This window comes from Saccopteryx bilineata, chromosome 2 (assembly GCF_036850765.1).
Source record: "Saccopteryx bilineata isolate mSacBil1 chromosome 2, mSacBil1_pri_phased_curated, whole genome shotgun sequence".
Taxonomy (NCBI): Eukaryota; Metazoa; Chordata; class Mammalia; order Chiroptera; family Emballonuridae; genus Saccopteryx; species Saccopteryx bilineata.
Window position 1 is genome coordinate 355422945 of NC_089491.1, and position 60948 is coordinate 355483892.

Sequence of the window (60948 nt, forward strand, 5' to 3'; positions counted from 1 at the left end):
CTATGGTGGTCCAATTCAGTGGTGGCCCCAGAATGGATGATGGTGCTGAGGGTACCCAGCTTGGCCCTGTTAGGCATAATTACCTGGGAACAGCGGCAGAAACAGATCTCTGAGAACTACGCTCAGAATGAAGCCAAGAAGCAGAGACGAGGAGCCAGAGAAATGTGGTGGTGCCTCCCTGCCAGGTATGAGAGGGAGAGAGAAAGCCGTCAGGCATCAGTGTCCAAAGACACGTCGTCACAAGGCATGATGTTGGTCTCTGCTGAGGCAGTATCATCCTGAACTAGAGAGCTGAATAGAGGCATTTGTGATGTGGGGACAACAAAGGGGCAAGAAAAAGGGCAAAGTCCCTTCTACCCAACATATATCTTGCTTGCTTTGAACATGGGCCACAGACACACACAGTCCTGATGCCTGAATTTCCACCATGACTTGGGCTGAGTATTTTCTCAGTGAAGGCGCAGTTCCCCTGAGGCAGATGAATTATTGTGCTTTGTCTGTGAAGCACTGGAGTTGGGCGCCTACTCAAAATAATTCATTATTGAATGATTTTCCCTGTCGCCGCATCCAGACCTCCTGTCCTCCTGCAAATAGTTTCATACTTCTTTGCCTCTCTACTTGTTATTGCCTGTGTCTCTGAACAAAGCCACACTGCGGTCTCTTCCATGTGCAGCATTCCTGGACCTAACAGACTGAAGGAACTAAAACCTCTGGGTATTCCATACCTTGAATTGACTTTGTGAGTGAAAGGCCGAAACCTACGGCTGAAACAAAAACGTGAGATTGGTATGTTCCAAAAAGGTTTATTTTAAAAATGCCTGGGTGCAGGCCGGCTGAGACTAGCAAAGGGTGTCAGCCCCAAGGGAGGGATGGGACACAGGTACACAGATTCATCAAAAGGGCTTCAGGCAAAGACAGCTGCAAGATAATTTCTTCTGTTTGTGGGTAGGACTACACGCACACTACGGATAGTAAACCTTTACAGAAACTTGAAATGTAGGGATTCTTCTACTGTTCGCAGTTATGGCAACCGCCTTCATAGGATATGTTTTACCATGAGGCCAAATATCTTTTTGGGAGGCCACCGTTATCACAAATCTCCTCTCTGCTATTCCCTATATCGGAACAAACCTAGTTGAATGGATCTGAGGGGGCTTCTCTGTAGACAAGGCCACTCTCACCCGATTCTTCACCTTCCATTTCCTCCTCCCATTCATTACCGCAGCCCTAATTATAGTTCACCTACTATTCCTCCACGAAACAGGATCAAATCACCCAACGGGTATCCCCTCAAACGCAGATATAATCCCCTTTCACCCCTATTATACAATTAAAGATACCTTAGGATTCCTGTTAATACTGACAGCCCTATCAGCACTCGTACTATTTCTCCCAGACATATTAGGAGACCCAGACAACTATACCCCAGCCAACCCACTGAACACTCCGCCTCATATTAAGCCAGAGTGATATTTTCTATTCGCCTACGCTATCCTACAATCCATCCCCAATAAACTAGGAGGCGTGTTAGCACTAGTCTTATCTATTTTAATCCTAGCTCTAGTCCCTATACTCCACACCTCAAAACAACGAAGTATGATATTCGCCCCCTTAGCCAATGCATATTTTGACTCCTAGTTGCAGACCTCATCACACTCACATGAATCGGAGGTCAACCCGTAGAACACCCCATATCATCATTGGCCAATTAGCATCAATCCTATATTTTTCAATCATTCTAATTTTTATACCTCTTGCCAACATCATAGAAAATCGATTCTTAAAATGAAGAGTCTTTGTAGTATAATTATTACTCTGGTCTTGTAAACCAGCAAAGGTGACTCAACCTCCCCCAAAGACCTCAAGGAGAGAGCACAAGCCCCACCATCAACACCCAAAGCTGCTATTCTAATTAAACTACCCCTTGACTTTATATAAGGAAACAAAATTTTCCAAAGTGCCCCCCCAGCACCTCTTACAACCCCACTCCTATGTATATCGTGCATTAAATTATATTCCCCATGAATAATAAGCAAGTACATATTAATGAAATGGTACAGGACATATTAATGGGTCATCATACATAAACCATTCAGTCCAATAAATCCTTGTCAATATCGCTATCCTCATCCAACTTGAGTCTCTTAATCTACCAACCTCCGTGAAACCAACAACCCGACGGACACCACATGGTAGTACTCTTCTTGCTCCGGGCCCATTAATCGTGGGGGTTTCTAAACTGGGTTGTAAACGGCATCTGGTTCTTACCTCAGGGCCATTGGGACGTAAAATCGCCCACAATATGCTCTTAAATAAGACATCTCGATGGATTAGTCGCTATTAAGTCCATGATCCCAGCATACCTTGCACTGACATGCCTGGGGTAGGTTTTTATTTTGGGGGATGCTTGGATTCAGCCTTTGCCGTGGAGGCCTTGATGCAGTCAAATAAGATCAAGCTGGACTTTTTAGTCAGATTTCCTCGGACAATGAATAGCAATGAGATAAAGAATAGTTCATGGTTTAGGACATTAGTTTAAGCGGTACAGTAAAGTTTTGTTTGCTCAGGAATATTTACCCTGAGGGGCTATTAAGTTAATGGTTTCAGGACATAAGACTTGAGCGACTACAGGCACGTACACACACAGGCACATACGCACACATGTAGAGGCACGTACACAGTTCCCCGAAATTGCCTGCACCCTAACCCAATCATTTCTTATCAGCATCCAACTGCAAGGGAGGTCTGAGCTGAATTACTGAGTAGACAAGTACTTCTTCCTCCTTCAGGCATGCATTTTCTTAAGAAAGATGGTGGCTGAGTAGCCATTTTATCTATCAGTGAGTACGTGAGGTTGGCTCCCCCCCTTCCATGCCAGGCCCTCCAAATATGAGCTCCGTTATGTCAGAGCTCAGATCTTCTTCACTTGTTCTGGGTCACTCCCTCCACATCCTTCCACCTCCAACATGTAGGGCTTAGCCAGGGGCGAGCCTCATGTGAGAAGGAAGGAAAGGGGGCCCATGAGTGAGTTTGGATGATTTCCAGCTGGCCCCTCAGCCTGACTCCCAGGCCTCCAGGCATCTGCAGGTTGCAGCATGCACACAGGGAAAGCCTCTCTCAGTCTAGGCTCCCCAGGGAGCAAGAGCAATTCTGGGCAGAAGGGAAGAGAAAGGAAGGGATGCAAGGCATCGCAGGGAGCTTTGCTGCCTGAGGCTTCATTTATCATGCAGCTGCTGGCCTGCAACCTGAAGAGCTCTGGTCCCAGCTTCACCTTTCTTCTTGCCTTTCTCCCTGGGCTCCCGGAGTCCACCCTCTGTCCCACTTGTCCCACTCAGGACAGCTAGTAGTATTTAGAATGGACAGAAGCATGATGGTCACAGGGCACTGACATAGGGCCCAATGGGGCTCTACTAGAGCACCCTATTTGTATGGATCTGGTCTAGGTCACTGGAGGGCACCCTACATTTCCTCTCCTGTCACCCTGCAGATGTGGGATGGGTTTTGAGGTCAATGGTACTGACACTGGGGTGAAAGTTGCCTGGCCTGACTCACTTAAATAGCGGAGCTTTTCTCATCAGCTCAAAAGGATTTGTACTCTAAGATTCCAACTCAAAGTCCTGGTTATATTGACACAAAATCACCCTTTGAACCTAGGGAAGCAGGGCAGGGAGATGGAAGGGGCAGGGGCAGGGGCAGGAATGGAAACAACCTCTTTTTTGGTTATTTGCTCTTCACCTTCAGAAGATACTGACAAATCTGGGTGCATTTCTCCCCTCTTTAGCCTACTTTGAGCCTTGAGCGCCACCCACTGGCTACCAGGCTGTACTTGATGTAGGAGCTGCACTATGCAGGGGAAGACAAGAGAAACAGGCAAACTATAGAGACCTCAGTAATGGCCCAAGGTCTTTGGAATATTTTTCCTCTCCAGCTCATAAAGGGGCTCAGGCCCTGTGGATAAAGGAGGGTGGCCAAAAAGGCTTGAATTCTCTTTCTGCTAATTATGGATGGACTGGGGACTCTCACTTAGTGATTACAATCCTGGAGCAAAATGACACCACCAGCATTGTGCATTTATTTTATAAATTGTCCTATTTTGTAAAAGACTCTTAAAAAAAATGAGTGACCAAACAGTTATATTACATCCCAGGAGGAAGAGTGGATTTTCTGATGGGCTCAGGGACTCCCACTTCTTAGAGTTTCTCCTTTACGGGATCTCAGTAGAGTGTGATGGTTAAGAACGTAGGCTCTGGACTTGCACAGCTTAGGTACAGATGGCCCTGGGCAAGAATCTGTTTGTTCTGTAGGTATCTTCACCTATTGGTTGGGATTATTAGACAACCATGATGAAGAAAGTAATAGATATACTTCCAATACATGGAAACGTAGTTTGACAAATCCAATCCTATGTTCATTTATTTAATACATAATATTGATTGCTTCCTATTTATTGTCCAGTGCTAGTCACTGGGAGGTGATGACTGATTCAGATGTGGTCTTTGCCACCACCAAGGAGCTTGCAATCCAGGAGATGTCATTATAATAGCCAAGAGAGGACAAACCAACAAATATTTCTTGAGCACCTACCATGTATTTACAAAAATTTTAGTAGAAGCTTTGGATGACAAAGACCTTTCTTTTAAGGCTTATTAGGCAAAAAAAAAAAGAGAGAAAACAAAAGAAATTAACAAAGAGAAAATAAAGATGACCACAGCTCTCCAGGACATTTAAAAGAATTAAGAGTAAATATTATATGCAAATTTAGGAAAATAAAGTTGAATTTTCTAAGGGAAATATAAGAAATTGTTAACAACATCTACCTCTGGAAATTGAGATAAAGAATTTGAGGTAATAGAAATAGAGTTTTTTTCATTGTATAATCTCTTAATTTTTTCCATTGATTGAGTTTTTACTATATGCATATACTCCTATTTTTAAAGGTTTTATTTATTGATTTTATAGAGAGAGGAGGTGAGGGAGCAAGAAGTATTAACTCATAGTTGCTTCACTTTATTTGTTCATTGATTGATTGCTGTATTTGCCTCGACCGAGTAAGCACAGGGTTTTGAACTGGTGACCTCAGCATTTCAGCTTGATGCTTTATGCACTGTGCCACCACAGGCCAGCTGTATATACTCCTTTTTTTTTTTTTTGAAAAAAGTTTGAACATGTGAAATTGCTGAATTTTGATTTACATTAATAGAAATTCATAAGATTCAGCCTTCTGGTTATAAAAGGTCAAGATTGGTATGCAGTAGTGAACCAAGGCACGGAGCCCGTGATGACTTGTGGATAAGATGAGCTACGTGGCCAGACCTGAACGTTTGGATGACAAAGCTATCAACAGTGGGAGAGAGGGTGGAGAGTGAGCAAATCATGAGGACAATAGTTCAGCAGCTCAGATGTGAGATATGATGAGGGTGGTGTGAGTGTGAATGAAACAAGAGAACAGCTGTGAGAAGCCCTGGTGGAGAGAGGAGAGGAAGAATGAACTTTCTGGTAGTCAAAGAAGTCACAGAGTTCAGGGGACGGGAAATAGACCCCACCCTTTAATGGGAGAGTGGCGAGGTCCTAGAAAATTTTGTGGGACTGGAAATAGTGTTGTGAGTATTTCTGAAAAAATGTAGTCTTCCACAGCCACCTGAAGGGACACTGGATCGTTCTGTTTGAGTCATGTGCCTGTCTGTGGTGAGGGCTTGGAGCTCGCAGAGTTGGGGGGCAGTTCTACAAAGAAAATGATGCTGTGCAGGAAAGATGGAAAAGAAACATGCCTATTGCAGTGGAATGTGTAATACAACCATTAAAACGATGAGATATAGGTACATGTGCTGACATGAAAAAATCTTCAGTTAGTTAATAAAAATGGAAGAAAAGGGACACTTTAGTTATAAGTCTTTTATGAAAAAGATGTATATAAATATTAATAATGAGTAAAACAATAATGGTTGCCTACTTCAAACTAGTCCCCAGAGGTGGATTAAGGTCATTTGAGGCCCCGGTGCAGAAGAAAATATTGGGCCCCTTAAAACTCGGTGTCATTAAAAAAAAAAGTGCCAAGTTGGGGTTTTGTGGGCCCTTCAGAAGTCGGGGCCTCCGGTGCGCGCCTGGTGTGCCTGCCATTAAATCCACCTCAACTAGTCTCCTTTTCCTTTATTAACCAAGCCTTAATTTTCTTGTCAGCCTGAGACCCAGTTATGGTGAACAGGATGTATGGGGAAGTCTGCAGTAAATGTTTGAGCAAGATTTTCTTCTCTGATAAGGAGAGATTTACAGAAGGAACCTCGCCTTTCTTCTCTCCCTCCTTCCATGTCTTCCTTCCTTCTTCTGTGACTGCTTTTAACACATCATAATTTCAGAATCTAATGTTTAAAGCTGTGTCAGTCAGCCTGACCAGGCAGTGGCACAGTGGCTAGAGCGTCAGACTGGAACGTGGAGGACTCAGGTTCAAAACCCCAGGGTTGCCAGCTTGAACACAGTCTCACCTGGTTTGAGCAAGGCTCACTAGCTTGAGTCCAAGGTTGCTGGCTGGAGCAAAGGGGTCACTCAGTCTGCTGTAGCCCCCGGTTGAGGCACATATGAGAAGGTAATCGATGAACAACTAAAATGCAACCAAGAATTGATGCTTCTCATCTCTCTCCCTTCCTGTCTGTCTGTCTGTCTCTGACTCTCTCTGTCTCTGCCAAACACACAAAAATAGGAAGTTAGAAAGCTGTGTCAGTCATTTTGCAATTACCAGTGGAAAGCAAGAAAATTTGCAGGAAAGTGGAAGCAGAGGCTGTACATTATCGAGCCGTAGGACTATAAACCTGTTTTGATGATATAGGGATATGTTTTTACACATATGTCTTGTGTGATATCTCACATCCTTATTTTTAAAAACTACTGTTACTTTTATATTATGTATCTTTCAAAAGAAAAGACTATTCTGACGTTGTCTGGGTAGCTCAGTTGCTTACAGTGCCCTCCCCATATGCCAAGGTTGCATATAAAGAGGGGCAAATCTGCAGCGACGGAAAATGATCTGACTTCGGGTGATGGGCACACAACACAACCAACAGTTCAAATGCTGTAGAAATGTTTACCTGAAACCTATGTACTCATATTGATCAATGTTTCCCCATTAAATTTAATTTTCTAAATACAAAAAAAGAAAACATACGGGAAAACTTCATATTGCCCTTGGATTTGGCAATTATTTCTTGGATATGACACCAAAATCACAGATAACAAATAAAAAATATATAAAATATCTACATCAAAAATTTTAATTTTCTCCTGACCTTAAATGCTGCCATAGATAAAGCATCGACTTAGAATTTTGAGGTCGCTGGTTCAAAACCTTGACTTGCCTGGTCTAGGCACATAGAGGAAGCAACTACTATGAGTTGATGCTTCATGCTTTGCTCCTCTCTCTAAAAAGCAATTAACAAATTTTAAAAAAACAAACGCTGAACAATATAAAAACCTAACAACTTAGTTTTAAAAGAGGAAAGGATGAGTAGATATTTCTCCCCAAGATATACAAATGGACAACAGGCTTATGAGAAGTTACTCAACATTACAAATCTTTAGAAAAAGGCAAATCAAAACCACAACAAGCTATTATCTCATACTCATTAGGATGGCTATTATCAATAAAACAGAAAGTAACAAGTGCTGACAAGAATATAGAGAATTAAAATCCCTGTGTACTGCTACTCGGAACAGAAAATGATGCAGTCACTATAGAAGAAAGTGTGGTGAGTCCTCAAAAATTAAAGATAGAATTACCATATAATCTAGTAATCCCATATCTTGTACGTAACCAGGAAGATTGGAAGCAGAGATTCAAACAGTTATTTGTACACTTATATTTACAGCAGGATTATTTACAATAACTGAAAGGTGAAAGCAGTCCAGTGTCCATCAGCAGCTGAATGAATAAAAACATGTGATATATACATACAACAGAATATTTTTCAGCCTATAAAAGGAAGGAAATTCAGACAGATGGTATAACATGGATGAACCCTGAGAACATTTTGCTAAGTGAAATCAGGCAGTCACAACAGGACAGATACTGCATTTCCCCCTGACTACTAGGATAGTCAAATTTATGGAGATAGAAAGTACAATAGTGGTTGCTGGGGTCTGGTGGGGGAGGAAATGGAGAATTTGTGTAGAATGAGTACAGAGTCTCAGCTATCGAAAATGAAAAAGCTCTGGGTGTGAATGGACCCACCAGGTCAATATACTTAATGCTGCTGAACTGTAAACTAAAAAAATAGTTAAAATGATAAATTTTATGTTATATATATTTTACCACATAGAAAGAAGCAAAACTTTCATTATTGTATAAAACAAAATTTTAAGTCAAATAATAAATTAGACTAACCCACAAGAATGCAACATATTAAATAAGTGGTAAAAAAAATATCCATGAAAAAAAGGAAACAGGAAAAACATATAGTCATAGTAACTCAGAAATAAAATTCTGCACGTATGATTTGGTGTAATTACAATAAATCACCATCATATTGACTCTTATATACAACACTCAGATATTTATAATCTAGTTTGTCTTTGCCAATTTAAAAAATTCTGATTAAACATCTCGACGTCAGAGAAATGGCACTGTAAGGAGCGATACTGAAAAATCTCCCCAAAAATTCAACAAGATCTTCAACCAGAGACAGAAAAATCTATCCTTGGATCATCCAGCAGTTCCACACTAAATGCAAAGGTATGATGGAGCAAAAAATTGACTAAACATATAATCAACCCCGAAGGAAATAAGATGGAGGAAGAAACACTCTGCCTTCCTCACTAACCTAAATAAGGGCTGCTTTTACTGGGAACTGAGAGTATAGGAACTGAGGCGGGCATAGGGTGTGAATAGTACCAGCCTGTGGCATGGACATCCAAGCCGAGGAAAAACTGTGCTTGTGGCAACCCAGTCAACACAAGCTAACACGCCAAATCCAGACTAAGAGAAACAAGTGGGGCAGCCATCAGCCCCAATCTCCTGGTCGGCGTGCAGATAGTGTGCAAAAGATTCCTCTTAGAGTCCTGGGAGTGGGCGCCCCTGTTACCGGACAGAGGGGCAGAGTCAGAGGCCTTTGTGTGGGCCGAATACGGACTCTCGGGGTCTCCCCTGCGCCCTGAAAAAATGGCGTGCGGGGAGTGAGCAGGAGCTAAATTCCCTACGCTCAAACTTCCGTGCGGGCAGGGTGCCTCTCCCAGAGTGAGAGGTGGCAGGCCTGATCTCTTTGTCGGCGAGCACAGATAGTGGGCGAGAGATTCCCCGGGGAGTGGGTGCCTGTGTTACCGGACAGAGGGACAGAGTCAGAGGCCTTGGTGTGGGCCAAATACGGAGTCTGGGGGTCCCCTGTGCCCTGAAAAAGCAGCGTGTGGGCAGTGGTGGGAGTTAAATTCCCTACACTTGAACTTTTCTGTGCAGGCAGGACGTCTCACTCGGTGTGAGAGGCACCAGGCCTGATATCCTGGTCAACGAGCGAGGATAGTGGGCAAGAGATTCCCCTGGGAGTGGGCGCCCGTGTTCCCAGACAGAGGGGCAGAGTCAGAGGCCTTTGCATGGGCTGTGACCGGAGTCTCAGTGTCACTGACTTTGCGCCCGGAAGAGCAGCGCGCGAAAGCGAGATTGCCTACGTTTGAACTTCTTCAGGTGAGTGGGGCTCCTCACCCAGCTATACAAGCTAACAGACCCATGAAGGATTAGCTTCACCCACAGTCTGCTCGCCTCCCAACTGACCTATGTGACCCTAACTGACAAGATCTCTCTCAGGTCAGCGATCTAAGACAAGAGGGGAGATAATTTTTAGTACCTCTTGTTATGCTATACACATAGGGGTGGGGGCAACTTCTGATTGGCAGAGCTTCCATACTCAGGGCTATAGGTTAAAAAAAAGGGATTTGGCAGCTTGTAAGTCCTCCTGCTCTGCAAACAGTGACTAGGGCATCTTCTACCCAGCCAAGACAGGTTACAAAGTGCCAAAAGACTGGGGAAAGGGGTCCCACAGAGTGCTGAGGCTTCGGGACATGCCTAGAGGAGCATAGAAAGCACCTTGAAAACAATTGGCTCCCAGCACCGCCTGATTATGCTAGTGGCTTTGACTGATTGAGCTTTACCCAGAGCCCTGCGCTGAGTGGGAATAGAATGGGGATTTGCCAGCTCTTTGAGCCTCTTACTCTCCAGGCAGAGGCAGCAGCAACCCCATTGCTGGATCATCAGGCTGCTAATTCAGGAAGGAAAGACCAGACTCAAATTTTTCAGAGAGAGGCTCTGGGAAAATGGACTCTCTCATTATTTGAGCCTGCAAATGCTAATGAGCCTCGACTGCCAATGAGACTGAAGCCCAATATATGACATCACCATAGAGACTTATCAACTGCAAACCTCTACCTAAACATGCCACAGGGGCAAAACCCGGGATACAGAGTCACCGACCAGGAAGAGGGAGAAAAAGAAAGGGCAAGAAGACAATCTCTCAAAATCAAGAATAATCCACAGACTTTATAACCTATCCCATTTTATTATATTTGTTCGTTTGTTTCTCTTATCATCTTGTCTTGATTATTTTGATTATTTTCTCCCTTTTCCAATTTGGTCATTTAATTCTCTGCCAGTCTTACTCTCTCCTCTCCTTGAACTACACTACCCATAAGTGTTACATCTCTCATTATCTTTCCTTTCCTCTTCCTTTCTCTCTATGAGGGTTGCACTCCAAAACCCTTAACACACTCTCTCTCTCTCGTTCTCTTTTCTTTTTTCTTTTTGTGTTTTCCTCTTTCTTTTTTTCTCCTTCTATATCAGTTTCTTCTTTTATCCTCTACTTTTCCTCTCATTCAATCCTCAATCACGAACAAATTATTTTATCTGGGACTCAAATTTTTTTGTGTGGCACTCTGGGGTTTTTTTACTTTGCTTTTTTAACTCAGTAGCAGTGCTCCCAACCCTGGTTCTCCATTTTATCTAGTTTTTGCTCCACTCAATACAATAGTAATTTTAAATTTTTTTCCATTTTTCCTGTTTCCCTCTTATTCCTCTCATTATATCTTTTAGTTAACCACCACTAAAGGCAAATCATTTTATTCTTGACCCAAATTTTTTCCTTTTTTGCATTTTGTGGGTTCATACCCTCTTTTTTGGCCCCTTTATCACTTTTCCCCAACTCAGGCCCTCTATTATAGGTAGTTTTTGTTCTATTTAGCAAAATATAATTCACAGCACACCACAAGATTTTCTCAGGAAGGAGGGGAGAAGAGAGGAGTGAAAGAAGGAAAAAGAAAAAAAAAGAAAAAAAATAATTTATTTTTTTAACCTTTTATTCTTTATTAATTCTCATTAGTACTATCAACAAAACCACCCTCAGATGCCACTAAAGAAAAGGAAATCAAATATCATGGATACAAAAGATAGAGAGGTAGCACAGATAGATGAGGAAAAATCTATGGAGAAAAAATTTAATATATTGGAAACCTTGGAGCTAAATGACAGAGAATTTAAAATAGAAATCCTAAAAATACGCAGAGATATACAAGAAAACACAGAAAGGAAATTTAGGGAGCTCAGAAAACAACTCAATGAACACAAAGAATATATTGCCAAGGAAATTGAAACTATAAAAACAAATCAAACAGAGATGAAAAACTCAATTCATGAGCTGAAAAATGAGGTAACAAGCTTAGCTAAGAGAACAGGCCAAATAGAAGGTAGGATTAGTGACATAGAAGACAAGCAACTTGAGGCACAACAGACAGAAGAAGAAAGAGACTCAAAAACTTAAAAAAATGAGAAAGCCCTATAGGAATTGTTTGACTCCATCAAAAAGAATAACATAAGAATAATAGGTATATCAGAGGGAGAAGAGAGAGAAAATGGAATGGAGAACGTAGTCAAATAATAGACGAGAACTTCCCAAGCCTGTGGAAGGAACTAAAGCCTCAAATTCAAGAAGCAAACAGAACTCCGAGTTTTCTTAACCAAAACAAACCTACTCTAAGGAACATCATAATGAAATTGGCACAAACCAACAGCAAAGAAAAAATTCTCAAGGCAGCCAGGGAAAAGAAGAATACAACATATAAAGGAAGGCCCATTAGATTATCATCGCATTTGTCAACAAAAAATACTCTACAAGCTGGAAGAGAGTGGACCTCAATATTTAAAATCCTGAGAGAGAGGAACTTTCAGCCAAGAATACTATACCCATCAAAGCTATCCTTCAAATATGAAGGAGAAATAAAAACATTTACAGATACAGAAAAGATGAGGGAATTTATCATCAGAAAACCCCCACTCCAGGAATTACTAAAGGGGATTTTCCAACCAGATACAAAGAACAAAACAAAACAAAACCACAAGGAAAAGCTCCACCAAGAACACAATAAAACCAAATTTAAACTGTGACAACAAAAACAAACAAAAAAAGGGGGGAGAGGACGGAAATTAACAGTAGCAAAGGACGATTGAGTACAGAAGTACTCACAAGATAGTGCATTACAATGAAGAGGGTAGGAACCCTTTTCATTACTTAATGGTAACCACCCTTGAAAAAACCACCACAGAAGTGCATGATTTAAAAAAGATAGCAACAGAAGAAAGAAGTACGAAATACAACCAAACAAAAACAAAGGATAGAAAAACAAAAGAGAAGAATCAAACAAGACACAAAACAAACAGAAAGCAATGTATAAAATGGCAATAGGGAACCCACAAGTGTCAATAATTACACTAAATGTAAATGGATTAAACTCACCAATAAAAAGGCACAGAGTAGCAGAATGGATTAAAAAAGAAAATCTAAGTGTATGCTGCCTACAAGAAACTCATCTAAGCAACAAGGATAAAAACAAATTCAAAGTGAAAGGCTGAAAAACAATACTCCAAGCAAATAACATTCAAAAAAAAGCAGGTGTAGCAATACTCATATCTGATAATGCTGACTACAAGACAGCAAAAGTACTTAGAAACAAAAATGATCATTTCATAATGATTAAGGGGACACTGAATCAAGAAGACATAACAATTCTTAATATATATGCACCAAACCAAGGAGCTCCACAATATATAAGACAGCTACATATTGACCTAAAAACAAAAACTGACAAAAATACAATTATACTTGGTGAGCTCAATATATCACTGACGACTCTAGATTGGTCATCCAAACAGAGAATCAATAAAGATATATTGGCCTTAAACAGAACACTAGAGCACCTGGATATGATAGACATCTACAGGACATTTCACCCCAAAGTGACAGCGTATACATTTTTCTCTAGTGTACATGGATCATTCTCAAGAATTGACCATATGTTGGGCCACAAAAATAACATCAACAAATTCAGAAAAATCAAAGTTGTACCAAGCATATTATCTGATCATAAAGCCTTGAAACTAGAAAAAAACCTCACAAAAATGTGGAAACTAAATAACATGCTTTTAAAAAATGAATGGGTCAAGAAGAAATAAACTCAGAGATCAAAAGATATATACAGACAAATAAAAATGACAATACAACATATCAGAATCTCTGGGATGCAGCAAAAGCAGTGCTAAGAGAGAAGTTCATATCACATCAGGGCTTTATGAACAAGCAACAGAGAGCCCAAGTGAACCACTTAACTTCACACCTTAAGGAACTGGAAAAAGAATAACAAAGACAACCCAAAACCAGCCAAAGAAAGGAGATAATAAAAATTAGAGCAGAAATAAATAAAATAGAGAACAAAAAAATTATAGAAAATATTAATAGAACAAGGAGCTGGTTCTTTGAAAAGATCAACAAAATTGACAAACCCTTACCAAGGAAAAAAGAGAAAGGACTCATATAAACAAAATCCAAAATGAAAGAGGAGAAATCACCACGGATATCATAGATATACAAAGAATTATTGTAGAATACTATGAAAAACTTTATGCCACTAAATTCAACAATCTAGAAAAAATAGATAAATTCCTAAAACAATACAACCTTCCTAGACTGAGTCAAGAAGAAGTAAAAAACCTAAACAGACTAATTAGTAGAGAAGAAATAGAAATCAACCATTAAAAACCTCCCCCAAAATAAAAGTCCAGGTCCAGATGGTTATACTAGTGAATTCTATCAAACATTCCAAGAAGACTTGGTTCCCATTCTACTCAAAGTCTTCCAAAAAATTGAAGAAGAAGCAATACTTCCAAACACATTTTATGAGGCCAACATAACCCTCATACCAAAACCAGGCAAGGATGGCACAAAAAGAAAAAGCTACAGACCAATATCTCTAATGAATACAAATGCTAAAATACTAAACAAAATACTAGCAAATTGAATACAACAACATATTAAAAAAGTAATACATCATGATCAAGTGGGATTTATCCCAGAATCTCAAGGATGGTTCAACATACGTAAAACAGTTAACGTAATACACCATATCAACAAAACAAAGAACAAAAACCACATGATTTTATCAATAGATGCAGAAAAGGCATTCGATAAAATACAACACAATTTTATGTTTAAGACTCTCAACAAAATGGGTATAGAAGGAAAATATCTCAACATGATAAAGGCCATATATGATAAACCATCAGCTAACATCATATTAAATGGCACAAAACTGAAGGCTTTCCCCCTTAAATCAGGAACAAGACAGGGTTGTCCACTCTCTCCACTCTTATTTAATGTGGTGCTAGAAGTTCTAGCCCGAACAATCAGACAAGACAAAGAAATAAAAGGCACCCATATCGGAAAAGAAGAAGTAAAGGTATCACTTTTTGCAGATGACATGATCCTATACATCGAAACCCCAAAGAATCTACAAAAAGACTACTAGAAACAATAAGCCAATACAGTAAGGTCGCAGAATACAAAATTAACATACAAAAGTCCATAGCCTTTCTATATGCCAACAATGAAATATTAGAAAACAAACTAAAAAAAAAATCCCCTTCACGATTGCAACAAAAAAAATAAAATACCTAGGAATAAACATAACAAAGAATGTAAAGGACTTATATAAAGAAAACTACAAAGCAGTGTTAAGGGAAATCGAAAAAGACACAATGAGATGGAAGAATATTCCTTATTCTTGGATAGGAAGAATAAACATAATCAAGATGGCCATATTACCCAAAGCAATATACAAATTTAATGCAATTTCCATCAAAATTCCAATGACATTTTTTAAAGAAATGGAGCAAAAAATCATCAGATTTATATGGAACTATAAAAACCCCCGAATAGCCAAAGCAATCCTAAGGAAAAGGAATGAAGCTGGGGCATTACAATATTTGACTTCAAACTATATTATAGGGCCACGACAATCAAAACAGCATGGTATTGGCAGAAAAATAGACACTCAGACCAATGGAACAGAATAGAAAGTCCAGAAATAAAACCACATATATATGGTCAAATAATTTTTGATAAAAGGGCCAACAACACACAATGGAGAAAAGAAAGCCTCTTCAACAAATGGTGCTGGGAAAACTGGAAAGCCACATGCAAAAGAATGAAACTCGACCACAGCTTGTCCCCTTGTACTAAAATTAATTCAAAATGGATCAAAGACCTAAATATAAGACCTGAAACAATAAAGTACATAGAAGCAGACATAGGTTCTAAACTCATGGACCTTGGTTTTAAAGAGCATTTTATTTATTTATTTTTTTTTTTGGCATTTCTCTGAAGTTGGAAACGGGGAGGCAGTCAGACAGACTCCCGCATGCGCCCGACCGGGATCCATCCGGCATGCCCACCAGGGGGGGACGCTCTGCCCATCCGGGGCATCGCTCTGTTGCGACCAGAGCCACTCTAGCACTTGGGGTGGAGGCCAAAGAGCCATCCCCAGCGCCCGGGCCATCTTTGCTCCAATGGAGCCTCGGCTGCGGGAGGGGAAGAGAGAGACAGAGAGGAAGGAGAGGGGGAGGGGTGGAGAACCAGATGGGTGCCTCTCCTGTGTGCCCTGGCCGGGAATCGAACCCGGGACCTCCACATGCCCGGCCAACTCTCTACCACTGAGCCAACCAGCCAGGGCCTTAAAGAGCATTTTATGAATTTGACTCCAAAGGCAAGGGAAGTGAAGCCAAAAATAAATGAATGGGACTACATCAGACTAAGAAGTTTTTGCTCAGCAACAGAAACTGACAACAAAATAAACAAACAGCCAACTAAATGGGAAATGATATTTTCAAACAACAGCTCAGATAAGGGCCTAATATCCAAAATATACAAAGAACTCATGAAACTCAACAACAAACAAACACACAATCCAATAAAAAAAATGGGAAGAGGACGTGAACAGACACTTCTCCCAGGAAGAAATACAAATGGCCAACAGATACATGAAAAGATGCTCATCTTCATTAGTTATTAGAGAAATGCAAATCAAAACTGCAATGAGATACCACCTCACACCTGTTAGATTAGCTATTATTAACAAGACAGATAATAGCAAATGTTGGAGAGGCTGTGGAGAAAAAAGAACCCTCATTCACTGTTGGTGGGAATGTAAAGTAGTACAACCATTATGGTGTAAGTAGAAACACACCGTAGCCTAAGTCACTTACCTATCCTAATACAGTTGTAAAATCATAATTTAGAACATAAAAACACAACTAAGACACAGAAAAAGAAAAAGAACATAAACATGCTGTACTGTACACTGTACTGTAGTAACAGAAAAAGTGACCAAAAATGAGAGTAAAATAAAAAAATTAGTTACTTTTATTTCTGTGCACACTGGAAGGGGCATTGTAAGGTGGGAAAGAGTGACCTACTGGGAGGAGGAAGCTGGGGAGGCAGGAGAACCTGCAGAAGGTGCTGGAGATACTAGGTCAGGAGAATTAGTATAACCTAAGGAACATGCAGGAGACGCTGGAGATGATTCTACCTGCACTACAGGTGTTTCATCTCGAGAAGCAGCTGATGTGGAGGGTACAGGATCTGTTGCAGGCCTCTCTACCTTCTTCAAGAATTGTTCCAGGCCAGTCTGGAACAAGTTCGCCCCTGTAGTCTGTAAAGGCGACACTAACAATGTAAGACAAAACACTCATGCTTCAATTTTTTAAAGTTTTTATGGGTGTGAGTGTCGTAAACTTGAAACATCACATGTCGAGACTGTCGTAGCTAAGGACCCCCTGTATGGTTTCTTTTGGGCACTACTGTAAATAAAATTGTGTTTAAAAGTTTATTCCCAACTATTTATTTCTATAGTATAAGACTATAATTGACTTTTATATATTAATTCTGTATCCTATGATCTCACCAAATTATTTTAGTAGTTCTATACATTGTTTTGTAAATTCCTTGGGACTTTCTGTGAAAACAATCATGTCATCTACAAATAGAAATAGATTTATTTATTCCTTTCTTATATATTTTAAATTTTATTTCTTTTTATTATTTTTTGGTCTTATTGAATTGGCTAGAACCTACAGTAAAAGGCTGAATAAAAGCAGTGGACGTGAGCGTCCTAGCTTGTTCCCAATCTCAGGGGGAAACATTTCAGTTTTTTTCAATTTATTTTTATTTTTATATTTATTTTTTTCTTTACAGGATCAGAGATAGAGAGTCAGAGAGAGGGACAGATAGGAACAGACAGACAGGAACGGAGAAATAAGAAGCATCAATCATCAGTTTTTCGTTGTGACACCTTAGTTGTTCATTGATTGCTTTCTCATATATGCCTTGACCGCGGGCCTTTAGCAAACCGAGTAACCCCCTGCTTGAGCCAGCGAACTTGGTTCTAAGCTGGTGAGCATTTTTTATTTTTCACAAGCCAGATGAGCCCGCGCTCAAGCTGGCAACCTCGGGGTCTCAAACCTGGGTCCTCGGCATCCCAGTCCAACGCTCTATCCACTGCGCCACTGCCTGGTCAAACATATTTCAGTTTTTAAAAAAAGTTTAAGTATAATATTAAATGTAGAGGTTTCTAAGGGGATCCATACAAGTTTGAGGAAATCCCTTGCTAGTCCAAATTTGCCTAAGTTAAAAAAAAATCATGAATAGCTTCTAGCTCTAGAATAGCCATTGGGTCCACGCCAATTCTGCTTGGTGGTTTGCTTGCTGGAACAAGTCATGTGTCAGCTTCCCCACAATGTCCCTTCCTTTTTTCCCCCATTAATTTTGGGATAAAGGAATGGAGAGGAACAAGTATCAACTCGTTCCACTTAGTTGTGCTCTCATAAACTGCTTCTCATATGTGCCCGGACCGGGCTGAAACTGGCAACCTCAGGGTGGAGCCAGTGCCCTCAGGACTGAGCCAGTGCCGGCAGAGTCCATGGTGACCCTGGTGCTCCAGACGATGCTCTCTGCACTGACTGCACCGCCAGCCAGGGCTGATCTTCCATCCTTTTTAAGCCAAGAAATATTTGTAAAATACATTTGTTTTATTATAGTTGGAAGGTCTTTCATAGTACCTGGAAGTATAAAAGTGCTGCTTTTTATTTCTTTTTTCTTTAGAGAGAGACACACACAGAGAGTGGAGAAGCATCGCCTTGTAGTTTTGACACTTTAGTTGTTCACTGATTGCTTTTCATATGTGGTTTGACGGGGGTTGAGGATAGTTTAAGCCAGTTACATTGGGTTTCAAGCCAGCAACCTTCGGCTTTAAGCCAGCGACCTTTTGGCTCAAGCCAGTGACATAATATCATGTCTATGATCCCATGCTCAAGCCATTGTCCTTCAGGTTTTGCATCAGGAACGTCAGCATCCCATGTTGACTATTTATCCACTGTGCAACCACCAGTCAGGCTAAAAGTGGTGCTTTTATATTTTCTCTAATAATGTGTGTGTGTGTGTGTGTGTGTGTGTGTGTGTGTATATATATATATATATATATATATATATATATATATATATTAGAGATTTTATTTATGGATTTTATGGGTGGGTAGCGAGAAGTATTGACTCACAGTTACTTGACTGGTTGTTCATTGGTAGCTTGTTATATGTGCCTTGACCAGGTAAGCCCTGGGTTAGGAACCTCAGTGTTCCTCAGCATCCCAGGTTTATACTCTACCCACTGGGCCACTACAGGCCAGGCAGGTATCGTTTGTTCTGATGCTTTGTTTTTTAAAATTTACCATGAATTAATTTTGGGGTATAGTGTTATGTAGAAATCTAACCCTATGAAAATATTGGATAGTGGATTATCCCCAGTCCTCTTATTGCGTGGTTCATTCTTTCTCCACAAACTTGAAATTTCCTTTAAAATAGTCTAAATTTTTTCTAAATTTTATTCTGTCTTGCTGATCTGTTTGACTCTTATTATTCTAATACCAATAACAGTCAAGTTTGTCTTGAAGGTTTATGATGAACAATTTAAGATTCATCATTCTCCTTCAGTCAGAATAAAGTGATTTTGATGGTATTGACAATGTTAAATACAGAGGATAAGCCTGTTTGCTTAATTGATAACTTTGCCAGAGACATCCCTCAACCCTTTTCCCTCTCCCAGTTCAGTGTAATCTCAGGGTTTGTTCTTTCTGGCTGGGAAAGATCTCCCTGGGGAGTGCTCCGTAGCCTCGCAACATTTCCCACACTGGGAAAGCATCACCTTCCTTTAGCATCAGGGACTTCTCAAAGGCAATGCCTGGGGGAACTCCTGTAGTAACCCTATGGCACTCCTGGATCAGCACACACGGGTTTCCTGGCTGATCCTTCCTGGCTGATACTGGGCGAGGACTTTCCATCCACTTCCCGTTGGAATTCAGAAAGGAGGCAGAGGGTGATTCAACATTGACAGCACTAACGGGGAAAGAAGAGATAAAGCTGGAGGATTTGAGGCAGCAGGGCTTCTCCAAGGGTGGGAAGCAGTCAGGAATTGTGGGAGGAACATTCAGATATTCCTTCTTCCACTCAGGATCTGCCTTCTTGACCTAAACTGGTTAGAGCCTACGTCAAAGACCCAGGCAAAGATAGCCATCCACTGGCCATGGTGGTCCAATTCAGTGGTGGCCCCAGAATGGATGATGGTGCTGAGGGTACCCAGCTTGGCCCTGTTAGGCATAATTACCTGGGAACAGCGGCAGAAACAGATCTCTGAGGACTACGCTCAGAATGAAGCCAAGAGCAGAGACGAGGAGCCAGAGAAATGTGGTGGTGCCTCCACGCCAGGTATGAGAGAGAGAGAGAAAGCCGTCGGGCATCAGTGTCCAAAGACACGTCGTCACAATGCATGACGTTGGTCTCTGCTGAGGCAGTATCATCCTGAACTAGAGAGCTGAATAGAGGCATTTGTGATATGGGGACAACAAAGGGGCAAGAAAAAGGGCAAAGTCCCTTCTACCCAACATATATCTTGCTTGCTCTGAACATGGGCCACAGACACACACAGTCCTGATGCCTGAATTTCCACCATGACTTGGGCTGAGTCTCTTCTCAGTGAAGGCGCAGTTCCCCTGAGGCAGATGAATTATTGTGCTTTGTCTGTGAAGCACTGGAGTTGGGTGTCTACTCAAAATAATTCATTATTGAATGATTTTCCCTGTTACCGCATCCAGACCTCCTGTCCTCCTGCAAATAGTTTCATGCTTCTTTGCCTCTCTACTTGTTATTGCCTGTGTCTCTGAACAAAGCCACACTGCCGTCTCTTCCATGTGCAGCATTCCTGGACCTAACAGACTGAAGGAACTAAAACCTCTGGGGATTCCATACCTTGAACTTCCTTTGTGAGTGAAAGGCTGAAACTTGCGGCCGAACCAAAAACACGAGGCTGGTATGTTCCAAAAAGAAAGTTTATTTAAAAAATGCCTAGGTGCGGGCAGGCTGAGACCAGCAAAGGGTGTCAGCCCCAAGGGAGGGATGGGACACAGGTTATATGGATTCATCAAAAGGGCTTCAGGCAAAGACAGCTGCAAGATAATTTCTTCTGTTTGTGGGTAGGACTGGCACCACAGTTCTTCAAAACTGCCTGCACCCTAACCCAATCATTTCTTATCAACATCCAGCTGCAAGGGAGGTCTGAGCTGAATTACTGAGTAGGCAAGTCCTTCTTCCTCCTCAGGCCTGCATTGTTCTTAAGAAAAATGGTGGCTGAGTAGCCATTTTATCATCAGTGAGATCTTGAGGTTGGCCCCCTGCCTTCCATGCCAGGCCCTCCAAATATGAGCTCCGTTATGTCAGAGCTCAGATCTTCTTCACTCGTTTTGGGTCACTCCCTCCACATCCTTCCACCTCTAACATGTAGGGCTTAGTCAGGGGCGAGCCTCATGTGAGAAGGAGGGAAAGGGGGCCCATGAGTGAGTTTGGATGATTTCCAGCTGGCCCCTCAGCCTGACTCCCAGGCCTCCAGGCATCTATCTGCAGGTCGCAGCATGCACACAGGGAAAGCCTCTCTCAGTCTAGGCTCCCCAGGGAGCAAGGGGCCTGCCCAATTCTGGGCAGAAGGGAAGAGAAAAGAAAGGATGCAAGGTAGTGCTGGGAGCTTTGCTGCCTGAGGCTTCATTTATCATGCAGCTGCTGGCCTGCGACCTGAAGAGCTCTGGTCCCAGCTTCACCTTTCTTCTTGCCTTTCTCCCTGGGCTCCCGGAGTCCACCCTCTGTCCCACTAGTCCCACTCAGGACAGCTAGTAGTATTTAGAATGGACAGAAGCATGATGGTCACAAGGGCACTGACACAGGGCCCAATGGGGCTCTACTGGAGCACCCTATTTGTATGGATCTGGTCTAGGTCACTGGAGGGCACCATACATCTCCTCTCTCTGTTGCCTGCAGATTTGGGATGGGTTTTGAGGTCAATGGTACTGAAACTGGGGTGAAAGTTGCCTTGGCCTGACCCACTTAAATACCGGAGCTGTTCCCGTCAGCTCAAAAGAATTTGTACTCTAAGATTCCAACTCAAAGTCCTGGTTATATTGACATAAAATCACCCTTTGAACCTGGGGAAGCAGGGCAGGGAGATGGAAGAGGCAGGGGCAGGGGCAGGAATGGAAACAGCCCCTTTTTGGTTATTTGCTCTTCACCTTCAGAAGATAGTGACAAATCTGGGTGCATTTCTCCCCTCTTTAGCCTACTTTGAGCCTTGAGCGCCACCCACTGGCGATCAGGCTGTACTTGATGTAGGAGCTGCCCTATGCAGGGGAAGCCAAGGGAAAGGGGCAAACGGTAGAGACCTCAGTAATGGCCCAAGGTCTTTGGAATATTTTTCCTCTCCAGCCCGTAAAGGGGCTCAGGCCCTGTGGATAAAGAGGGTGGCCAGAAAGGCGTGTGTTCTCTTTCTGCTAATTATGGATGGACTGGGGACTCTCACTTAGTGATTACAATCCTGGAGCAAAGTGACAACACAAGCATTGTGCATTTATTTTATGAATTCTTTTATTTTGTAAAGGACTCTTTTTTTGTTTAAATAATGAGTGACCAAACAGTTATATTACATCCCAGGAGGAATAGTGGATTTGTTGATGGGTTCAGAGACTCCCACTTCTTAGAGTTTCTCCTTTACAGGATCTCAGTAGAGTGTGATGGTTAAGAACATAGGCTCTGGACTTGCACAGCTTAGGTACAGATGGCCCTGGGCAAGAATCTGTTTGTTCTGTAGGTTTCTTCACCTACTGGTTGGGATTATTGGACAACCATGATAAAGAAAAGCAATAGATATATTTCCAATATATGGAAATGTGATTGGACAAATCCAATCCTATGCTCATTTATTTAATACATACATATTGATTGCTTCCTATTTATTGTCCAGTGCTAGTCACTGGGAGGTGATGACTAATGGAGACATGGTCTTTGCCACCACCAAGGAGCTTGCAATCCAGGAGATGTCATTATAATAGCCAAGAGAGGACAAACCAACAAATATTTCTTGAGCACCTACCACATAGTTACAAAACTTTTAGAAGAAGCTTTAATGGCAAAGACCTTTCTTTTAAGACTTATTAAGCAAAGAGAGATAAAGAAAAAATTAACAAAGAGAAATAAAAGATGACCACAACTCTCCAGGACATTTAAAAGAATTATGAATAAATATTATATGCAACTTTAGGAAAATAAAGTAGAATTTTCTAAGGGAAATATAAGAAATTGCTAACAACGTCTACCTCTGGAAATTGGGATAATGAATTTGAGGTAATAGAAATAGGGTGTTTTTTTTTCATTGTATAATTTTTAAAATTTTTCCATTGATTGAGTTTTTACTATATGCATATACTCCTATTTTTTAAAGGTTTTATTTATTGATTTTACAGAGAGAGAAGGCGGGGGAGCAAGAAGTATTAACTCATAGTTGCTTCACTTTAGTTGTTCATTGATTGATTGTTGTATGTGCCTTGACCAAGGAAGCACAGGATTTTGAACTGGTGACCTCAGCATGTCAGGTTGATGCTTTATGCACTGTGCCATCACAGGCCAGCTGTATATACTCCTTTTTTTCATAAAAAATTTGAACATGTAAAATTGCTGACATTTTGACTTACATTAATAGAAATTCATAAGATTCTACCTTCTGGTTATAAAAGGTAAAGACTGGTATGCAGTAGTGAGCCAAGGCAGGGAGCCTGTGATGAGTTGCGGATAAGAAGAGCTACGTGGCCAGACCTGTACGTTTGGATGACAAAGCTGTCACAGTGGGAGAGAGGGTGGAGAGTGAGCAAATCATGAGGACAATAGTTCAGCAGCTCAGATGTGAGATATGATGAGGGTGGTGTGAGTGTGAATGAAACAAGAGAACAGCTGTGAGAAGCCCTGGTGGAGAGAGGAGAGGAAGAATGAGCTTTCTGGTGGTCAAAGAAGTCACAGACGCCTTGGGGACGGGAAATAGACCCCACCCCTTAATGGGAGAATGGAGAAGTCCTAGAAAATTTTGTGGGACTGGAAATAGTGTTGTGAGTATTTCTGAAAAAATGTAGTCTTCCACAGCCACCTGAAGGGACACTGGATCGTTCTGTTTGAGTCATATGCCTGCCTGTGGTGAGGGCTTGGAGCTCGCAGAGTTGGGGGGCAATTCTACAAAGAAAATGATGCTGTGCAGGAAAGATGGAAAAGGAACATGACTATTGCAGTGGAATGTGTAATACAGGGGTCCCCAAACTATGGCCTGCGGGCCACATGCGGCCCCCTGTGGCCATTTATCCGGCCCCCGCCACACTTCCAGAAGGGGCACCTCTTTCATTGGTGGTCAGTGAGAGGAGCACAAGGTCCTGGAGTACTGTATGTGGCAGCGCCGCAAAGCACAGTAGCGCTCCAGTGACGCGGGACGCACGCATCAAGGCACCGGAAGCACGTCATATCACTTGTTATGGCTAGCAGCGACAAATATGGAACCGGACATTGACCATCTCATTAGCCAAAAGTAGGCCCATAGTTCCCATTGAAATACTGGTCAGTTTGTTGATTTAAATTTACTTGTTCTTTATTTTAAATATTGTATTTGTTCCCATTTTGTTTTTTTACATTAAAATAAGATATGTGCAGTGTGCACAGGGATTTGTTCATAGTTCTTTTTATAGTCCAGCCCTCCCAACGGTCTGAGGGACAGTGAACTGGCCCCCTGTGTAAAAAGTTTGAGGACCCCTGGTGTAATACAACCATTAAAACGATGATATATAGGTACATGTGCTAACATGAAAAAATCTTCAGTTAGTTAATAAAAAAGGAAGAGAGGACAATTTAGTTATAAGTCTTTTATGAAAAAGATGTATATAAATATTAATAATGAGGAAAACAATATTGGTTGCCTAATTCAAACTAATCCCCAGAGGCAGATTAAGGTTGATTGAGGCCCTGGGTGCAGAAGAAAATATTGGGCCCCTTAAAACTTGGTGTCATTAGAAAAAAGTGTCAAGTTGGGGTTTTGCGGGCCCTTCAGAAGTCGGGGCCTAGGGTGTGCGGCTGGCGCGCCTGCCGTTAAATCCACCTCAACTAGTCCTTTTCCTTTATTAACCAAGCCTTAATCATCTTGTCAGCCCGAGACCCAGTTATGGTCAACGGGATGTATGGAGAAGTCTGCAGTAAATGTTTGAGCAAGATTTTCTTCTCTGATAAGGAGAGATGTGCACAAGGAACCTCGCTTTTTTTCTCTCCCTTCCTCCATGTCTTCCTCCTTCTGTGACTGCTTTTAACACAACATAGTATCAGAATCTAACGTTTAAAGCTATGTCAGTCGGCCTGACCAGGCAGTGGTGCATTGGATAGAGCGTCAGACTGGAACGTGGAGAACTCAGGTTCAAAATCCCAAGGTTGCCAGCTAGAACAAGGACTCATCCAGTTTGAGCAAGGCTCACTAGCTTGAGCCCAAGGTCGCTGGCTGGAGCAAGGGGTCACTCAGTCTGCTGTAGTCGCCGGTTGAGGCACATATAAGAAGGTAATCAATGAACAACTAAGATGCCGCAATGAAGAATTGATGCTTCTCATCTCTCTCCCTTCCTGTCTGTCTGTCTCTCTCTGACTCTGTCTCTGACACACACACAAAAAAAAGAAGTTAGAAAGCTGGGTCAATCGTTTTGTAATTACCAGTGGAAAGTAAGAAAATTTGTAGGAAAGTAGAAGCAGAGGTTGTATGTTATCGACCTGTGGGACTATAAACCTTTTTTGATGATACAGGGATATGTTTTTATACATATGTCTTGTGTGATAACTCACATCCTTATTTTTAAAAACTACTGTTTCTTTTGTATTTTCTATCTTTCAAACATAAAAACTATTCTGACCTTGGCTGGGTAGCTCAGTTGATTACAGTGCCCTCCCCATATGCCAAGGTTGCATATAAAGAGGGGCAAATATGCAGCGATGAAAATGATCTGACTTTGGGTGATGGGCACACAATACAACCAACAGTTCAAATGCTGTAGAAATGTTTACCTGAAACCTATGTACTCATATTGATCAATGTCACCCAATTAAATTTCATTTTCTAAATACAAAAGAAGAAAACATAGGGGAAAACTTCATATTGCCCTTGGATTTGGCAATTACTTCTTGGATATGATACCAAATCACAGATAACAAATAAAAAATATCTACATCAAGAATTTTAATGTTTGCCTGACCTGTATAATGCTGCAGTGGATAAAGCATCAACTTAGAATTCTGAGGTCGCTGGTTCGACCCTGAATTGCCCAGTCAAGGCACCTACAGGAAGCAACTACTATGAGTTGATGCTTCCTGCTTTGCTCCCCCTCTTTTTCTCTCTCTCCCTCTCTCTCCTCTTTCTAAAAAGCAGTCAATAAAATTAAAAAAAATCCTGCACAATATAAAAAGCTAACAACTTGATTTTAAAAGAAGAAAGGATGATTAGATATTTCTCCCCAAAAGATATACAAATGGGCAACAAGCTTATGATAAGTAACTCAACATTGCAGATCTTTAGAAAAAGACAAATGAAAACCACAAGGAGCTATTATCTCACACTCATTAGGATGGTTATTATCAATAAAACAGAAAGTAACAAGTGCTGACAAGAATATGGAGAATTAAAACCCATGTGTACTGCTACTCGGAACATAAAATGATGCAGCCACTATAGAAGAAAGAGTGCCGAGTCTTCAAAAATTAAAGATAGAATTACCATATGATCTAGTAATTCCATATTTTGTACATAAGCAAAAGGACTGAAAGCAGGGACTCAAACAGTTATTTGTACACTTATATTTACAGCAGAATTATTTATAATAACTGAAAGGTGAGAGCAGTACAGTGTCTGTCATCAGCTGAATGGATAAAAACATATGATATATACATACTGTAAGGTCGGTGGATGGGGGCATGGTGACGTAGGAACTAAGACCCGCCCACTTTGGCTAGGACCGCCCACAATCAAGCCCGCCAAAGGAAGATTCCCAGGAACCATTTGGAAAGAAGCGATCGTCTGCCAGCCAGTGAAATTTCACCACGTCATAGTAGCTCCACCTCCCTAGAGGGACCCTTTAAATATCTGCCACGCGGTTTAATCTTTGCAACTTCTCTAGCCTCCATTTTCTCCATCTTTTTTTCCTCGGGGCCAGGGAACCTTGCCAGGCGGGGTGTGTGCTCTGTACTCAATAAAGCCGTTTATTATTTCACACTTTGCGGCTCCGAGCCCTCTTCCTTCCTTCTCGGCGGGGAAAAATACCTTACACATACAACAGAATATTTTTCAGCCTACAAAAAGAAGGAAATTCAGACAGATGGTATAACATGGATGAACCCTGAGATCATTTTGTTATATGAAATCAGGCAGTCACAACAGGACAGATACTGCATTTCCCCCTGACTACTAGGGTAGTCACATTTATGGAGATAGAAAGTACAATACTGGTTGCTGGGGTCTGGTGGGGAAGAAAATGGAGAATTTGTGTAGAATGAGTACAGAGTCTCAGCTATCAAAGATGAAAAATGTTCTGGGTGTGAATGGGCCCACCAGCTCAATATACTTAATGCCACTGAACTGTAAACTAAAAAAATAGTTAAAATGATAAATTTTATGTTACATATATTTTACCACATAAAAAGAAGCAAAACTTTCATTACTGTATAAAACAAAATTTTAAGTCAAATAATAAATTAGACTAACCCACAAGAATGCAACATATTAAATGAAGTGTTAAAAAAAAATCAATGAACAAAAGAATACAGGAAAAACATAGTTATAGTAACTCAGAAATAAAATTCTGTATATATGATTTGGTGTAATTACAATAAATCACTATCATATTGACTCATATATAACACTCAGATTTTTAGAATCTAGTTTATCTTTGCCATTTTAAAAAATCTTACATATTATGATATTTATTTTAAAAACTTAAATAACAGGGTAAAAGTTCAGACTTTGTGGACTATATCAGCATCAGAGCAATTTATTTCGTGATTGTAGGTTGGGTGGTACAGGGACATATACTGTATATTCTCATATGACTCTTCTAAGAATTGTTTAGTTTAGGATAGAAAATAGAACAGGTCAGGATTTGGTGAGGCTTGAAGAAGATGTGGGTTTGTGGACAAGCACTTCCTCTGCCTACTGAACCCTAGGGTCTCCAAATGGAACAGAAGAATAGCCAGAGGTCAATGAACTTCAACATGAACCTCTGCCAGCAATACAGGTAAAAGACAAAATTCAAAGCATCACAGGCTTTGCCAATCAGGATCACTGAGAAAAACCCTAGGGATTTTAGAATCAACATGTAGAGACAACACCAACCCTCAACTTAGCCAGCTCTACAAAGAACACACTCAAATGAGGAGGGTATACAAAGACAAAATGGGAAGACAGAGAAGTGCAACCCAAATGAACCAACAAGTGAAACCTCCAGAAAATGAACTGAGTGAGATGGAAATAAGCAAACTACCAGATGCAGAGTTTAAAATAATGATTATTAGAATGCTGAAAGATCTTAGAACAACAATGGATGGACACAATGAACACACAAATAAAGAGATAACAAGCATCAAAAAGGACATTGAAATAATAAAGAAGAACCATTCAGAAATTGTTGTGGACCATAAATGGCAGAAAGCCATTGTAGATTCGAGGCTTAGCAAAAGGCTAAGTTCTTCCCCCTCCACCTTCATATTGGCTATGATGCTGAGTATTTGCACCCACTTCACTTGCTTCCTTAGGTTGCTGGAAGCAATTTACATCCCCTTCCTCTGACTCTTTGTTTTCAGATGTTGGTAGATTTCACTAATGTATCCCATTTTTGCCTTGGGAGAGTTCCTATCTTAGCCTTGGATGTGTAACTTTGTATTAAGGACTTCCTTTATTTGCATATGGCTATATAATAAAGCAAACTGGGGCTATGGGGCACTCAGATATTGCCATGAGCATTTGAAGAGTCCTCCTGGTTCCATTTTTTCTTGATGAGTATGTTTCTTAATTCCGCACCATTATTAGGAGCTGCACTAGTCCGTGGCAAGAATGACAAAAACAATATCAGAAATAAAAACTAAACTAGAAGCAATTAAAAGCAGGCTGGGGTCAGAGAAATGGCTCCGTGAGGAGCGCAACCGACAAATCTCCCCAAAATTTCAACAAGTTCATCAACCAGAGACAGAAAAATCTATCCTTGGAGCGTCCAGGAGTTCCACACACTGAAGGCAAAGGTAGGATCAAGCAAAAAATTGACTAAATATATAATCAACCCTGAAGTAAATAAGTCAAAAGAACACTCTGCCTTTCTCACTAACCTGAGCAAAGGCTGTTTTCACTTGGAACTGAGAGTTGGGGGGGGGGGCTAAAGGTGTGGAGGAAGCTAGGCTGCGGCACAGACGTTCGTTCAAGCTGAGGAAAGAGTGTGCCTGTCGTGAATCAGCCCACGTGAGCAGACGCCCGCATGCCAAGAGCAGCAGCTGCCTGCGGCGCACAGGGAGTGCGCCAAAGCGAACTTCCCTATGCCGGAGCTTCTCTAGGCAGGCGGGGCGCCCCACCCAGCCATTCAAGTTAACAATCAAGCATCGGGGGAGGGGCGCGCGGACAGCTTGCAGTCCTTTCTGGAGCAGATCGGCATATCCAATTGCTGAAATTAGCTTAACCCACAGTCTGCTCACCTCCCAACTGACCTACCTGGCTCTAATTGACAAGATCTCTCTCAGTTCGGCGATCTAAGACAAGAGGCATGATATTTTTTAGTGCCTCTTGCTAAAGGGGTGGAGGCAACTTCTGATTGGCAGAGCTTTCATACTCAGGGATATATGCTAAAAAGAGGGACTTGGCAGATGTTAAGACCTCCTGTACTGCAGGCAGTGACTAGGGCATCTTCTTCCCAGCCAAAACAGGTTACAAAGTGTGGAAAGCCTAGGGAGAGTGGTCTCAAAGAGTGCTAGGTGTGCTGAACAGGCCTGGAGGCTCATAGAAAGTCACCTTGAGAGCAATTGGCTCCCAGCCCCGCCTGATTACGCTGGCGGCTCTGAGTGCCAGAGCCTTAACCAGAACCCTGCATTGAGTGGGGATAGAGTGGGGATTTGCCAGCTCTTTGAGCCTCTTACTCCCCAGGTAGAGGCAGAGAGAGTGGCAGCCTCATAGCTGGATCATCAGGCTGCTAATTCAGAAAGGAGACTATGAGAGAGGCTCTGGGAAAATGGACTCTCTCATTGTCGGAGCCTGCAAACGCTAACAAGCCTTGACTACCAATGAGACTGAAGCCTAATATATGACATTGCCATAGAGCAGGGGTCTCAAACTCGCGGCCCACGGGCCGCATGTGGCCCGCAGACTAATCCACAGGCTTACTTAATTTTATCCAAAATATTTTGAACTTCGTGGATTAGTCTGCGGGCTGCACAAAATTGTTCGGCGGGCCGCATGCGGCCCGCAGGCCGCAAGTTTCAGACCCCTGCCATAGAGTCTAATCAACTGCAAATCTCTACCTAAGCATGCCACAGGGGCAGAGCCTGGGATACAGAGTCACCGACCAGGAAGAGGGAGAGGAAAGAAAAAGGAAGAAGTTAACCTCTCAAAATCAAGAAAAATCCACAAACTTTATAACTTGTTCCACTATTTTTTTTGTTTCTTTCATCTTCTTGCCTTTATTATTATTACTTCTATTTCCTCCACCTTGGTCCTTTTATTCTCTGCTCGTCTTATTCTTTCCTCTTCTTGAACTACACTACCCATAAGTGTTACATTTTATTTCTTTTTTTCTTCCTTACTCTCCATGAGGGTTACACTCCAAAACCTTTAACTCTCTCTCTCTCTCTTTTTGTTTTTCTTCTTCTTTCTTCTTTTCCTTTTCCCCTTTTTCTTATTTCTCCCTCTCTATTAGTTTCTTCTTTTCTCCTTTTACTTTTCCTCTCATTCAATCCTCATTCATGAACAAATTATTTAATTTGGGACTCAAGGTTTTTTGTGTGCATTTTGAGTGCTTGTTACTTTGCTTTTTAACTCATTAGCATTCCTCCCAACCCAGGATCTCTATTCTATTTAGTTTTTGCTCCACTTTAGTTTTTTGTCCCCTTTTTCCTGTTTCCCTCTTATTCCTCTCATTATATCTCTTAGTCAACCATCACTTACAAGCAAATCATTTTATACTTGACCCAATTTTTTTTATTTTTTGCATTTTGGGGATCCCTACTTTCTTTTTTGCCCCTTGAATACTTCACCCCAACTCAGGCCCTCCGTTATAGGCAGTTTTTGTTCCATTTAGCATAATATAATTCACAGTTCATCATGATATTTTTCTAAGGAGGAGGGGAGAGGAAGGGAAAAGAATAAAGAAAAAAGGGGAAATAATAAATTATTATTGGGTTTTTTTATGTTTTTTTCCAAATTTTTTTCCATTTTTTTAACTTTCTTTTTTTACTTTTTTTTTTTTTTTTGTATTTTTCTGAAGCTGGAAACGGGGAGAGACAGTCAGACAGACTCCCGCATGCGCCCGACCAGGATCCACCCAGCACGCCCACCAGGGGAGATGCTCTGCCCACCAGGGGGTGATGGTCTGCCCCTCCAGAGCGTCGCTCTGCCACGACCAGAGCCACTCTAGTGCCTGGGGCAGAGGCCAAGGAGCCATCCCCAGCATCCGGGCCATCTTTGCTCCAATGGAGCCTTGGCTGCGGGAGGGGAAGAGAGAGACAGAGAGGAAGGAGGGGGGGCGTGGAGAAGCAAATGGGCGCTTCTCCTATGTGCCCTGGCCGGGAATCAAACCCAGGTCCCCCACATGCCAGGCCAACGCTCTACCGCTGAGCCAACCGGCCAGGGCCTTTTTTTACTTTTTATTCTTTATTAATTCTCATTAGTGCTATCAACAAGACCACCCTCAGATCCCGTTAAGAAAAATGAAATCGAATATCATGGATACAAAAGATAGAGAGGTAGCACAGATAGATGTGAAAAAATCTATGGAGAAAAAATTTAATATATTGGAAACCTTGGAGCTAAATGACAGCGAATTTAAAATAGAAATCCTGAAAAATACGCAGAGATATACAAGAAAACACAGAAAGGAAATTTAAGGAGCTCAAAAACAACTAAATGAACACAAAGAATATAATACCAAGGAAATTGAAATTGTAAAAACAAATCAAACAGAGATGAAAAACTCAATTCATGAACTGAAAAATGAGGTAACAAGCTTAGCTAAGAGAACAGGCCAGATAGAAGGTAGAATTAGTGACATAGAAGACAAGCAACTTCAGGCACAACAGATAGAAGAGAGAAACTCAAAAATTTTTTAAAAAATGAGAAAGCCCTACAGGAATTGTCTGATTCATCAAAAAGAATAACATAAGAATAATAGGTATATCAGAGGGAGAAGAGAAAGAAAACAGAATGGAGAATATATTCAAACAAATAATAGACGAGAACTTCCCAAGCCTGTGGAAAGAACTAAAGCCTCAAATTCAAGAAGCAAACAGAACACTGAGTTTTCTTAACCACAACAAACCTACTCCAAGGCACATCATAATGAAAATGGCACAAACCAATGACAAAGAAAAAATTCTCAAGGCAGCCAGGGAAAAGAAGAATACAACATATAAAGAAAGGCCTATTAGATTATCATCAGATTTCTCAGCAGAAACTCTACAAGCTAGAAGAGAGTGGACCCCAATATTTAAAGCCCTGAAAGAGAGGAACTTTCAGCCAAGAATACTATACCCATCAAAGCTATCCTTCAAATACGAAGGAAAAATAAAAACATTCACAAATACAGAAAAGATAAGGGAATTAATCATCAGAAAACCCCCACTCCAGGAATTACTAAAGAGGGTTTTCCAACCAGATTCAAAGAACAAAACAAAACCACAAGTAAAAGTTCCACCAAGAACACAATAAAACCTTATTTAAACTGTGACAACAAAAGCAAAAAAAAAGGGGAGAAGACGGAGATTAACAGTAGCAAAGGACAATGAAGTGCAGAAACACTCATAAGATAAGGTACTACAATAAATATGGTAGGTGCCCTTCTCATTACTTAATGGTAACCACCCTTGAGAAGACCACCACAGAAACACATGAATTAAAAAAAGGTAGCAACAGAAGACAGAAGTATGAAATACAAACAAACAAAAACAAATGATAGAAAAACAAAAGAGAAGAATCAAACAAGATACAAAACTAACACAAAGCAATTTATAAAATGGCAATAAGAAACCCACAAGTGTCAATAATTACACTAAATGTAAATGGATTAAACTCACCAATAAAAAGACACAGAGTAGCAGAATGGATTAAAAGAGAAAATCCAACTGTATGCTGCCTACAAGAAACACATCTAAGCAACAAAGATAAAACAAATTCAAAGTGAAATGCTGGAAAACAATACTCCAAGCAAATAACATCCAAAAAACCCAGGTATAGCAATACTTATATCTAATAATGCTAACTACAAGACAGAAAAAGTACTCAGAAACAAAAATGATCATTTCATAATGATTAAGGGGACACTGAATCAAGAAGACATAACAATCCTTAATATATATGCACCAAACCAAGGAGCACCACAATATATAAGACAGCTACTTATTGACCTAAAAACAAAAACTGACAAAAATACAATTATACTTGGAGACCTCAATACACCAATGACGGCTCTAGATTGGTCATCCAAACAGAGAATCAATAAAGATATATCAGCCTTAAATGAAACATTAGAGCATCTGGATATGATAGACATCTACAGGACACTTCCTCCCAAAGTGACAGAGTATATATTTTTCTGTAGTGTATATGGAACATTCTCAAGAATTGACCATATGTTGGGCCACAAAAATAACATCAGCAAATTCAGAAAAATTGAAATTGTACCAAGCATATTTTCTGATCATAAAGCCTTGAAACTAGAATTCAACTGCAAAATAGGGGGAAAACCACACAAAAATGTGGAAACTAAACAACATACTTTTAAAAAATGAATGGGCCAGAGAAGAAATACGCACAGAGATCAAAAGATATATACAGACAAATGAAAATGACAATATGACATATCAGAATCTCTGGGATGTAGCAAAAGCAGTGATAAGAGGGAAGTTCATATCCCTTCAGGCCTATATAAACAAACAAGAGAGAGCCCAAGTGAACCTCTTACCTTCACACCTTAAGGAACTAGAAAAAGAAGAACATAGACAACCCAAAACCAGCCAAAGAAAGGAAATAATAAAATTCAGAGCAGAAATAAATAAAATAGAGAACAGAAAAACTATAAAAAAAATTAATAAAACAAGGAGCTGGTTCTTTGAAAAGATCAACACAATTGACAAACCCTTGGCAAAACTCACCAAGGAAAAAGGAGAAAGGACTCATATAAACAAAATCCAAAATGAAAGAGGAGAAACCACCACAGACATCATATATATACAAAGAATTATTGTAGAATACTACGAAAAACTTTATGCCACTAAATCCAACAATCTAGAAGAAATGGATAAATTCCTAGAACAATACAACCTTCCTAGACTGAGTCATGAAGAAGCAGAAAGCCTAAACAGACCAATTAGTAAGGAAGAAATAGAAAAAACTATTAAAAACCTCCCCCAAAATAAAAGTCCAGGTCCAGATGGTTATACTAGTGAATTCTATCAAACATTCCAAGAAGACTTGGTTCCTATTCTACTGAAAGTCTTCCAAAAAATTGAAGAAGAAGCAATACTTCCAAACACATTTTATGAGGCCAACATAACCCTCATACCAAAACCTGGCAAGGATGGCACAAAAAAAGAAAACTACAGACCAATATCTCTAATGAATACAGATGCTAAAATACTAAACAAAATACTAGCAAATTGAATACAACATATTAAAAAAATAATACATCATGATCAAGTGGGATTCATCCCAGAATCTCAAGGATGGTTCAGCATACGTAAAACGGTTAATGTAATACACCATATCAACAAAACAAAGAACAAAAACCACATGATTTTATCAATAGATGCAGAAAAGGCATTCAACAAAATACAATGCAACTTTATGTTTAAGACACTCAACAAAATGGGTATAGAAGGAAAATATCTTAACATGACAAAGGCCATATATGATAAACCATCAGCCAACATTATATTAAATAGCATAAAACTGAGGACTTTCCACCTTAAATCAGAAACAAGACAGAGTTGTCCACTCTCTCCACTCTTATTCAACGTGGTGCTAGAAGTTCTGGCCAGAGCAATCAGACAAGACAAAGAAATAAAAGGCATCCATATCGAAAAAGAAGAATTAAAGGTATCACTTTTTGCAGATGATATGATCCTATACTATGAAAACCCCAAAGACTCCACAAAAAGATTACTAGAAACAATAAAACAATACAGTAAGGTCGCAGTATACAAAATTAACATACAAAAGTCCATAGCCTTTCTATAATATATGCCAACAATGAAATATTAGAAAACAAACTCAAAAAAATAATCCCCTTCATGACTGCAACAAAAAAAAATAAAATACCTAGGAATAAACATAACAAAGAATGTAAAGGACCTATATAAAAACAACTACAAACATTGTTAAAGGAAATCAAAAAAGATACAATGAGATGGAAAAATATTCCTTGTTCTTGGATAGAAAGAATAAATATAATCAAAATGGCCATATTACCCAAAGCAATTTATAAATTTAATGCAATTCCCATCAAAATTCCTGTGACATTTTTTAAAGAAATGGAATAAAAAATCATCAGATTTATATGAAACTATAAAAAACTTCGAATAGCCAAAGCAATCCTAAGGAAAAAGAATGAAACTGGGGGCATTACAATACCTGACTTCAAACTATATTATAGGGCCACGACAATCAAAACAGCATGGTATTGGCAGAAAAATAGACACTCAGACCAATGGAACAGAATAGAAAGTCCAGAAATAAAACCACATATATATGGTCAAATAATTTTTGATAAAGGGGCCAACAACACACAATGGAGAAAAGAAAGCCTCTTCAACAAATGGTGCTGGGAAAACTGGAAAGCCACATGCAAAAGAATGAAACTCGACTACAGCTTGTCCCCTTGTACTAAAATTAATTCAAAATGGATCAAAGACCTAAATATAAGACCTGAAACAATAAAGTACATAGAAGAAGACATAGGTACTAAACTCATGGACCTGGGTTTTAAAGAGCATTTTATGAATTTGACTCCAAAGGCAAGAGAAGTGAAGGCAAAGATAAATGAATGGGACTACATCACACTAAAAAATTTTTGCTCTGCAAGAGAAACTGACAATAAAATAAACAGAAAGCCAACTAAATGGGAAATGATATTTTCAAACAACAGCTCAGATAAGGGCCTAATATCCAAAATATACAAAGAACTCATGAAACTCAACAACAAACAAACAAACAATCCAATAAAAAAAATGGGAAGAGGACATGAACAGACACTTCTCCCAGGAAGAAATACAAATGGCCAACAGATATATGAAAAGATGCTCATCTTCATTAGTTATTAGAGAAATGCAAATCAAAACTATACTGAGATACCACCTCACACCTAATAGTTAGATTAGCTATTATCAACAAGACAGGTAATAGCAAATGTTGGAGAGGCTGTAGAGAAAAAAAAACCCTCATTCACTGTTGGTGGAAATGTAAAGTAGTACAACCATTATGGAAGAAAGTATGGTGATTCCTCAAAAAACTGAAAATAGAACTAACTTATGACCCAGCAAACCCTCCACTGGGTATATACCCTCAAAACTCAGAAACATTGATACATAAAGACATATGTAGCCCCATGTTCATTGTAGCATTGTTCACAGTGGCCAAGACATGGAAACAACCAAAAAGCCCTTCAATAGAAGACTGGATAAAGAAGATGTGGCACATATACACTATGGAATACTACTCAGCCATAAGAAATTATGACATCGATCATTTACAACAAAATGGTGGGATCTTGATAACATTATACGGAGTGAAATAAGTAAATCAGAATAACCAAGAACTACATGATTTCATACATTGGTGTGGGACATAAAATCGAGTCTAAGAGATATGGACAAGAGTGTGGTGGTTACCGGGGAGGGACGTGGGAGGGAAAGAGGGAGAGGGGAAGGGGGAGGAGGAGGGGCACAAAGAAAACTAGATAGAGGGTGACGGAGGACAATCTGACTTTGGGTGATGGGTATGCTACATAATTGAATGACAAGATAATCTGGAGATGTTTTCTCTGAACATATGTACCCTGATTTATCAATGTCGCCCTATTAAAATTAATAAATAAATAAATAAATAAAAAAGAAAAGCAAAAAAAAATGTTAAGGAGCCTGTGGTAAACAGAACAAAAAGGGAAAATAATATAGTAAGAGAGGAATATAGCTTTAAAGAATAAAATGGCAATAAACAACTACATATCAATAATAACCTTAAATGTAAATGGATTAAATGATCCAATCAAAAGACATAGAGTAGGCCCTGGCCAGTTGGCTCAGCGGTATAACATCGGCCTGGCGTGCGGGGGACCTGGGTTCGATTCCCGGCCAGGGCACATAGGAGAAGCGCCCATTTGCTTCTCCACGCCCCCCCTCCTTCCTCTCTGTCTCTCTCTTCCCCTCCCGCAGCCAAGGCTCCATTGGAGCAAAGATGGCCCGGGCGCTGGGGATGGCTCCTTGGCTTCTGCCCCAGGTGCTAGAGTGGCTCTGGTCGCGGCAGAGTGACGCCCCGGAGGGGCAGAGCATCGCCCCCTGGTGGGCAGAGCGTCGCCCCTGGTGGGCGTGCCGGGTGGATCCCGGTCGGGCGCATGCGGGAGTCTGACTGTCTATCCCCGTTTCCAGCTTCATAAAAATACAAAAAAAAAAAAAAAAAAGACATAGGGTAGCTGCATAGATAAAAAACAGGACCCATACATACGTTGTCTACAAGAGATACACCTCAAAACAAAAGATGCACACAGACTGAAGGTAAAGGGATGAAAAAAAATTTCATGCAAACGGAAATAAAAAAATCTGGAGTAGCAATACTTATATCAGACAAAATAGACTTTAAAACAAAGGCTATAGTAAGGGATAAAGAAGGTCACTACCTAATAACAAAGGGAGCAATCTAACAGGAAGATGTAACCATTATAAATATCTATGCACCTACCTTAGGAGCACCTAAATATATAAAGCAGATTTTGTTGGATATAAAGGATGAGATCAACAGCAATACTATAATAGTAGGAGATTTCAATACCCCACTAACATCAATAGATAGATCCTCAAGAAAGAAAATTAACAAAGAAACAGCAGACTTAAAGGACACAATAGATCAACTGGATTTAATAGATATTTTCAGAGCCTTTCACCCTAAAGCAGCAGAATATACATTCTTTTCAAGTGCTCATGGTACATTCTCTAGGATAGACCACATGTTAGGGCACAAATGTAGACCCAACAAATTCAGGAAGATTGAAATCATATCAAGCACTTTGTCTGATCACAATTGCATGAAACTGGAAATCAACGACAACAGAAAAACTGAAAAAATACTCAAACATATGGAAACTATATAGCGTGTTATTAAATAACAAATGGGTTAACAATGAGATCAAAGAAGAAATAAAAAATTCCTAGAAATAAATAATGAGCATACAACAACTCAAAATTTATGGGACACAGCAAAAGAACTATAGGCATACTTTAAAAAGCTAGAAAAAGCTCAAATAAACAACTTAACCCTGCATCTAAAAGAACTAGAAAAAGAACAGCAAGTAAAACAAAGAGGTAGTAGAAGGAAGGAAATAATAAAGATCAGAGTGGAAATAAATGACATAGAGGCTAAAGAAACAATACAGAGTATTACTGAAACCAAGAGCTGGTTCTTTAAAAGGGTAAACAAGATTGATGAACCTTTAACCTGATTTACCAAGAAAAAAAGAGAAAAAACTCAAATATATAAAATTAGAAACGAGAGTGGAGAAATAACAACTGACACAAAAGAAATACAAAACATTGTAAGAAAATACTATGAAGAACTGTATGCCAAAAAATTAGACAACCTAGGTGAAAATGGACAAATTCCATATTTTTCAAAAGTCAATCTGGAAGAATCAGAAAATCTAAACAGACCAATTACAACAAATAAGATTGAAACAGTTATCAAAAAATCCCAACAACCAAAGCCCCGGGCCAGATGGCTTCACAGGTGAATTCTACCAAATATTCAAAGAAGAACTAACTCCTATTCTTCTCAAGCTATTTCAAAAAATTCAAGAGGAAGGAAGACTTCCAAGCTCCTTTTATGAGGCAAGCATAATTCTGATTCCAAAACCAGGCAAAGACAACACAAAGAAAGAAAATTATAGGCCAATATCCCTGATGAATTTAGATGCTAAAATCTTTAACAAAATATTATCAAACCGGATCCAGCAATACATGAAATAAATCATATACATCATGAACAAATGGAATTTATTCTGGGGAGGCAAGGATGGTACAATATTTGTAAATCAATCAATGTGATTCATCACATAAACAAAGGAAGGAGAAAAAAAAAACATGATAATTTCAATAGGTGGAGAAAAAGCATTCGATAAAATCCAGCACCCATGTATGATCAAAACTCTCAGCAAAGTGGGTGTACAGGGAAAATACATCAACATGATAAAGGCCATCTATGACAAACCCACATCAACATCATAATCAATGGGCAAAAATTAAAAGCAATCCCCTTAAGATCAGGAACAAGGTAAGGGTGACCCCTTTCACCACTCTTATTCAACATAGTTCTGAAGTCCTAGCCACAGCAATCAAACAAGAGAAGAAATAAAAGGCATCCAAATTGGAAAATAAGAAGTAAAACTATTATTATTTGCAGATGATATGATACTGTTATATAGAAAATCCTAAAGTCTCAGTCCAAAAACTACTGGACCTGATAAATGAATTTAGGAAGGTGTCAGGATATAAAATTAATACACAGAAATCAGAGGCATTTCTATACACCAATGATGAACCATCAGAAAGAAAAATTAAGGAAACAGTCCCCTTCACTATTACAACAAAATAAAATAAAGTACCTAGGAGTAAATTTAACCAAGGAGATTAAAGACTTGTACACGGAAAATTATAAAACATTGATAAAAGAAATCAAGAAAGATACAAACAAGTGGAAGCATAATCCGTGTTCATGGGTAGGAAGAACAAACATCATTAAAATGTCTATATTACCCAAAGCAACTTATAAATTCAATGCAATACCAATTAAAATACCAATGGCATACATCAAAGTTATAGACCACATATTCCAAAAATTTATATGGAACCATAAAAGAACTTGAATAGCCTCAGCAATCTTGAAAAAGAAGAATAAAATGGGAGGTATCACACTTCCTGATATCAAGTTATACTACAAGGCCACTGTACTCAAAACAGCTTGGTACTGGCATAAGAACAGGCATATAGATCAATGGAACAGAACAGAGAACCCAGAAATAAACTCACACCTTTATGGACAATTGATATTTGACAAAGGAGGTAAGAGCATACAATGGAGTAAAGACAGTCTCTTTAACAAATGGTGTTGGAAAAATTGGACAGCTACCTGCAAAAATATGAAACTAGACCATCAACTTACACCATTCACAAAAATAAACTCAAAATGGATAAAAGACTTAAATGTAAGTCGTAAAACCATAAGCATCTTAGAAGAAAACATAGGCAGTAAGCTCTCTGACATCTCTCGCAGCAATATATTTGCCGATTTGTCTCCACAGGCAAGTGAAATAAAAGACAGGATAAACAAATGGGACTATATCAAACTAAAAAGTTTTTGCACAGCTAAAGACAATATGAACAGAAAAAAAAGACAAACCACACAATGGGAGAACATATTTGACAACACGTCTGATAAGGGGTTAATAATCAAAATTTAAAAAGAACTTGTAAAACTCAACACCAGTTAGACAAACAATCCAATCAAAAAATGGGCAAAAGAAATTAATAGACACTTCGCCAAAGAGGACATACAGATAACCAATAGATGAAAAAATGTTCATCATTAATCACTACAGAAATGCAAATTAAAACCACAATGAGATACCACCTCACACCAGTCAGAATGGCGCTCATGAACAAAACAACACATAATAGATGCTGGAGAGGACGTGGAGAAAGGGGAACCCTCCTGCACTGCTGGTGGGAATGCAGACTGGTGCAGACACTGTGAAAAACAGTATGGAGATTCCTCAAAAAATTAAAAATGGAACAGCCATCCCACTTTTAGGACTATATCCCAAGAACACCATATCACTGACTCAAAAAAAGGAATGCACCCCCATTTTATGGCAGCACTGTTCACAATAGTGAAGATCTGTAAACATCCCAAGTGTTCATCAGTGGACGAGTGGATTAAAAACAGTGCTACATATATACAATGGAATACTAAAGGGCCATGAAAAAGAAGGAAATATTACCTTTGGAAACAACATGGATGGACTTGGAAACTATTATGTTAAGTAAAATAAGCCAGGCAGAGAAAAAAAAATATCATATGACTTCACTCATTTGAGGAATCCAAGAAACAATGTGAACTGAGGAACGGAGTGGAGACAGAGGAAGGATCAAAGGGACCAGAGGAAAAGAGGACAGAGGGAAAGGGGATGAGAGGATGGGATAAACCTGAAGGGAAGGGGGGAGGCAGGTGTTAGGAAGGGGACAAGAGAGATGTTGAGGGGAATACAAGGGGGGGGATGCATTTAGGGCGACACTAGAATCTATGTAAACACAATAAATTAAATTTAAAAAAAGAATCAACATGTCATAAAGAAGCTTTAGGGGACGTTTCAGTAGAAAGCTGAGGACAAAAGCTAACATGCACAGGGTCAAATAGAGAATGGGTGGTTATGATATGAATCAGAGAGCGCACATGACATTTTGTGGGATCATCCACCTGCATTTTTTGAATTTGGGGACATCTTTTCTTTGAACTTGAATGTTTTGTGTGTGTGTGTGTGTGTGTGTGTGTGTGTGACACAGACAGAGAGAGTCAGAGAGAGGGACAGACAGATAGGAAGGGAGAGAGATGAGAAGCATCAATTCTTCCATGCAGCACCCTAGTTGTTCATTGATTGCTTTCTCATATGTGCCTTGACCAGAAGGCTACAGCAGAGCGAGTGACCCCTTGTTAAGGCCAGTGACCTTGGGCTCAAGCTGGTGAGCCTTGCTCAAACCAGATGAGCCAGTGCTCAAGCTGGTGACCTTGGGGTTTCGAACCTGGATCTTCCGTGTCCCAGTCCAACACTCAATCCACTGCGCCACCACCTGGTCAGGCGAACTTGAATGTGTTTATGTATAAAAAGTGGCACAGCACTAGCTGCCTCACCGAATTTTCATAAAGATTAGATAAAAGGCATTTATATTTTTGTTCCACCAGTAAAGTGAAACTTTTGAGAGTGTTGATGGGGCTTAAATCATATAATTAGGAGAATCAATCTCTATTTCTTTCTACTGAAACAACCACTGTGAAGGTGATGACGGCAAAGAATTGAACCTGTTACTGGTCACCCAAAGGCTCTGTCTTTACGCTGCTCAATCAATGGTCAAATGATTTGAATTGTTCTGTAACATAAAATGGGAAAAATTTTTGTTTTCCAAAAATAGTAGAAATAGAAATGAGGAGGGGGAGCATAGAGAGAGTGACTAGAAATAAACAAAGGAAAGAGAGAATGAGATACCTGAGCAACATGGTGCTGGGGGGTAAAGGGGAGAGGACTAGGAATAAAGAGAGCTGAGGGAAATTCTGTCGTCAGGAACAGCCATAAAACATTTGGAAATACACACGCCTTATAGTGAGTGTCACCATCCTGGCTGTATTAGGTGGTGAAATCATCCTTCACTTCATTCTGTCAAATTTCAGAAAGTTGTGTTGTGTGACTGCATGAGCAATAACATTCTGGGAGGGATACCTTTTAAAGTTAGGTCATCAGGGCAAAGCAGAGACCAGCACCAGCAGGAAAGTAATGAGCTAGATTGAGAAAATAATAAGAAAAAGATATTAGAACAAGAGGTAATGAACTGGTGAATGAAGGTAGAAAAAAATCCTCATGGAAACAGACATCAGTATGGTGACCACCAGAGAGAAAAAGGGCTGGGGCAGGTGGAAGAGGGTGTAACGGGATAAATACCATCGGAAGGAGAGTAGACTTTTTTTGTGTGTGTATTTTTCTGAAGTTGGAAACAGGGATGCAGTTAGACTCCCGCATGGGCCCAACCAGGTTCCACCTGGCATGCCCACCAGGGGGCGATGCTCTGCCGATGTGGGGCGTCACTCCATCACAACCAGAGCCATTCTAGCATCTGAGGCAGAGGCCACAAAGCCATCCTCAGCGCCTGGGCCAACTTTGCTCCAATGCAGCCTCGGCTGCGGGAGGGGAAAAGAGAGACAGAGAGGAAGGAGAGGGGGAGGGGTGGAGAAGCAGATGGGCGCTTCTTCTGTGTGCCCTGGCCGGGAATCGAACACGGGACTCCTGCACGCCAGGCCAACACTCTACCACTGAGCCAACCGGCCAGGGGCAAGATTAGACTTTGGATGGTGAGTGCACAACGCAAATTCCAGATGATGTACTGGAGAACTGTACACTATATACATATATAATTTTATTGACCAATGAAACTCCAATAAAGTCAGTAAAAAAAAGCTAATGAACATAAATGTAAATAGAGCTTGGAACTATAAGCAGAAATCCGCCACCCCTCCCCCCAATTGGATAATCTCTGCCCCCTCTGCAGCCTGTGTGGGCTCCATTCTCATTTGGAATTTAACCTTGTCTACACAGGATGGAAAGAGAAATCAGAGAAAGCCTGGTGGCGCCATCCTGACTCAGCTCTGGGACTGTGACACCCGGGTCCCTGAGAAGAAGAGTAGATCTAGTATCAGGGGCTATGAAGAGGAGTGGGGTGAACACAGGAATTGTGAGATGGGAAACCCCCTCAGTAAGCCTACACAGAATGTTCTATGCCTTCCTTGCTTCTGTTAGAGAGGAAGAGTCTCCCTGTCCACCCAATGCCAGTTCTTCCATGTATGGTTGAATTTCATCCTCCCACTACAATCATGTTCATTCTTCAATTCTGCCATCTGTATCCTGCATCTTCAATGTTTCTTACTAGGTCTTTGCCGTCCAAATATCCTCTATTCCATCCCACAGAGAATTCCTGCCTTCATCTACACCTCTTGCTGCACCTGGCCCCTTTTCTCTAAAACATTAACATGATTTCCTTATATTCATCTTTCCTGATGTTCATTCATTATTTATACAGTTCTAAGAATTTTCAGTGTCATTTTATCAATCACAACACCATGTTCAAATATTCTACTGACACAAAAGATTTGTAGTGAGAGGCAACAGTCCCCAGCCACTCCCAACCCCAAGATCAATGTTTTTATGGTTCATGTGTTGCACTTGTTTCTGAAATCACTCTTATTTAATCTATGTCTCATTGTCTTCTCTCTTTCCATTTCTTGCAATGTATATGTTGATGAATAGGTTGTTTGTCTCCTCAAATGGATCTTTCTGGTTATTTTCTGGTGGTGTTATCATTTTTCTTGTTCCCCTCTACTTCTTACACATTGGTAGTTTTATCTATAGATTCTGTGAGAATCACTACTAATTTTATGTTTCAAGATGCCTTCATAATCGCCACCAAATATTTCTACCAGACGTACGTAATCACTGGCAATGGTTCTTTTTGTGAATTTTGCCACCATAGATAACCACTTCCTATATGTATCATTTTGTCAGAGTCCACGAACTGTTGCTATTACAACTCCATCATTCCTGCTTCATTCATTACCTGGAATATACCTAAAATGTAAAATATTGCATAAAGATGTCTGGATTAGAAGTTAGCAAGGTAAGGTATAAGGGATATACGGAAGAGAGGTACTCAGTTCCACCTGAAGGCCTTTTTCTTGTGGTGGCTTTTCCTAGATGTTCAGTGGCCACTGTACTCATGCAGAGTGAAGACCCACCAGGGCAGAGAACCTGGAATAATAGGCTTGCTGCTGTAGAATCAGAGTCTTGGAAAGGTGTAGGGCCCGCTCTATCAAAATTCAGGGATTGACCTTCTTAATGTGTTCAGAACTTCTTGCTGGGCTATATTTACATTCTACCCTTTTCTATGCTTTTCTTTACCGTAGCATTAACAGCAGGTTTGGCTGTGGCAACCACATCACCACACCTTCCTGGGGTCTTAGGTTTTATCTTATATTTATTAGGCAGCTTTCAGAAGGAGTTATGCAGCTAAGACATGTCATTCTATCAGGGTTGTCAATCTGCTATGGCCCTGAGTGCCCTTAGGTCGTCCTCGGGGTATGTCAGAGCCATGACGGCATTTTAATTTCTTTCTTGAGAGAGAAAGAGAGACAGGAATATTGAGCTGCTTCTTGTATATGCCCTGACGTGACCGGGAAATCAAACTGGCAACCTTTGCACTCTGGGATGATGCTCCAGCCAACTGAGCTATCCAACCAAGACTTACTTTTTATTGATTTTTTGAGAGACAGAGAGATGAGAGAGAGAGAGGGGAGAGGGAATGGAAGCATCTGTTGTTCCACTCAGTCATACATTCCTTGGTCGCTTCCCATGCCTGCCCTGACCAGGGATCAAACTCGTAACCGGGGATTGAAGAGCAGTTCAGGGTGATGCTCTTAACCAACTGAACTAACTGGCTAGGGCCACCTGACTGCTCTTTACTTGGGTGATTTATGAAGGTTGTTTTTCTAGTGAGCAGCCATGAGAGATGAGGCAATATTCCTGTAGACAAAGAATGGACATAAATCTGCTTACCATAAAAGTAGTGAGTCCCCAACCTCAGTGGTTTCCTCCTATAATGCAGCCTGTTGTGTGTGCTGTCATCTATCTAGAACCATGTAAATCAATCACCGTCTGGGACTTGGGAGGGCATGAGGAGATGATGTGAATATAAACTATAGCTGTTGCTTTTGCTCTGACTAGTAGGGTGCCCTTTGTTACTGATCTTGAAGTGTTGTGTCTTATGCCATCCCCCGCCCCAAACAGCAACTGACTACTTTTAAAGTTGGGTAAATCCCAGATCCTTCACTGTTTTTGAAAATTACACCCATCTTATTGGCAAAATTGAAAAGTAATATCTTTCTATACTGGTACAGAGATGCAGAGAAAAGGGCCCTCTGGGACTATGCTATAGCCTTTCTAGGAAGCATTTTGACATTAATATACGTTAGTGTATACTTATTATCAAACTCATTGAATCGCAGACATCAAATATGTACAGATTTTACATATCAAGCATGCCTCAAAAAAATTGTTTTCAAAATAAATAACATCCAATATAAAATATATACATTCATTTTAGTCTGAAATCTCATTTCTGGGAGTCTACCCTCTAAATATAAGGGTACATAGAGTACACATTCAAAGATGTTCTTCAAAGCACTCATCGTATTGTTACTGAATACCCATCAAAGGATAATCCATAAAGTTAGCTGAAGATGTTCTCATTATTTATTGGTGACTGTGGAAAGCAACTTCTAAGAAACAAAAGTGTCACTTTTGTGGAAGAAATGACCCAAACCATATGAAAGAATCCTATTAACAGAAAGGAGGGGACAAGCAGAAACAGTAGATATGACATTGGTTACCTGTCTTGGGATGGGGGTGTGGATAGAAAAAGGAGAAAAGGAATACATTAACTATTTCTAGGTGCGTGGACACCAAAGTTGTATTACAGGAGATACTCTAACTTATTCCTGAATTCTGGAATGTTCCTCAAGAAAGGCCTTCTGTGGCCCACAATAACAACCCCAATGTCCCTTCCGCAACCAGACCTGGTAGGTGAAGAGACAGGGGTACAATCGCCCAAGGGCACCAGGCACTGCCAGCAGGAAAAGGGACTGGCCCCCAGGACCCCTTCAGAAAATGGTATTAAAACAAAAGGGGTGCTTAGACCGGGATAGGGGTGGGCTGGCAATAGATGGTGGGGACGGAGAGTCTAGAAGGGAAACTCTAGTGGATTCGCCCTGCCCCTCTTCATGTGTTCCCACACCCAGGCTCAGCTCCTCATCTTCCGCCAAGCCCACTGCTCAGCCCCGCGCTGGCAGGGCAGTCCGCCTTTCCCCACCCTATGGGCTAATCCCAGGCTCTGGTTTGTGTGGGGTGGGGACCAGTCCTGCAGTGGGCGGCGCACAGAGTCCTGCTTTATTAAGCCCTGGACTTGTCCTGCAGGCGATAGGACGAACCCTGGCCACGGAGTCTTTGGTATCAGTAACCGAACCTCTGACACCCAGGCGAGCCCACCTGCTACCATGGGTCGCTACCGCATCCGCGTGGCCACCGGGTCCTGGGTCTTGTCCGGGTCTTTCAACCGCGTGCAGCTGTGGCTGGTCGGGGCGCGCGGGGAGGCGGAGCTGGAGCTGCAGCTGCGCCCGACGACGGGCCAGGTGGACGGGGGAGGCGGGGACTCAGCCGGGTCCGGGGCTGGGCCAGCGGCGTGAGGGCGGGCGGGACATGGAGGCTGGGACCAGAGACGGCGCTGCGGTGCCGACTGGGACTTCCAGGGAGAAGGGACGACTGCCCGGTGGGTGAGGGTCAGAGCCAGGCCCGAGCCGGGCTCAACCCCTTTGCCCCTCCTTTTGACCGTTACCTCCCCTCCTTTACCAAGTGACCTCAGGCCTGTGTCATGGAATCTGTGCTCCAAGGGGGTTAGGTTTTCTGAGAGCTCGAAGGCGGCGAGGGCTCAGGTGATGGAGGGCGCAGGAGATGCTGCTCAGCCTTCAGTTCAGGACACTGCGCGCCTCGCCCCGCGCCCCTCGCCCCGGTCCTCCCGGTGCTGTGGGACCTCCTGGTGGTGTTGGGAGGAGGGAATGCAGGAGGCTTTGTCACCAGAGTCCACAGAAGACCCCCTCCCCCAGGGAACACGGCCTGTCCAGGGTCCCCGCTACCAAGTCTCAGCGGGTTCCGGTCCCCACAGGTGGAGGAGTTCGAGCACGACGTTCCGGACGACTTGGGGCCCCTGCAGTTCGTGAAGTTGCGCAAACAGCACTCCCTGGTGGACGACGCGTGGTTCTGCGACCGCATCACTGTGCGGGGCCCCGGGGCCAGCGCGGAGGAGGCCGCCTTCCCGTGCTACCGCTGGGTACAGGGCGAGGGCGTGCTGACCCTGCCCGAGGGCACCGGTGAGGGGCCGCTCAGGGAAGTGGGCGCAGGGTCTGGGGACTCCTGGGGGTGGGGCGGGAGGCAGGGGACAGCACTGAGGAAGGTCCAAAGGGCTTGACAAAGTGGCTGCTCCGCAGGTGAAGGGTGGAGAAGACAGGAAGTGGGGGAGGTTACACGTAGAATGAAAAAGGCTGGAAGTGGGACTGGACCGGAACTTAGTGATGTGCGGATCCCACCTCCCTAGAAGTGAGCACAGGGAATGGGGTTGCAGCAATGCTGTAAAGCAGACGAGCCAAAGTCAAGTGGAAAGATCTCTAGTGACTGGGAACAAGTTAGGGCAGGGACAGGTGAGGCTAGCACATGGAATAGGGAATGGTGGGCGTGACCCCCGAGAGGAGACAGGTAAGGGAAGCTCATGGATATGACGTGCAGGGCTGCTGTGGTAGGAAAAACACGGAAGAAAGTGTGAGGGCAGGAAGCACCCTGATTGGGGCGGGGATGAATGAGGACTGCAAATACAGAATCTGTTATCTTAGGAAATAAGTATGAGAGACAATTGAGGTGCATGACAGGTAAGACTGGAAACATGTAATCTATGTCTTTGAGACACAAGCAGGCATAAGTACAGACTAGGGCAGGATGAAGTGAGGCTACCAGCTATAAACGTTGTGATGTGGAGGGTAGGTGAGATGAAGCTGGATACAGATAGTGATGTGGAAACAGTGCTTAGAGTTTGGCACACATAGACTGTCTTATCTCAGGAAACAGGTGATGGTGGAGATACGGGAGGTCAGAGGGTAAGTGTAGCTAATTCGAAATACATTATTTTGGGGAACAGGCTAAGGTGTGGACACGAGAGGACCAGGATAGGGGAAGGTAACAAAGTATTATGGCACAGTGTAGGAAAGGTGTGGACATTTCAGCTGATTAAGAATGAAATCCACCTGACCAGGCGGTGGCGCAGTGAATAGAACGTCGAACTGGGATGCCAAAGACCCAGGGTCGAGACCCCAAGGTTGCCAGCTTGAGCGCTGGCTTATCTGGTTTGAGCAAAAGCTCACCAGCTTGGACTCAAGGTCGCTGGCTCAAGTAAGGGGTTACTCCGTCTGCTGAAGGCCTTTGGTCAAGGCACATGAGAAGGCAATCAATGAACAACTAAGATGCTGTAATGCGCAACAAAAAACTAATGATTGATGATTCTCATCTCTCCATTCCTGTCTGTCCCTGTCTATCCCTCTCTCTGACTCTCTGTCTCTGTTAAAAAAAAAAGAAAAGAAAAGAATGAAATTCATAGATAGTGAAGAATAGGGATAGACTGGGAAATTTGAGTTAAGGGTACAATAGGGTGTCAAAAAGGGGACTTTCAGGACAAATGCGAAATCTGAGATGAGTGAAATCAAGGAAGGAGAGTGGGTGAAGATAAATGACTAGGGAAATTAAGCATGTAAGAAAGAGGCAGAGAAAAGGCAAAAGAGTATGATTCCATACAATTAAAAAATAAGATATTAGAAGAAGCCAGGGCATAGCATGCTATTGGACAAAGCACTGAGGTCAATTGCCTTAATGTCTCCCTAGCCCGCCTGGCAGGAACCAATACCTTGGATGTGTTCCAGAAACATCGAGAAAAGGAACTGGAGGAAAGACAGCAAATCTACTGGTAACCACTCTATTGCATCCCCCTTCCCTGACAACTTCCTCCATCACTGACTTCTATGCCCTTCATTACCCTTTGTCCCCATCTCCTAGCTGGGCCACTTGGAAGGAAGGGTTACCCCTGTCAATAGCTGCAGGCAGTAAGGATGATCTCCCTCTAAATATGAGATTCCACGAGGCAAAGAGGCTGGACTATGAATGGACACAGAAAGCAGGGTGAGGAAATGGTCAGAATGGATTGGGGCTGGTAGATCCAGTAATAGGGAGGATTTGGTAAATTGATGGTTTCATCCTTGATATCTGTTCTAGGATTATGGAGATTGCTTTCAAATATGTTTACACCCTCCTGAGTTCCTGGAACAAACTGGAAGATTTTAATCAGATCTTCTGGGGACCGAAGACTGCCCTGGCTGGTCAGTGGTTTCCTCAGTTCTCCATAACACCTTGATGGCCCTTTTAAGGTGCTATGGAGTATGAGCTGTCACACTGTGTAGTCCCCAAAGAAACCTCATAAATGAAAATATGTAGGCTGCATATGGAGTCATCACATGACTAAATCCCTGGGGTAAGGTCTGGAGGAGAGGGACATTGGATTGTGGTGAGTATCCTCTTCCTACCATCCACTCCAATCTCACAGAGAAGGTTCACCGGTGCTGGCAGGATGATGAGCTTTTTGGCTACCAGTTCCTCAATGGTGCCAACCCCATGCTGCTGAGACGCTCCACCTCTCTGCCCTCCCGGCTGGTGCTGCCCTCGGGGATGGAGGAGCTTCAGGCCCAGTTGGAGAAAGAACTCCAGGTACCTCCTCCCTCCCTACACTGTCCTCTCCTTGTCTGTGTGGGGAGACGTGGTGAAGGGCAGGGACCAAATGTGAGTCAGGGAAGGGAGGCTGTGCTAACCCACTGTCCCTGGGTGCAGAGTCCTCTGCTTATAAAGTATGTAGGGAAATGCACTGAGGCTGAATCTAGTCAGTAAAGTAGACCCTTAGGAGATGTCGGGGCAAGGAGCTTGGACAACCTAACTAGGGAAGAGCCAGCATACCTGTGGTATAGAATCAACTGGAATACCCAATCCTAAATCCACCTCTGCCACAGACAAGTCACATGTCACTAGGGAAGATCACTTCCGTGGTGTCTTATCCCTCCCTGTAAGATGAGAGGACTTGAGCTTGATGTGCTGGAGCTTCCTTCAGTTCTGCCACTGGGACTTTGGTACTGATGTAGGAAAATGGCAAGAAACTGTTCTGAATGTCTTTATATTTCTTCTTCTTTGCTTGGGCCCTGTGGAAGTATGTTTTCAACTGTAACCATGGATACATTCCTCCTATCCCCAGAACGGTTCCCTGTTTGAAGCTGACTTCATCCTACTGGATGGAATTCCAGCCAACGTGATCCAAGGAGAGAAGCAGTACATGGCTGCCCCCCTCGTCATGTTGAAGATGGAACCCAGTGGGAAGCTGCTGCCCATGGTCATCCAGGTGAGGCGGCCTGGACCTCCTCCTCCCAACACTGCTTTGTGTTCACCCCAACCTCTGCCAAAACACAAAGACCACTGGCTCTTGTCCCCCACCCCGGCTGCACTCAGTAAGAGCTGCCTGTCCTCGTCTCCAATATCTTCTTCCTACCTTGTAGTCTGCTCATTACTTACCGGAAATGGCCTTTCTGAGAGTCATAGTGGTCTCTGTTGATTCCCACGCTAAGGCTACTCAATGTTTATCTGACCTTTGAATCTGTGAAATACCCCTTCTTTCTTAGACGTCCTTTCTCCCTTTGGTTTAGTGTGTTTTCTTTCTTACTGTTCTCACCAACCAGTTGTTGAGAACTGACAATTATCTCAGAAGTTCAGCTTCTTCCTATTCTACCATCCTGACTCAGACTATCATCAGATTTCTCCCAAACCACTGTTACAGTCATACTGGACTCCCTCTTTCCAATTCCTCCTGCTATGATCCCGGCCATCATGACACTCACATGCTCCCACAGGTATTGAGAGGCCACTGGAATAATCCTCATTCCTCCTACTAGATTATAATTCCCTGGGAGGATATAATCTTAGCCATTAGCTTCCCCAGAGTGTTAAGCATAATGTCTAACATATGATGAGGTCAATGAATGCTTAATTTCTCTTTATTTCAGATCCAGCCTCCCAACCCCAGCTCGCCCACCCCACCACTGTTCCTGCCCTCAGATCCTCCGCTAGCCTGGCTCCTGGCAAAGATCTGGGTCCGAAGTTCTGATTTCCAACTGCACGAGCTCCAATATCATGTTCTGAACAATCACCTGTTGGCTGAGGTCATCGCTGTGGCCACCATGAGGTGCCTCCCAGGGCTGCACCCTCTCTTCAAGGTACATCCTCTTCCCTCTGTGTCCCATCTTTCTCACATCTCAGAGAAAGGAAACAACCCAACAGCTATACAGGATTTAAAAAGCCTAAGCCATGTGGGTGGGAACATGTTAACAAAGCTTCTTCTGATTGAGTGTCTATATTACTATAACAAAATATCTTGATAGTAATTTTTGAATGGAGAAGAAGAGATGATTATATCAGGACCTTGAGCCTTGTGGCTTTTTTAATAATGTTTAATTTATTTTTATTTTAAGATAATCATAGATTTTTCATGTAGTTTTAAGAAATAATACAGAGAGATCCCATCGATTTCTTTTACTAATTTTAATTTATTGTGTTAACATGGATTCAAGTGACCCACTCAATATAACTCCCTCATCCTCCATACCTGGCGAGGTCCCATCTATTGTATTAAGTCAAGTCACTTTGGATATATCCAGCACTTGTTGTAAGGCTGCTCTGATATTCTCTAGCAATGAGTCTAATGTACAGTAGGAAATAATTTGATAGACAAAAGAATTACTCGCTTTCAGAGAGTTTATATTTAATTGTGAAGACAAATGGTACATAAAAATAACCAGAGAAGCCTGACCAGGTGGTGGTGCAGTAGATAAAGTGTTTGACTGGGACACAGAGGACCCAGGTTCATTACTTCGAGATCGCCACCTTGAGCAGAGGCTCATCAGCTCGAGTGTGTGGTCACTGGTTTGAGCATGGGATCATAGATATGACCCCAAGGTCACTGGTTTGAGCCCAAAGGTCGATGGCTTGAAGCCCAAGGTCACTGGCCTGAGCCCAGGGTCACTGCCTTAAGCAAGGAGTACTCTCTCTGCTGTAGTCTCCAAATCAAGGCACATACGAGAAAGCAATCAATGAGCAACTAAGGAGACAAAGGAGCCACAACAAAGAATTGATGCTTCTCACCTCTCCCCCTTCCTGTCTGCCTGTCCCTATCTGTCCCTCTCTCTGAATCTCTCTCTGTCTCTGTCACACACACACACAAAGTAACCAGAGAAAAGTATCAGGAAATAGAATTTGAAATTAAGAGACAAAACAAAGAAACACTATATTTTAGATGGAGGGTGTTCCACCACAACTTAGGAATCATGAAGTAGAGGATCGAAGGGATAAAAGAACAGCCCAAGAGGTTACTTAACCTGCCCGGTCAGAGGTGCATTACATGGTGGTTCAGTAAGTGGGAAGGAAAATGCAATCACTTTGTGATGAAAGGAAATAGTAGTTGCAGCATAACTGGGTACAAGGTGGGAGAGGAAACTCAGAGGTCTGAGCTGCAGCAACACCCAGGAGCCGACCTGGTAGATACTGCTGTACTGATCCAGAATGTTGTCATTCAACCAAACAGAGAGCCTGCAATCTATTGCTAGCCAGAAGGCTGCAATATAGCCTTGAGCTTGCTTTAAAAATGTTTTAAAAATCTTGATGACACCATGTATATAACAGCAGGAGCAAAAACAATGCAAGCTTATGAGGAATTGTCAAAAACAGTAAAATCAGGAGAAGCCAATGTGAGGTCAAAGATGTGATGTTCAGTTTTAGGTACATGGAGTTTGAAGTGGAGCCAGATATGTGAGCACACGCTAGGTAGAATATCAGAATTGTGTTTCTTCCAGGAGTCCTCACTTTCTTCCCCAAACCTGTCCATTGGTAGCAGTGACCCCTTTGGGTTCTGGTAACATAGATAAGATAGACATTAATATTGTAGAATTCATTGATCTTGGATTTGATTGATTTTATGATGCCTTTGCATCACCATCTTCTGTGTAACTTAGTGGTTAAACCCTCTTCTACACTACAAAATCCCCTTGACATCCTCTCTGCACCTGTCTGCCTCAGCATAACCACTTCATCCCCTGGCAGACAGATGAGTTGTTATCAGGCCACCAGGAGGGCTAAGCCTGCCCATTTCATAAAGGTTACCCGCCCATGCAGGCCCTGCATTCGGACTGCTGGAGTCTGAATCCCAACTCCTTCCCTCCGTACTTTCCAGATGTATGATCACTGTCCCCATCTCTAAATGTGGATCATAGGAGCTCCACTGTAGAGTTGATGAGAGACAAGAGAACAGCATGACACAGGCTAAATGCTACAAAAAACATAGTTCTTGCTATTATTATTATTATTATTATTAGTTCTTTGCTTTCTGGTACCTGCTCTCCTCATGTGGATGTTGGGCTGTGAAACATAGCACCCTCTGTAATCTTTCTGGAGTTTCAGACCAATGCGAGTTGTTTGATATGTTGGCACCAGTGATATCAGTTGTGTCTTTCCCTCCACGCAGCATCACCAGCTCATATAAATACCAATATTTCATGACTCCTCCTCCTCAGGAACAGACAACATTGTCTGTGACTAAAGGAAAGGCATATGAGGATGAGACGGCCTTTCTTAATGGCCAAGGGAAAGCAGGAGAGAGGGGGCCTAACCGATAGTGACCCACTGGTGGCAAGAGGAGATTTCACAACAGGCCCTCTGCTGGTAAAGAAGATAGATCAATATGTTCCTCTAATTCTGACTGCAAGTACCCTCTCCACCCCCAGACCCCAAATTTTAAAAATGCAAGGGGAGAAAAACTAGGGATTGGATGAGCAGCTTTGAAAAATTAATAGAAAAGCTAGGTTAAACTGTAAGGATGTGCATGATAGAAAAGTTATCGTAGGTTCTGGCCAGTAGGCTCAGTGGGTAGAGTGTCAGCCTGGCGTGTGAACATCCAGGGTTGGATCCCCAGTCAGCGCACACATGACACATGACCATCTACTTCTCTTTTCCTCCCTTTCCCCCTTCTCTCTTTTCCCCTCTCACAATCAGTGACTTCGTTGGTCCAAGTGTAGGCCTCAGGCACTGAGGATAGTTCAACTGATTCGAGCACTGGACTCAGAGGGGTTACGGGGTGGATCCCAGTCAGGGTACATGCAGGAGTCTGTCCCTTTATTGCCCCTCCTCTCACTTAAAAAAAAAGCTGTAAGGATGTGCATGATAGAAAAATTATTTTAAGAAATCAATAGTTAAAGGGCTGATTCTCAAAGAACACTTACACTCAAGATGAAAATAATAATGGTAATGGTCACAGCTACTATTCAAGGATGTCTGTGTGCTAGGCAGTGGACTAAACATTGATACATTGTACACATAAACATCACCACAGCACCTGTGATAAAAGACCCTGTTATCATCCCCTGTAAAGAGATAAAGAGATGGATACTTGAAGAGTTTATTATCTTTGGTATCAATGCAAGTGGCAAAGTGTAGATTAAAATCCTAACCAGTTAGACTCCAAAGCCCAGCACATAGGACAATAGGAGAACATGAGACTGAATGACCAGGGAAGCAGAAGGAGAGCAGCCTGCAAGGGCACTGCCAGGAGAGAAGGCCACCATGCTGAGTGCCACACACTACATGGAAGGACCCAACCATGTCCTCCATAAACCACCCCTTCCCATCTTCTCCATCCAGCTCCTGATCCCACACACCCGCTACACCATGGAGATCAATGCCCGGGCACGGTCCAGCCTCATCTCAGATGGAGGGTTATTTGATAAGGTAGGAGGTAATGGAGTGTGGGGCCACCTCATTAGCCAACTCTCTATGACCTCCTGTTGTTGTAATGATTCCAGACCAACCTTTGTGAATGCCCTGACTCTTAAACCCAGGATCCTTCTCCCATTATACCAATATCATTAAATCTGAAAAGCCCACATCTGACCCTTTATCTAGTATGCCGTGTTCTCCAGCTTTGTTTCCTCCTTCATGACCTCTCATTTCTATTGGCACAGACAGGGAGCACAGGTGGCAGGGCCCTTGTGCAGTTGCTCCGTCGCGCCATGGCTCAGCTGACCTACCGCTCACTCTGTCCTCCTGATGATCTGGCTGACCGGGGCCTGCTGGGAATCCCAAGTGCCCTCTATGCCCACGATGCTTTATGGCTCTGGGAGATCATTGCCCGGTGGGTGAGAGTGGGAGCTAAGAATGAAGGGCTTTGGGGAGAGGGAGAACAGGGCTTTGGCCTAAGGTCAGCATGGGACAAAGAGAACGTGAAACAAGAAGGTCCAGACAGGAGGAGCAGAGGACTCGATCCTGGGAGCGATGAGGGAGAGTAAGGAGACTGTGGGTAGGATCTGAAGATGGGGAGACTGAAATAGACAGTGTATGCAGCCAAAGCTGTGTGGGTGGGAAAAACTATGGATCTGGTGGAATCAGGGATTTTCTTATGAAGAGGGATTATCAATTGTGTACAGAATTCTTTTAAAAGTAACAATCCACATTTCCTTCCTTAGTAAGCTAGTGTTTAGAAAGAACTTGGGCAACGTCCCATAAGGCAAGTCTTGAAGGATCTATACTGAGACCCAGCGAGAGGCAGGTGGGCAGAGGGCACAGAAAAGGAGTAGTGCTCAGAGGCCACAGCCTGCTGCTCTCCAGGAGCTCAGCCCCCTCCTCTGGGCAGGTACGTGGAAGGGATCGTCCACCTCTTCTACCCCGGGGATGATGTCGTGAGAGGGGACCCTGAGCTGCAGGCCTGGTGTCGAGAGATCACTGAGGTGGGGCTGTGCCAGGCCCAGGACCGAGGTGAGATCCCTCCCCAGAGAAGGGAGCTCCTCAGACACTCTGTCCAGAGCCCCTTCTCAGCCTTGAGTTCTGGGGACGTGACCCAACCCCCCATCACCCCTTCTTCCTCTACATGTAAAGCCTTTGGATCCCTTTCCCACCTCCTAAGACTCAGGACAATACTAGAAACACAAGGATTATCCTCAGAGACCCACATACCTTTTCACAGATGCCCCTGAACTGCCATGGGGCTCATTAAGGCCAGAACCAGAGCCAGTGAGGAATCTGCCCAGGCCCTGCCAGGCTCTCTCCTAATGGTCGTCTATTCCCTTAATTAAGGATATAAGTGAGGAGATTATTCCTACCAAAGCCCATGTCAGCCACCCTAATTTTCTTCTCTTTTCCTCCTTCCTGCTACTGTCTAGCATACAGAGAGGACCCAGACATATGGCACACTTGCCACAGTACAAGGTCATTTCTAATTAAAGTCTCTATACTGTATATATTTTGACTTAAACCCAAACTCAGCATTGCGATCCTTGGGACTCAAGTTTCTTAGGCAAAAGTGCGCTCTTTTAGTTCTCCTGCCCCATTTTTATCCATAAGAAAGACAAGACCTTTCTTGAGCTCTTACTAGGTTCATATTCCTCTCTCTAGTGCACATAGGCCAACCGGGACTGTTTTGAATCGTCCCATAACACTTTCCCTCTTTACACTCCACGCCAATACCTTGAATCCCTCTGTGTGATAACTACAAGCACTAGCTAAGAGCTATTACTTAAACCAGCCCCTGGGGATGTACACATCAGTAAGCCACGCCCATACCATGAAGTGGAGTCTTACCTGCAAGTATCTGGGGCCGTACCTTCCCCATCCACCCAACAGCACCTCATGAGCTCTCCTCTTGCTTGCTTCTTCCCCAGAAATAGCCGCATTAGAGCACTTGTAATACTTCCTGGAATATAAACTTTAACCTCTTGAATCCTTACTGTTCTCCGTCGGCTTTCATGGTGCCCTGTGTGCCGTCACTCTCTCAGCACCCTTGTTAAAGGCAGTGGGTGACATGCTTGTATAATTAGCACAAAGAACATTATCAGCTCCACAGAAAGCTCCTTGTATTGTATTCCAGTCCTTACCCGTCCAAAGGGAACCACTTCATACTACATAGGTTAGTTCTACCTGTTTGCACTTTATATAAATGAAAGTACAAACAGATGTTTGAAATTTACCCATGCTGTTGTTACTTTAAGCATGTATGTCATCTTTCTTATTTTATACTATTCTATTTCATGAATATGACACAGGCCTTTTTTCCCTTTCTCTTTTTGGTGGGTGTTTGGGCTATTTCCATTTTGAGGTTATTAATGTCACTGCTGCTGTGAACATTGTTGTGTGTGCATTTGTGTTGGGTATGCAGCCAGAAGTGAAACTGATGGATCGTAGGATATGTGCATGTTCAGTTTTAGTAGGTTCTGATAGTTTTCCAAAGTGGTTGTATAAATTGCACCCCTGCCATAGAGTATGAGTTATAGTTGCTCTATACCTTCTCAAATATTTGGAAAAAATACTTTAGTCATGTTGGTGAAGATGTTGTGTTATCACATTATGAGTTTAAGTTGTATTCTCCCGATGATTAGAAGAGCAGAGTAATTTCTCTCAGGTTTAGAAGCCATACGGATATCCTCCTTTATGAAAAGCCTGTTACTCTTTTGCCTATTTTCCTTTTTGGTTGCCTACCTTTGTCCTGTGCCTTTAAACCACTTTTTGAAAACTGAGTATTGATCAACCAGCCTGTCAGACCTCCCCACTCTCCACCTTGTAACCATAGCTACAGGGTACTGAGGGTCTTTACATGCATCATCGTCTTTATAAGGTAGTTATTATTATCTTTATTTTCAGAGGAAAATAGAAGCTCAGAGAGGCTAAGCCATTGGTCCAAGGTAATGCAGATAGTCAGCAGCAGATCCAGTACCAAATTACTAACTACTCTCCTTGACTTCTCAGATCTCCTTTCCCTGCCTTTCTTATATTTTTTTCCTCCTTTTTCAACTGAGAGGAGGGGAGATAGAGAAACTTACTCCCGCATGCGCCTAGACTAGGATTCACCCAGCAACCTCGATCTGGGGCTGATGCTCTGCTCATCTGAGGCCATGCACTATTTTTAGTGCCTGAAGTGGAGGCTCCATGGAGACAGCCTCAGTGCCTGGAGCTGATCTACTCAAACCAATCCAGCCATGTCTGTGGGAGGGGAAGAGAAAGAGAGGGATGGGGAGGGAGAGAGGTGGAGACATAGATGGTTGCTTCTTCTGTATGTCCTGACTGGAAATTGAACCCGGATATCCACACACCACGCCAACACTCTACCACTGAGCCAATTATCCAGAGCCCTTATATTCTTATTACTATCTAACATACTGTATGTAATTTTACTTATTCTGTTTATTATTCTTTTTACTATAGTCTGTTTTCCCAACCAGCATATTTCCAATGCCTATATAGTGTCTGGTAAATAGTAGTTCAACTTTTGAAAAAGTGAATGCATAAACACTAATTCTAATACATGGACATGTTAAGACATCAGCATTTATTTCCTTATTTCCTTTGTAACTATGGTGTCTAAACTTTGTTATTTTTTTCTAGGTTTCCCTGTATCCTTCCAGTCTCGGGCTCAGCTCTGCCATTTCCTTACCATGTGTATCTTCACATGCTCTGCCCAGCACGGGGCCATCAACCAGGGCCAGGTACGGACAGTTGAAAGCCTGGTCTCTGAGAACAAGTTTCTGGGCTAGGAGACACTTCCGGGAGAGAGTTGGGGTCTAGGGTCCTAAATCAGAGTTTCAGATTGATTTGAAATTCTTTCTCCCCCAGTATGACTGGTATGCCTGGGTCCCCAATACCCCATGCTCAATGCGGATGCCCCCACCCACCACCAAGGAAGATGTCACAATGGCCACAGTGATGGGCTCACTACCTGATGTCCAGCAGAGCTGTGTTCAAATGGCTATCACATGGCTCCTGTGTCGGCCGCATGCAGATATGGTGAGAGGGGACCCCTGGAACACTGTGGGGGCTGATGACTAACAAGGAGACATTAGGGTGAGGAACTGGAGTTTGGGTCCCTGTTTCTTGGAATAGAAGATGATTGATCCTTTCTTTCTGCTTCAGGTACCCCTGGGACATCACAAAGAAGAATATTTCTCAGGTCCTGAGCCCAAGGCTGTTTTAAAACAATTTCAAATGGATCTGGACAAGCTGGAAAGGGAAATCGTGGCCCGAAATGAGCAGCTAGACCTTCCCTATGAATACCTGAAGCCCAGCCGCATAGAGAACAGTATCACTAGCTGAGCCCAGACTGTTCACCCTTCAGATACTTTTAGGCCAACACCATAGTTGGTATTTTCCCCCTGGTATTTACATTTTCCTCAGTCTGACTTGCTATGGTTCTATTTGCTCCTCTTGACTTCCCTACCTAAACCTCTCACTAGCATGAGGCATTGTCCTTATTCCTTCTTCCCTAATAGAATGATCTTTAACTTGAAATTAACTCCCTTAGAGCAGTGGTCCCCAGCCCCCCAGGCCGCGGACCGGTACCGGTCCGTGGGCCATTTGTTACCAGTCCGCAGAGAAAGAATAAATAACTTACATAATTTCCGTTTTATTTATATTTAAGTCTGAACGATGTTTTATTTTTAAAAAATGACCAGATTCCCTCTGTTACATCCATCTAAGACTCACTCTTGACGCCGGTCCGTGGCCCAAAAAAGGTTGGGGACCACTAATAGAATGATCTTTAACTTGAAATTAACTTTCTAGAGAAATCAATTATCTAGTCGTGTAACATTTTCTTTCCCCTAGAAATTTTGCCTTCTCCATTTATCACTAAATCATTATATAATGACATTATATTATCATTGATGTGTTTTAAAATTTTTAAATAGTGAAACTGATCTTTTTAATATAGTGGCAGATAGAAGTCAATTCTATGTTTGTTTCTAGCTAGATAATCAGTTGTCAATGCACTGTTCATTGAAAAGCCTCTTCTCCCTAATAATCTATCATACCGACATAAGTGAAGTTGGCATCTATGAATGAGACTAGTTCTTAGCTGTCCAGTAGTTATACCTCACAAACATAGCTATACAGCTTTCCATAGATGACATATTCATCCAATTTGTTCTTTAGAGTTGCTTTGGCTTTTCTTGGGCTTCTGGCCTTCAATATAAACATTAGATCAGGCTGACCTGTGGTGGTGCGGTGGATCAAGTGTCGAATTGGAACACTGAGGTTGCCTGTTTGAAACCTAGGGCTTGCCTGGTCAAGGCACATGCTGGAAGCCAGAGGTTTTGCTTCTGGCTTCTACCCCCTTTTCTCTCTCCTCTCTCTCTGTCTCCTCTCTCTAAAAGTCAACAAATAAAAATAAATTCCACAAATAAAACCTCTTATGATTC

General features: G+C 42.0%; 1 protein-coding gene across 1 annotated transcript; it reads left to right on the forward strand.

Moving 5' to 3' along the window:
- Window positions 1–47091: 47091 nt before the first annotated feature.
- On the forward strand, window positions 47092–60029 carry LOC136326648 (polyunsaturated fatty acid lipoxygenase ALOX12-like). Its single transcript, XM_066262919.1, has 14 exons — window positions 47092–47226; window positions 47757–47961; window positions 49517–49598; window positions 49688–49810; window positions 49904–50007; window positions 50232–50392; window positions 50928–51071; window positions 51730–51939; window positions 55412–55498; window positions 55732–55901; window positions 56400–56521; window positions 59141–59241; window positions 59369–59539; window positions 59666–60029. Exons 1-14 carry the CDS (start codon window positions 47092–47094, stop codon window positions 59843–59845), a joined length of 1995 nt encoding a protein of 664 aa, XP_066119016.1. The 3' UTR covers window positions 59846–60029.
- The last annotated feature ends 919 nt before the right edge of the window (window positions 60030–60948 follow it).

What these genes read in the sequence shown, in the direction of transcription:
- LOC136326648 (XM_066262919.1), top strand. Translation starts at nt 47,092, where the DNA reads ATGGGTCGCTACCGCATCCGCGTGGCCACCGGGTCCTGGGTCTTGTCC. An exon ending in AGTTGGAGAAAGAACTCCAG is followed by an intron (nt 50,393 to 50,927) that starts GTACCTCCTCCC and finishes TCCTATCCCCAG; the next exon opens with AACGGTTCCCTGTTTGAAGC. An exon ending in CTCTGGGAGATCATTGCCCG is followed by an intron (nt 55,902 to 56,399) that starts GTGGGTGAGAGT and finishes TCCTCTGGGCAG; the next exon opens with GTACGTGGAAGGGATCGTCC.